The 61,394-nt window shown below is 34.3% G+C and overlaps 1 protein-coding gene and 1 long non-coding RNA gene across 2 annotated transcripts; both read right to left on the reverse strand.

Annotated features, from left to right (window-relative positions):
• Nucleotides 1-22,300: 22,300 nt before the first annotated feature.
• LOC146916256 (protein IQ-DOMAIN 23-like) lies at nucleotides 22,301-30,157 on the reverse strand. The gene is made up of 4 exons (XM_085718368.1): nucleotides 29,586-30,157; nucleotides 24,647-24,844; nucleotides 23,614-23,682; nucleotides 22,301-23,423 (listed from the first exon to the last, which is right to left on the reverse strand). Exons 1-4 carry the CDS (start codon nucleotides 29,973-29,975, stop codon nucleotides 22,713-22,715), a joined length of 1,368 nt encoding a protein of 455 aa, XP_085574494.1. The 5' UTR covers nucleotides 29,976-30,157; the 3' UTR covers nucleotides 22,301-22,712.
• A 10,567-nt stretch (nucleotides 30,158-40,724) lies between these two features.
• Nucleotides 40,725-42,578, reverse strand: LOC146916257 (uncharacterized). The gene is made up of 2 exons (XR_015013789.1): nucleotides 42,449-42,578; nucleotides 40,725-41,001 (listed from the first exon to the last, which is right to left on the reverse strand). It is a non-coding gene; the product is annotated as an uncharacterized LOC146916257 (long non-coding RNA).
• Between the last annotated feature and the right edge of the window lie 18,816 nt (nucleotides 42,579-61,394).

Genomic DNA, 61,394 nt, shown 5'->3' on the forward strand with positions numbered 1-61,394 from the left:
CCATTTTTGACTTGGTCTTTGATGACGTGGCACCCAAACCCCTTATGTTTGGTGCCACGTGGATATTTGTTTATTTTTTTATTTTTTTTAAATATTGAAGGCTTTTTTGGCTTTTTTAAATTGGAGGAAATTTTTTTTTAAAAAAAAAAAGGAAAAAGAAAGGGGTTAAAAAAAAAAGGAAAAATTGCAGATTATTCTTCTTCTTCTTCTTCTTCAAACCTCCATAATTTCTAGAATCTGCATATCCCTATTTCAGCTCTCTCTTTGTTCCATAATTTCCTTTGATTCCAATTTCAGTTCCCATTCCATCCATTCGTTCTTCTCCCACCCAATAGCATATTGAATCAAACACGCCCTTATCACTACTCAAATCACCAATTTCACCACATTTACCATACATATCAATCAAACTAGTTCCCACAAACACATCCTGATCCAAACCACACTTCAAAACCGACCTATAAAAATCTGCAGCTGAAACTCAAAATCTTTCTGCAATTCCGGATACAAATCGACCGCTTAAACAAGTTCCAACCATAAACAACGTCACAGACGGCTACTGCACTAAACTAGACGAAGAAAACCATCTGAGCCGGAACAGATCTGAAACAAGCAGCAGCCAACCCCACACTAGGGGCTCACAAACTCTCCACACCAAAATTGGATTCAACAATATATAATCTGCATAAGAAACAAAATCATCGAACATTTTGAATTAAAACTCAATTAATGGCAACAGAAACAAAAATGAAAGAACCCATGTGAACATGAAACAAGAGCAAAGATAAGGATTGTTCGGGACAAAGATTGCAACTTCAAGCTTCGTGCGGTGGCACCGCCAATTACAAACAACTTGTATGATTACCTTAATGTGAGCGTAGAAAGGAATTGGTACAGCGTCGTCGCGCAGAACGATGTCGTCCTGGAACACGGTGTCGCGCCGGACCTAGAACAGAGGTTGTCGAAGCAAAACGGAAGGGGTCAGACTCAGACACAAGGCATACAAGGAAAATGGGCTTTGTTGATGTTTCTTTTTCTTTTTCCTTTTTTTTTTAATTTGTTCTATTTTTTTTAATTTCCTCCCAATTTAAAAAAGCCTGCAAGATTTAAATAAAATAAAATAAAATAAAAATCCATGTGGCACCAAACATAAGGGGTTTGGGTGCCACGTCAGCAAAGACCAGTCAAAAATGGACCAGGGGCCAAAACTGACAAAGATTCAATATTTAAGGGGCCGTTTTGTATTTAAATTAGTTAGGGGGCCGTAACAGCAACTTTTGGAAAGTTAGGGGGCCAAAAGTGCAATTAAGCCAAATAAATATATATGGTAAGATGAATAACTGGGTAATATACAACCAGGCATGGATCCACGTTGCCTTAATTGGGGGTTGCTGACCCCACATGTCCATTATTTTTTTAACTAATAACTATACAAATTAAGATGATGACCCCACATGCAATTTTATGTTGACCCCACAAAAGCTTGTTTAGTCCATTAAAGACAAACAATTACACCATGATACTAGTACTATAATTAAATAGTATACACTCTGGTTACTATTATAAGCAAATATTCATTTTTAAGGTTCATTCGACAAATGATAAATGTAGTCAACATGATAGACTATATACATTATTTATTAAATGAATCTAAAAAGTGGATTTTTGTTTATAATAATGACCGAAGAGTTTAAAGGCTAGCAAAATGTGGATTGAGTTTCCGTAGAAAGAGAAAAGTGGATCACATGATAAGTGATGAAAAAATTGCCTTATGACCAAACTCTACGAGCATCCACAATAAATATATCAATTTTTGGGTACTTAAATAGATCTCACGTGTACACGCCACTTATTTATATTTTTTTAATAATAATACCTAATAAACACTCAATCCTTTCAACCCAGCAATTCACACAAATTTCTTAAATGGAACCCAGTAATCAACTATCAATAACTTTATTTTCTAAACTTTTGCACAATATTATGATGTCATCTTTATTACTTCTAAATTTATATATTTTCATAAATATTTTTTATAAACGACGTTGACCCCACTTATTGAAATTTCTGGATCCGTCCCTGTATACAACGGTTTAGGTTTTTTTTTTTTTTAGAGAAACATGGTTTAGAGTTTGCTATATATAGCCGAGTTTGCATGGAAATTAGGGTAGCTGAGTTTGCATGGAAATTAGGGTATTCTGTTTGTAAACGTATTAAATAAGTGTACAACAACTTGTCAAAAAAAAGTCAACAGAAACAATAAATATATACAAACGATGACTCAACATGATAGGAATGAAAAACTCATCAGTGGGGAGAAATATTAGGGATTACTATATTATAGAGGAAATTTGTTAGGTTAAATTGGTGCGCTGCATTTTAGATGGAATTTGTTAGGTTAAATTGATGCTAACCTAATGCAGCATTTGAGAGGGAAATTATTAGGTTAAGTTGCTGCAGACCTAATAAAATTAATAAATAAGGATTGGTGCGATGCATTTTTTTAATATTAAATAAGCGTACAAAATATTTCCTTCAAAAAAAAAGTGTACAAAATATTGTAAAAAAAAAGCATGAAATTGGTGCGATGCATTTTTTTAGTATTAAATAAGTGTACAAAATATTTCCTTAAAAAAAGTGTACCAAATATTGTCAAAAAAAAGGCATGAAATTGGTGCGATGCATTTTTTTTAGTATTAAATAAGTGTACAAAATATTGTTAAAAAAAAGGCAAGAGGATAGGAATGAAATTGGTGTGATGCATGTTTTTAAATGGAATTTGTTAGGTTAAATTACTGCTAACCTAATACAGCAAATGAGCGGGAAAATATTAGGTTAAATTGCTGCAGACTTAACAAAATTAATAAAGAAAAAAGTGTACAAAATATTGTAAAAAAAAGGCATGAAATTGGTGCGATGCATTTTTTCATTATTAAATAAGTGTACAAAATATTTCCTTAAAAAAAGTGTACCAAATATTGTCAAAAAAAAGAAAGAAAAAAGGCATGAAATTGATGCGATGCATTTTGTTTAGTATTAAATAAGTGTATAAAATATTGTAAAAAATAAAAATAAAAAAGGCAAGAGGATAGGAATGAAATTGGTGTGATGCATGTTTTTAGATGGAATTTGTTAGGTTAAATTACTGCTAACCTAATACAGCAAATGAGCGGGAAAATATTAGGTTAAATTATTGCTGACTTAACAAAATTAATAAATAAGGATACCTCTTGAACATTGAAGTGGCTTTATGGGATAATAGAAAATTAGTTATTTTTCTATTATTTTATGACCTATAAAGGGGGTAATAAAAAAATTTACTTCTTCAAGAAAACGAGTAAGAGGTATTTTACCCCATTGTTTTTACAGGGGGTAAATAATTTTATTTTACCGGGGGTAAATTAAAAAAAATTACAGGGGATAAATCAAAAAAAAAAATTACAGAGTAAAACCGGAAATGACATATATTATAGGAGGGTAAAGCCCTATTAACTCTTGAAAGATCTAGATAAGTCTGATATGTCATATCACTAAGATGAGAAACATGATTTTGTCATGACTTACTAGAAGGACTAGAATGGCTTAAATTCTACGAAGTGGCTAGATGTCATGGATCTTATATAAAATCTATGTGCATAAACTATATATAGATATTAGTCATATCATCCAAACGAGTAAGACCCATAAGATAAAATCATGTTTTCTTATAGAAAACTAACATTGATGGTATTATGAATACCCTTAAGATGTGAATGATTGTAGAAGATTGCATGCAAACTCACGATGCAAATCATGATAGAACCATTACATCATGATAATTGATGATTGTGCATCAACATTAGTTTTTAGTCGTATTTATGTCTTTATTATAGCATTAAGAGAGTCAACTACTTGTAACTCATGGTGAAATCAGAGCAAAAACAGGTACAAGAGCCCAAAGGAAGAAATTGTGAAAAAGAGAAAATATTGCCTAAGTATGAACAATCGTGCCACGTTGATCATTGAATGTGGCACGATGAAGGGATGTGGAGTACATAGTTGCGTTCTGGAAATTCCGTGGCACGAAGCAAACCCAAACGTGCCACGATTGTTCAACGGACTTGCTGCCACGTCAGATTAATGAAGGCATCGTACCACGATGGTCCCGTAACGTGGCACGATGGTGGGATTTCCTGAAACCCTAAAATTCTTTCTATATATAGCCAGCTGCAGGCAAGGATTAGGGTACCGATTATTATTGCGATTTTGAGCATAGAAGACACCAGGAGACTGAAGAACAAGCCCTGAATCTCATACCAACTCTCCGTTGGTGAGATTTATGTATGTTTACACTTGTTTATGCTTATGATTGTTTAGTTATGAGTAACTAAACTCTTAGTTTGATTGAGCCATGATGAACCTATTGTAATATATGATCCAGTAGTTGAATTCTCTTATTATCAATGTTATTCAGTCTTTATTCAGAATTACTTGTGTTTATTGCCTTTCATGTGATTGTTTTGTATGACTATTAGCCCTAGCTTCTTGCAATTTCATGAATTGATCTTAGGAATTGAATTACTACTAGCCCTACCTTTTAATCCTGATATAGTAATTTTGTTTAACTCAACACTAGGAACCTAGAGATAGGAAATTGAGAGTTATGATATATAAATTGACGTTCCGATATTTCTTCCGCAGTTATTCAATCTGGTTAAGAGATTAATAGGGTTATAACTTAGGAAAGGGTTTTGAGTCAAGAGATTGATCAAAACCACTTAGTTAATTTATCGTAAAGATTGAGTAGTAATTGAGAGTAAAGAGAGGGAGACTATTCATATAAAGTAATAGCTGATTCACCGGCTTAATCATTCATCTCAATATAATTTTCTCTCGCATTTTATTTACTTGTTTAAGTTTTATAAAATTAAACTCTTCTGCCTAGGGCAACCAATATAACCTTTACACATCCTAACGTGTAACACATTTGCTAGAATTGAAATTAACACAGTCCTTGTGGATCGATATTTATTACTACTTCGATAGTTTTGGTACACTTGCCAATTATCTATCAAGTTTTTGGCGCCGTTGTCGGGGACTGTTGATTTATTTCAACAAGGCAATTACGTTATAATTTAGGATTTTGGCAATTTAATTTTCTGTTTTTAAAATTTCTTTGTTTCAGTATTCATTAATTACTTTGTATTGTGTAGTGCTACTAAGGTATTTTGCTATTTATGCGAGGTAAAGTAAGCTCTGACGACTTAGAGTACGATCCGGAAATAGAAAGGACTGCTAGAGCACTTCGGAAAGTTGTCCGGATGCAAAGGTTGTCTCAATCCGTTCCACCTAGTGCACTAGTACCGATACCGGAGCCGACACCTACTGAATCTGAAACAAGCTCTTCTCCTAAATCTACCACAATGGCAGCACCTCCACCAGAGATACCTAAGTTGGGAGACTATGGTCTAGCTAATAACCGTGGTCGCCTGACTCGCACTTTTCAAACTGCTAATCATGTGGCTTTTGATATCAAGACATCTATGCAGAATGGGTTAAAAGAGAGACAATATGATGGGACCGAAGCTATGAGTCCTCATGAACACTTGAGTCATTTTGCTGAAACATGTGAATTTTGTGTACCCCCAGCCACAGTGACTGAAAGCCAAAAGAAAATTAGGTTGTTTCCTTTCACCTTAACCGGAAGAGCCAAAGATTGGTTGCTGTCTTGACCTAGTGGAACCATTCAAAATTGGGAAGTGCTAGAGCTGAAGTTCTTAGAAAAATATTTCCCTATGTCTAAATATTGGGAAAAGAAGTAGGAGAGAGCAAACTTCAGGCAGGGGGAGAGTGAGTCACTATACGATGCTTGGGAGCGATTCAACTTGCTTCTTAAGAGATTCCCTAACCATAAATTCACCAAAAAACAATACCTCCAAATCTTTACTGAGGGTTTAACATATAACAATAGAATGTTCCTTGATGCCTCAGCTGGTGGTAGCCTGAAATCTAAAACTGATCATGAAGTCCAAGCTCTAATAGAAAACATGGCCGCAAATGAATACCGTGCTGATGCTGACAAGAAGAAAAGATGATTTTTTGGAGTGAGTGACCAGACTGCAATCTTAGCTAACCAAGCAGCCATGAACAAGCAATTAGAGACTCTAACTAAGGAGTTTCATGGTTTCACTTTGGCTCACAAGCAACAACAAGTGGCTGCAGTCAGATGTGATTTATGTGGAGAAGGACATGCAAATGGTGAGTGTGTACCAGAAGGATCTTGTGAAGAAGCCAACTACATGGGGAGTTATCAAAGGCAAAACCAATACTACAATTTAGGCTTCAACAAGCATCCCAACTTGAGCTACTCAACTAACAACACCTTGAATCCTCTAACGCTTAATCCTCAACAACAACAGCAAAGAAAACCTTCCGCTCTTGAGGAAACTATGATTAACTTCATGAAGATGATTCAAGGAAACTTTGAAGAGATGAAGAAAAGTCAAGAAGCTGAGAGAAAGAACAATGAAGCCTCCCGGAAGATGCTTGAAACTCAGTTGGGACAATTAGCTAAGCAGATGGCTGAACAAAACAAAGGGGGATTCTCAGGAAACACTAAAGAGAACCCTAAGAATGAGTCTTGCAATGCTATTGAATTAAGAAGCAAAAAGGTTTTGACACCTTTAGTTCCAAAAGTTCCAAAGAAAGTTGATGAAGTAGTAGTGGAGGTAGAAAAAGATGGTGAAGTTGAAAAGAATATTGAGGATGTAGTTGAAAAATAAATTGAACGTGGTGTAGTTGAAAAGGAGAATGATCAAGGAGTAGTTGAAAATGAAAGGAAGAAAAAAAATAGAGGGAGAAAAAAGTGAGAAATTAATAGATGAAGACTAAATCTTAAGGAAGTCTAAGAGCCAAATATTGAAGGATGGAGATCAGCCATAAGTTGTTCCATCATATGTAAAGCTTCCCTACCCTCATTTAGCCAAAAAGAAGAAGAAGAAGGAAGGTCAATTCAAAAAGTTCATGCAACTTTTCTCACAACATCATATGAATATTCCCTTCGGTGAAGCTCTTGATCAAATGCCTGTGTATGTTAAGTTCATGGAAGACTTGTTGACTGGAAGAAGAAAGCCAAAAGATGATGAGAACATTGCACTTTCAGAAAATTGTAGTGTTATTCTTCAAAAGAAACTTCCACCAAAACTGAAAGATCCAGGCGCTTTCACTATCCCTTGTTCCATTGGACCGGTAGACATTGGTAGAGCTTTATGTGATTTAGGGGTAAGGATCAACTTGATGCCCCTTTCAATGATGAAGAAGCTTGGATGTGGTGAGCCAAAGCCAACAAGAATGACCCTCAATCTAGCTGATCGGTCAATCTCTCACCCTTTTGGTGTGCTTGAAGATGTGCTAGTTAAAGTCAATGAGCTAGTATTTCCTGCTGATTTTGTGATCTTAGATATGGCTGAAGATGAAGACATGCCACTCATTCTAGGAAGACCCTTCCTTGCAACAGGCCGTGCTTTGATTGATGTTGAAATGGGCCAACTTATGTTGAGATTCCACAACAAGCAAGTGGTGTTTAATATCTTTGAAGCCATGAAGCATCGAGATGAAAATCCTAAGTGTTACCGGATTGATGTTATTGATGAAATAGTTGAAGATGATTCCTATGAGCCTCAACCAACACAACCTATGGAGAAAACAATTGTTAATCCTCTAGAGAATGATGAAAAAGTTGAAGATGTTGAGGCGAAGGAATGTATTAAGCAACTTGAGGCAAACGAACAACAAATACAACCGCCACAACTTGAAGACATTCTTGGCGAAAAGTATAGGGGGTCACAAACTCTGAGTAGTGAGAAAGAGAAAAATCCAGAATTGAAAGAACTCCCTTCTCAGTTGAAGTATGTCTTTCTTAGCAAGGATTTTTCAAAACCAGCAATCATCAGTAATACATTGACACCTCTAGAAGAAGAGAAACTAATGAGGGTGTTAAGAAGCAACCAAGGAGCTTTGGGGTGGAACATTTCTGATTTGAAAGGTATTAGTCCAGCTTATTGCATGCACAAAATACACATGGAGGCTGAATACAAACCTGTGGTTCAACCTCAAAGAAGACTAAACCCAACAATGAAAGAAGTGGTTAAGAAGGAAGTGTTAAAGTTGCTGGATGCAGGTATGATTTACCCTATCTCTGATAGTTCTTGGGTAAGTCATGTTCATGTGGTGCCTAAAAAAGGAGGAATGACGGTGGTGGCTAATGAAAAAATGAATTGATACTCACCCGTACCATCACCGGTTGGAGAATGTGCATAAATTATCGGTGATTGAACACCGCAACAAGGAAGGACCACTTTCCACTACCGTTCATGGATCAAATGCTAGAGAGGTTGGATGGCCAAGCCTTTTACTGTTTCTTGGATGGGTATTCGGGGTATAATCAAATTGCGGTGGCTCCGGAAGACCAAGAGAAGACTGCCTTCACGTGTCCATTTTGTGTGTTTGCTTATAGAAGAATGCCCTTTGGGCTGTGTAATGCACCGGCGACCTTTCAAAGGTGTATGCTCTCCAGCTTCTCTGACATGATAGAGAAGAACATTGAGGTATTTATGGACGATTTCTCTGTGTTTGGTAAGTCTTTTGATCAATGCTTGTTTCACCTAGATGTTGTCCTTAAAAGATGCACCGAAACTAACCTTATTTTAAATTGGGAAAAATGCGATTTCATGGTAACTGAGGGTATAATTTTAGGGCATAAAATAAGTAGTAAAGGCATAGAGGTGGACCAAGCAAAGATAGAGGTTATAGAGAAACTTCCCCTTCCTGTTAATGTTAAAGGGGTAAGGAGTTTCTTGGGGCATGCTGGTTTCTATCGGCACTTTATAAAAAAAATTTCTAAAATTTCCAAGCCCCTTTGTAACCTCTAGATCAAAGAAAATGATTTTAATTTTGATTCTGAACGTTTAAATGCATTTTCTTTGATTAAAACCAAGTTGGTGACTGCACCAATAATCATTGCACCCGATTGGGATATACCTTTTGAACTTATGTATGATGCAAGTGATTATGCTGTTGGTGCAGTCCTAGGCCAACGAAAGAACAAATTTTTCCATGCAATTTACTATGCAAGCAAAGTTTTAAATGAAAATCAAGTTAACTATTCCACCACTGAAAAGGAACTGCTTGTAGTAATCTTTGCATTGGAAAAGTTTGGTTCTTATCTAATAGGCTCAAAAGTCATTGTTTTTACAGATCATGCAGCTCTTAAATATCTCTTGATGAAAGGGGATTCTAAACCTCGACTTTTGAGGTGGATCCTTTTGTTGCAAGAATTTGATCTTGAGATTCGTGACAAGAAGGGAGTAGAGAATGTGGTAGCTGATCACCTCTCAAGGTTGGAAAATAGAGAGGTGACGAAGAAAGAGAAGGTCATCACGCCTGAGTTCCTAGATGAAAAGTTGTTTGCCATTGGAGAAAGTTCATGGTTTGCCGACATGGCTAATTTTAAGGCCGGTAATATAGTTCTTGATGATATGGAGCAGCATCAGAGGAAAAAGTTCTTCAAGGATGCAAACCACTATCTGTGAGATGATCCTTATCTGTTTAAGGTAAGCACTGACGGTTTGAGTGGACGTTGTGTTGCAGGTGAGGAAGCTAATAGTATCATGTGGCACTGCCATAGCTCAGCTTTTGGGGGCCACCATAGTGGAGAAATAACCGTTGTAAAAGTCTTGCAAAATGGCTTCTGGTGGCCCACTCTTTTCAAAGACTGCCAAGAGTTTGTAAAGCGGTGTGATGAATGTCAAAGAACATGCAGTATCTCTAAGAGGAATGAAATTCCCCTAACAGGAATCATTAAAGTTGAACCTTTTGATTGTTGGGACATAGATTTTATGGGACCATTCCCCTCCTCTTACTCTTATCTCCATATACTTGTGTGTGTTGAGTATGTCACCAAATGGGTTGAAGCGATACCATGTGTTGCTAATGATGCCAAAATTGTGGTCAACTTCTTAAGGAAGAATATATTCACTAGGTTTGGAACCCCTAGAGTCTTGATCAGTGATGGGGGAAGCACTTTTGCAGCAATCTTCTTGAAACCGTGCTTAAAAAGTATAACATCAAACATAAAGTTGCAACACCCTATCATCCTCAAACTAGTGGTCAAGTGGAGGTTTCAAACCGTCAGTTGAAACAAATTTTAGAGAAAACTATAGCGTCTTCTAGGAAAGATTGGTCTAGGAAGTTAGATGACGCTCTTTGGGCATATAGAACTGCGTTTAAGATGCACCTTGGGTTGTCACCCTATCAGGTGGTCTATGGAAAGGCTTGTCATCTCCCAATTGAATTAAAACATAAAGCATATTGAGCTATCAAAGCCCTAAATTTTGATCAAAATTTAGCTGGGAAGAAAAGGCTTTTAAAACTTAATGAGCTGGAAGAGATAAGGTTGTGTGCGTATGAGAACGTCGTAATCTACAAAGAGAGAACCAAGAGGTACCATGACAAGGGATTAGTGAGGAGAGAATTTTATATTGGACAAATTATTTTTCTGTTTAATTCCAGGTTGAAGTTATTTCCCGAGAAGTTAAAATCCAAGTGGTCCGGACCATTTATGGTTGTAAGCGTTTCTCCCTATGAAGTTGTAGAGTTGAGTAAGCCTAGAGAACAAGAGACTTTTAAGGTTAATTCTCAAAGGTTAATACCTTACCTTGGAGGAGAACTCCCAAAGAATCGAGCGGGAGTGGTGTTGAATGATCCTTAGCGGTCATCATAAGTCAAGCTAGTGATGGTAAAGAAGCATTGGATGGGAGACAACCCATCGGATTTAGATCCGCTCAGGTATTTTTTATATTTATTTATGCATTTTTACATACAAAAAAAAACAGCAAAAAGGTTTTTCAAAGGAAAGCTGAAAACAAATTTTTTTTCTAAGTCATGACCAACGTGGCACGACGGTTCTTCATCGTGGCACGATTTGATAGTAATTCAAATGAGATTCGCCACTGGAAACTTTGTGGCATGCAACTCTCAAATCGTGGCACGTTTTGCTGGAAGGACTAAGATCGTGGCACGAAGGTTGATGATCGTGGCACGCTAAAAGCCCATAACGATGATCGTGCCACGTTTGCTTGCATCGTGGCACATGAGTGGGCAGTTTTGAAATTATTTGACCGTTACAAACATGAACGTGGCACGATCCCCCTTAACGTGGTATGATTCATCTTCCCTATATATACCAGGATCACAAAATTTCACCCACTTCTTACCAAAACTCTGCCCAAATTTCGTCCCACTCATCTTCAACATCTCAATTTTGTCCCTAACCACCAAATCTTCATCTTCATCATCCTTACAAACATCCTAGCCCATTAATTTCACTAACCTATCAATTTTTCCCACAAATTCAACCAAAACCCTAACTTCACAAAACCAAATCTTCATCTTCACCAATCCAAAACCAAACCCTAATTCCACAAATGGCCTCATCATCCCACAAACGTGCTAGAGGAACCCGCAACACTAAATCAACCCAACCACCACAACAACCGGCCTACGAGAAATTTGAGGATGACGAGCATGCTGAGCGTTTTGAGAAGATCAAGGGGTTTAAGTTTTCTAGCGAACGTAAGTTCGATTTCATCAATCTTCAGAGATACCCCCCAAATTGAAACAACAATGAAAACTCTTGGGTGGAAGAAATTGAACGACATGGTGGCTAAAGAGAGCAATCGAACCATCACTCTCGAGTTCTACGCAAATGCTTTTGGAAAGGAAAGTGATGTCTCTTTTGTCCGAGGAAAGCAGGTTGATTACAGCCCTAGAGCCATCAATGTACTTCTAGGGCTAAAGCCACCAAGACAATGTCATGTTGAGTTTAGGAGGCAGAGAAGCACAAGGAATTTTCCTTCTGATGATGAGCTTCAGCGGATCTTGCAGGAAATTGGGGAAGAAGGTGCTGATTATGTGAGGTCTAGAGCCACTGGAATTTCTACTCAGATGGATGTGATGGATCTCAAGCCTCAATACAAAGCTTGGGCTTCATTCATTCATTCTACATTGGAGAGTGTTTCTGCAACTTCTGAGTTGACTTTGGAGAGGTTGTATATTTTGAAGGCGATTATCTTTGGCAATGGGATAAATGTTGGGCGACTTCTCAACTTGAGTATTCAACAAATGGCAGATTGTGGGACATCAGTGACTTTGGGGCATTGTTGTCTTATTAATGCTTTGTGTAAGAAGGAAGGTGTCCTGGAAGAACTTGGAGACATCATGTTGAAGTCAAAGGGAGACATTGATGATACAACTATGGTGAAGTTTGAGAAGAAGAAGGGTCGTGAAGGACAGCCGGCTCAACAAGCTCATGGAGGTCACGACCAGGCGCAGCCTATGTAGGAAGATGTGCCTCAACACCCACCACTACACCCGATGATGCTGGATTACATATGTGGTATGGCCAATTGGGCCCAAGATACATCATCACAACTGTACATGGACGACCCTTATTTTGGAGCGGAGCTTTCTCTTGCTGCTGATCAGCATCGTCAGAGATCTCTTTAGAGCAATGCCTTTGACAGATTTGGAACTGAAGCGAACATGGAGAATTATTTTATGGATCAGAGACGACGTGCTGGTGAGAGAGGGTCGTGTTCGAGCCGACTTTGTGCGTGGGAGGACAGCCAGTGAGCAGAGGGCTAATGAATTCTATGCCGACTTGCAAGGAGATCCTGAGGCTACTGATGAGGATGAGCAGTGATGGACTTGGTGTCCAAAACATTTTATTTTCAGCTTTCTATTTTATGTCTCTTTATTTTGATGTACTTTTGGTTTATGTCGAACATTGTGTTGATGTGTCTTTTGTTTAACTTATATTCCCCCCATTTGTAATGCTTTCCTTAGTTTATTATTAATGAATCTGTTTGTTTTTGGAAATTTATCAGTCTCATAACAAGTGCTATGCCAATGATATCTCAAGAAGTTCAAAGGAGGGTGTTGCCTAAATGATTCAAAGGGAAGTGTACGGCAAGGAACTAGGTAGCCACAACTCCCAGATAACTCAACTTGTAAGGTCCATAGCCAAAATTTTATTTTTCCAATTTTACATATATGAGTGTTCCATGCAACTGCTGTTTCTAGAACTTGAGATATTTCTCTATTTGTTGATTGGTCTTGTTATGTACACACTAAGGCAAAGTGCTTGGTACCTTGAGCCTTTTTGAGCCTACCTTGATTTATTTGTTATTTATCCTTTGAAAAGCCAATTTGAGTCTTTAGGTATAGATCCCTTGTTTGGTGACGAGCCATATTACAAACCTAGAAAGCCTTAGGAATGAATGTCCCAATTAATTGTTTGAAGTTAAGCTATCTAGGTTGTGTGAAATGTTCAAGTTTGGGGTTGCTTTTGGAATTAGCAACTTACTAAGTTTGGGGTGGGGGTACTAGAGAACTAAGAGAAGAAAAATCGTTAAATTTTATATTCTATCTCTTGAAAAGCAACGCAAAAAGCACTTGAAAATGTGCAGAAAAAAATGAAAAGAAAAGAATTTGTGTATGAGACCAACAATGTTTATATGTCAAAAGGAAAATAATAGGTTCTCTAGTACCCTTCTGTGTTAAATTTGGAAGGAAGGAAATTGGTTTACTATGATGTTATCAAAGATACCCAAGTAGAATGAGATTAACTTCATTGTTCTATAACACTACTTCCCAAAATATATCCACCTTTCACCTAAGCCCCGTTATAACCCTGAAAGACCTTAAAAGTGTGTACTTAACTCTGACTTTGATTGACAGTTTAGAAATTTTTCAAGCTTATGGTAATACAGCGGACCTGCATGATGACCGTGTGACCCTATTCAAACATATGCGTGGAGTTGTGGATTTGGAGGTAAGAGCTAGGCATCCGGTACATCATTACACCGGAAAGGAGTGAACTTTTTGAACATATCATTGGTTGCTAATTGTTATCTTATTGCAATTTTTCCATTTGCAAATTGGATTCCTTGAGGACAAGGAATGATTAAAGTTTAGGGTTGTGATGACCGTGCATCAACATTAGTTTTTAGTCGTATTTATGTCTTTATTATAGCATTAAGAGAGTCAACTACTTGTAACTCATGGTGAAATCAGAGCAAAAACAGGTACAAGAGCCCAAAGGAAGAAATTGAGAGAAAGAGAAAATATTGCCTAAGTATGAACAATCGTGCCACGTTGATCACTGAACGTGGCACGATGAAGGGATGTGGAGTCCATAGTTGCGTTCTGGAAATTTCGTGGCACGAAGCAAAACCAAACGTGCCACGATTGTTCAATGGACTTGCTGCCACGTCAGATTAATGAAGGCATCGTGCCACGATGGTCCCGTAACGTGGCACGATGGTGGGCTTTCCTGAAACCCTAAAAAAATTTCTATATATAGCCAGCTGCAAGCAAGGATTAGGGTACCGATTATTATTGCGATTTTGAGCATAGAAGACACCAGGAGACCGAAGAACAAGCCCTAAATCTCATACCAACTCTCCGTTGGTGAGATTTATTTATGTTTTCTCTTGTTTATGCTTATGATTGTTTAGTTATGAGTAGCTAAACTCTTAGTTTGATTGAGCCATGATGAACCTATTGTAATATATGATCCAGTAGTTGAACTCTCTTAGTATCAATGTTATTCAGTCTTTATTCATAATTACTTGTGTTTATTGCTTTTCATGTGATTGTTTTGTATGACTATTAGCCCTAGCTTCTTGCAATTTCATGAATTGATCTTAGGAATTGAATGACTACTAGCCCTAGCTTTTAATCCTGATATAGTAATTTTGTTTAACTCAACATTAGGAACCTAGAGATAGGAAATTGAGAGTTATGATATATAAATTAACGTTTCGACATCGCTTCCGCAGTTATTCAATCTGGTTAAGAGATTAATAGGGTTATCACTTAGGAAAGGGTTTTGAGTCAAGAGATTGATCAAAACCACTTAGTTAATTTGTCGTAAAGATTGAGTAGTAATTGAGAGTAAAGAGAGGTAGACTATTCATATAAAGCAATAGCGGATTCACATGCTTAATCATTCATCTCAATATAATTTTCTCTCACATTTTATTTACTTGTTTAAGTTTTATAAAACTAAACTCTTCTGCCTAGGGCAACCAATATAACCTTTACACATCCTAACGTATAACGCATTTGCTAGAATTGAAATTAACACAGTCCTTGTGGATCAATATTTATTACTACTTCGATAGTTTTGGTACACTTGCCAATTATCTATCAATAATGCTCAACTCTAACTACTCACTTGCCATTGTTATATAATACTTGTTTCAACATATGAATGGCGAGGTTGTATTCCTTAATTGCAATGATACTACATATGTATTTGACATATATGCAGAGTTTCGTCAATCTAAAGGATGCTACAAATGTATATAAATTGAAAAATTCACTTATGGATCATTATGAGAAGATTCATGAAGTTTAATTAGTTTTATTAAAGAAGTCCAATGAAAACTTAGATTAATAAAGAAATCTTGTACACACAAGGAGGTAAGTTATGGTCGGATTTAGGCAAGTGTACCAAATCTTTATCAAGTAATAAAGTGATAAGTAGAGTATCATATCTACAGGGATTGTTGTTTCAACCAAACAATTTGCGTTACTTATTTGAGAACAAATAAAAATAAAAGAGATAAGGGTTTAGAGTTTTGCAACGGGGCAAAGTTTACCTGTTTTGATTGCAGAATGTTAGCGGCAATTAGGATTCTTATAATTCCCTTTATTTAATTGTTGGAATTACATAACAGTCAACTCTTATTCATGTTATTAACTGTTATCTATCTAAGTGATGAGTTTATGGGGTTTCACTACCTATCAGCTGTCAAGTTGCACCTGTTGATCACCTGTGAATAGTACATGTGAGGCCTTACTCTCTCAAAGATATGGGCTCATTCCCTCCAGCTGTCGAGTTACACATGCTGGTCACATGGACGTACGTGTGGGGCCTTACTCACTTAGAGGTAATTAAAACATAAACTCAAGTTAGCTTTCATAAATTCCGATCAGTGTAATCCCAATGTTCTTAAAGGTCCGCTCATCTAGGAATCTTAGAAGCCCATAACACACTCTCCCTCTAGGTAGCTCTACAAAAGGGTAGCCCTATCAGCGTCTACCTTACCAAGGTGAAAGAAGAGTGGAGTTATTGGGCAGATTTAAATCGCGAAGTCACCCGTTTCCTTAATTACTAACTAGTTAGTTCCTAATTCTGGCATATATGCGTCAATATTAGGTATGTCACCTCCCTAAGTACCTTTCTATCAGGGTTCACCCTTTTTCAGGTTGTTTCCCTAGTTACTAATTAATTACTTCCTGATTAGACATATATATACATCAATATTAGGTAATGTCACCTCCATAAGTGCTTATGTTAGGGTTATGCTTCAGAGGAGACAAATCTTACACACGACAGTAAAACTAAATAACATAAAGAGAAATAACTAAATAAAGACTTTAAATTAAATAAATTCTCCAACAACCAGAATAGAGGTTCATCTTAGAACCCTAGCCAAAAAGATTTAGTTACATATGGTAATTAAAGACAAATTACTAAAGAAATAAAACATACCCTAAAAAACTTGGAGTCAGGAGAGAAGTTCCTCTCTTAAAGCTATTAGTGCTTGTCTTCCTCTTGAACCGCTATGTTCAAAATGAGAAATAATGAATGAGGAGAGCGGTATTTATAGGGAGAGTTTCCACCTAAACTTGGGCTAAAATACCGAGCTTTTTCCACCAAAAAGTTACAAAACAGCGCGTTGGCCCGCAAGGAGCAGGTGCCATGCAACTAGAACCATGCGACAGGCGAATGTGAGTAGAGTTTTAGGCGGTAGGCGCCTAGAAGCATGTGCCAGGAGCCTCAACATGTGCCTAGGCAAACATAATTGTGTGCTAGGTGCATGTGAGTGTTGTTTGGGCTCGGGAGCGCTTATTTCTTTGTCTTTTTAGGTGTTTGCTTCCATATAAGATGTCTTGAAACTTGAGAATTGAATTCCTCCCTCTATAACGTCTTCTGAGGCCTCTTAAATCTTCACTCTTTCATCTTCCAAAGGTATTCACAAATCTTCATATGTTTTGCTTTGCCGATTTGAATGATTTCTTCGTGAATTAGATCAAAACACCCTAAAATTGATATGTTTCGGGAAGAATAAAATTACAGTCTCAAATATAGAAAACATTACAAATGTATCGAAATCATAAGTTCTCTAATACTCCTCTATTCTGGATGTAAAACCTATTCAAAATGACTGAAAAACATGTTAAGAATAACATAAGATGACATGTCATCAGTAAATAAAAGGATTTATATTAATCTGGTATAATATGGACATGCGATGTTTATCACCAAAACAGTTTATCTACACATGTGAGACATACAGATAAAATAATGAGCACCAAAATAGTTTATCAACAAGGGATAACTACTTCTTAATGAAAGTAAGTACCAAAATTTATTCTAGTGTTTTACACTAGATCACTATCAAGAATACCATGGATGTTTTAAAGGACTAAGGATTGTTTCTTAACCATGAATGAAAAGATCATTGTAAAGGAGTTACAAAGATGAATACTTATGTATCCGTGTATAGTATATCCAGATCGCAATCTGGAATAAATGGTATGTTTGGATATCAACTATGTAAGTTGTAAAAGTACAAGCTTCATATAGTTGTCTATAATACTCCTCTATTCTGGATATAAAACCTATTGAAAATGACTGAAAAACATGCTAAGAATAACATAAGATAACATGTCTTTAGTAAATGGGAGGATTTATATTAATCTGGTTATAGTATGAAGATGTGATGTTTATCACCAAAACAGTTTATCTACACATGTGAGACATACTGATAAAATAATGATCACCAAAATAGTTTATCTACAAGGGATAATTACTTCTTAATGAAAGTAAGTACCAAATTTTTTTTCAAGTGTTTTACGCTGGTTACTATCAAGAATACCGTGGATGTTTTAAAGGACTAAGGATTGTTTCATAAAGACGAATGAAAATATCATTGTAAAGAAGTTACAAAGATGAATACTTATGTATCCGTGTACAGTATATCCAAATCGCAATCTGGAATAAATAGTATGTTTGGATATCAACTATGTAAGTTGTTGTTTCTGTTGGTGTATCCGTGTACAAGCTTCATATAGTTGTTGTTCTTGTTGCAGGGGTCAAATATAATTTACTTAAAAACAATTAGTATGAACATGTAGTAATAAAATATATAATTTATTTTTAATATACTTTATGCATTAGAAGAACAATAATTTTATGGCTAAAGTACACTTTTCGCTCCCTCGGTTTCAAAATGTTGCGATTTTGATCCCTTATTAAAAAAAATTAACATTTTGTCCTCTATCTTTAGGGAAATATGTTCTTTTGACCCTCTAACTTTATAGAAATATACTGTTTTAATCCTTTATCTTTAGGAAAATAAGCTCCCTTTATCATTACAAAAAGTTACAATTTTGACCCCTTGTTTTGGGACACGTGGCGTCTTCTCAGCAGCTTTGTAACATTTTGTAAAAAAAGAGATGAATGATTATGGACAGGAACAGATAAAAAAAATACACCATTGAAAGTCACATGTTTGTGGACAATCCTTTAGAGTAAAGCAAAACCCATCTGCGATATCATAAGAATTAATGACAATAACTAAAAAGAGATGAATGATTATGTATATAAGGAATGATAAAATTTAAAAATGGCTGTGAGAAAGAACGTATTAAAGCCGCTTTTGTGGCTGGTCACGAGAACAATTAAAGAAAAAAAGATGATCAAAGCATGAACGAATTTAGGAATTTCAGCCATATTTTCCTTCCTTTTCCTTTGCAAGTAATAAACATGAAAGTTGTTCATATTTTATAAGTAAAACCCCAAGCTTTGTTAACTTCAATTTTCATCCCCACAAACATGTTTTTCACTCACTACCAAAAAAAAAAACTTCAATTTTAAGAATAAGGGCATTTAAGTTAATTTATTTAATTAATTCCATATAAGTTATATGTGGTTGCTTCGGTTGTTGTGTAACCACGTTATTATTGATTTAACTACCAAATTCTTATTCAAGCGGTCATTTTGATATAATGACAATTGGTTTTTTATGTACTTATTACAATCGAAAATTGAATGTTTTTATTTATTTATTTATAGATGAACGTTATTTTAATTCTCTGTCTTTCAATTACAATTTTACAAATGAACGTCTTTTAATTCTTTATCTTTCAATTACAATTAAGTTTGGTTTTATTGAAAAGAAATTGAACCTTGGCTAATGTAAACATTACTACTATGTGTTCCCATTTCATGCACACGGGGTAATTTTTAATATTATGTATTTGTTTATTTAAAAGTATTATATGATATATTTTGCTAATAATCAGATGATGATTGGGAAAATGCACAGTAACCCGTTTAAGGGGATGTCCACCGTGAAGGTGAGAAAAACACAAGAAAGGACGAGATTTGAATTGTGTTGGTCTCTTTTACTATATCAATTAGATTACAACAATACCACTAAAACCACCAATTCTTATATTTCCTTTCGTCAGCCAAAAGGACTTCCTAATCCCAATCAAGAGATATACAACAAGAGATTACAAAATATTGAAGATGAGAAAAAACACAAGACGGGGGAAGGGGTGTGTTGGTTGATATGGCAAGGTAATATGCGCTAGAGGGAGGTGAATAACGTTTTTAAAAAAATTATCGAGTTTGTAGCAAAAGCAATTTGAAGAAAAACCATTTACGACTTATTGGATTTATGCAAGGTTCAATGACTATGACAAACTCATTAAGACTATGCACAAATGATAAGATTCATTTGAAACTGATAGATTCTAATTAATCTTAACACAATCTATGTGGCAAAATGGATGGATTGGATGGATATGGATTTGGATCCTAATGGATGGATCAAAAAAGGTCCATTAGTCCATTACAATCCACTATTTTTTTTCATTAAAAAAAAAACCATCCAATCCATCCAATTAGAATAAAGCTCATCCAATCCATCCATTATTAGTGGTGGTTAAAACATTAGTTAACAATTGATTTCTAAATGATTTGAATAAGCAGTCATTTAAACTTAGTGTATGTTTGGTTTCAGTTCTAAGACCAAATTGATTCTAGAGATATATGTGTGTGGATTCGCTTTTGCGGTGACAATTGATTTTGTAAAATATATTTTAGTTAAAAATGAGTTGAATTTAAAGTGATTTATGTATGAATTCAACAACATATAAGTTGAGTCGAACAATAAAGTTGTGTATATGTTTGAAATCAAAAGCAACAAATATGAGTTTCAATTCAAAATCAATTCTATAATACATCTCTTAGTTTGTGTTTGTTAACGCAGTAGGGTGAACCTAAACGTGTGATTGGATAGAAGATATAAAATATAGCATCCTAATATCACAAGAAAATAAGTATTGAGACGCGATATTAACAAAGTGGATGTTGAACCAAACAAGCACTTAGTGAGTTTGGAAATATATCAATTTCCACATTAAGTTTTCATGACCAACCAAATGATACACCTAGTAGCTTCTATGCCAATGTACATTTGTTTGTATGCAATGTGCTATCAAACACCCTATCAAACATGTCACAATTAATTTTACATGTTTGAGATCAATTTTGACTCTCTCCACATGCCCTATTGTAAAACCAAACACGCACAAAATCAATTCTAAACACGTATAATCGATTTTGACATTTTTAATGGTTATCTACTAGAATTAATCAACCTTCGTAGCTGATTATAATTGAAGCAGAAATTTGGTGTTTTTACCTCCATAAACGATTTATAACCTCAAATTTGTTGTTCAACTCACTATTAAATGCAATAAAGCATAAATCACAAATTTTACACAATCAACTCATTTTTAACCAAAATTAATTTTCATGAATCAATTTATTCTGCTATACATGTTTGATAAAAGCATAATTCAAAAAAAAAAGTTTGGTAAAAGCAAATGATTTTGGCATAATGAAAGCCACCACATTTTACAAAAGCAGTAACAATAAAGTATTTTCTAAGTCGTTGCGAGTTTAGCTCTGTAGAGACAGTTCATAAAATATGTAGGTGTTGAGGTTCGAACCTCGGACACTTCTCTTCTCCACATTTAAAATGTGTGAACTCCAGCCACTAGATTACTAGACTAAAAAAAAGTGATATCGATATAAGAGAATGTAATGTCCAAGTTGGATAAATGTGGTCCATAACTAAATCAGAAAAAACCAAAATCCAATAGTAGAAAACAAATACTATTTCCACATCACTCTCATAATCAATTGTCTTCAACTACATGCTGCAGAGAGTATTCAAGTCCATATTCCCTCACACTCACAAGAAAAACAAAAAGACAGAAAAAAACAAAGCAAAATGGAACATCACAAAACAAAGGAAGGAGGGTAGTAATTTATGTTGTCATATGTCACATTATCATTTTTGTCATTTTGTTTGATGCCCATAACTGTAAATTGGACCACCGAAAGGCTAAACTAGAAAGAAAGCTAGGTTATAATTTCTCTTAGTTCACATATAGGGTCAATAAAACTAGCATGGGTTCACACTAAATAAATAAAAATAGGAACATTTATTGCAAATAAAGCAAACACAATTAAGAATACTAAGCAAAACAGATCAATTATAAATACTGATTTAGAGTGTGTTTTGTTTTGCGGTGACAAAACTTTATTTCTTTAGAGAATTAATGAATGTTAATTTACACTTTGATATATCGTAAAAATTATTCTTATCAATTCATATCGTTTCGATAGTTTGGATCAAACTGATTCTAGTAGAATATATATAGTAAATTACAGCTACTAAAACCAAATTTTTGTTAATTTATGTTCAGAGAAAATTTTGAAATGGTGTTGAATAAATTGTTATTCAAAAACAAAGTTCTTCACTAATGATGAAATTATTTATTGAAAATTATATGATTTTACTAATTTTTGTTGTAGCAAAAACTTTAGTTTCACTAATGATGAAATTATTTATTGAAAATTGTATGATTTTATTAATTTTTGTTGAAGCAGAAACTTTAGTAGTATAGTTTCTCTTTTAGTGTTAAAATTATAATAAATTTATAGTGTTGTAACAAATAAAGCTCATAACTTTCCAACATTATCCCTTAATCATTGTTACTTGAAACATTTTATAGCTTATTTTTGTCTTAATTTCATATTTTCATAATGAAAACACTCAAAACAAGTTACACTATTTCAACATGACAAAACTAAAGTCAAACAAAGTCAAAAGTCAACCATGTGGTCTTTGATAGTGTAGGGACAAACACTATTTGAGTACATGTCAAATACTTACACCCTAAGAAAAACTATTATAATACACACAAAATCAAAACACAAGAAAACATTCTCTTCAAGTTCCTTTTTTAGGATTAAATTTATTTTTAGTCCCTATAAAATTTAATTTTGTTTTCAATCCCAACACTCACTTTTCGGTTCCTACAAATTGTAAAAGAAGTACACTTTCAGTGTAAAAAAAGTATGCTTTTAGTTCCTCTTCAGGAAATAAAAAGCATATAGTTCTGTAATTTGTATGGACTGAAACATGAGTGTAGGAACTGATAATAAAATTTGAGATTATAAGAACTAAAAACACATTTAAAACTTTTTTTCCCCTTCTTTCATAAAATTTGCAATGTCACCTTAAATTGGTACTACTCCCAATTCTGTTCAAGCTACTTGTGGCTGGATAAACCTTGCTCCTAAAATCAGAATCTATTTCTGAATTAGACCCTGATTCCCAAAGGCCTTGAATAGACCTAGTAGATGAGCCATATCTCTCAAACTCTAGCCTTTGTCTTGGAGCACTTTGTGACCTAACCTTAGCCCTAGAAGATTGAGTATTTGCCATATAACTAGGATAACCAGAGTAAGCATTGAAAAATCCCCATGAACTCTCACTTTTAGTAGGTGTAAAAGGACCTCGCCTCGAACCACTTTCGAGTCTTGAAGAAGCCAAAAATGCCTGTGGACTACTCTCGGCGGTTCGGGAAGAAGCTACTTCTTCTTCTTTTCCTTTCTGATGCTTCATAGAAGAGAGACTTGGATTATAAGCTTTAGAAGAGCGTTTCGACGGCGACTCATGTACCATAAAATTTTCATTATTGTAATCAGAAGATGAATAATGATGTTGAAAAGAGGTGCTAGTACTATGTTGTGATTTCAAATGTGGTTTCCAAGTATCTACTTCAAGAATTTTGTCACTCTTCTCATCATCATTTACATTTTTCGATGAAGCGCCGCCGGTTTGGCTCCATGTGTTTTCTTCCATCCAACTGTCTAACCAATTTGAACCTAACCGGGCTCTTTCAAAGTTCATGTCTCTAAAATTTGCATTTGAGCTACATCTCTGCAGGTTCAAAATGAAAATTTCATTCAAGAAAACAAAATCACCAACACATGTTACATGTATACTTTTTCACATTGCAGAAACAATTAACATACTCAAAAACTATTTATGTGTTTACTTTGAAGCACATTTTGCCATGTAAATCATCTATGAACCTGTAAATTAAATTTTAGGCACGAATCATGAATACCTTGAGGATGGAAGATCCATCAAATTTCGTACTATAGACGCGAAGTGGGTGTTCATAATCATCAAGAACCTGCAACAATTTGAAGAAAAAAGTCAGAGGATTATGACTATTTTATCAAAGTAATGAACTATTGATCATAAAAATTCTTCGAGTGAATCGTCATTTAGTCCCTGAAATTGTAAGGATTGGATAATTTGGTCCCTCGAACTGTAGGCATCATCATATAATTTGGTCCGAATATTTTCAAAAATCTAAAATGATACCTAGATTTATAAATCATCGATCGGTCACAATAGTCATTCTTAATGTGATCAAGAATTTTCAATTTAAACAATCCCTTTAGAATTTTGTATATTTCAAATACCAAATTGACTGACTTTTATAATTTTAGAAACAAAATTGGTGAATCAATGAAAATCATTTAGAAAATGCTAACCAAAAGCCTTATCTAAAGAATAATACTTTAGCATTAGCCTAGTTTGCAAAATGATATTTTTGCAACAACTTTACAACTTGTAAAGTTATGTTACATGAGATTCCAAATTGCAACAATTGGTAGGGTGATGGAGAAAAGTAAAAATATAGAAAAAAGGCATTTTTTTAAGATGACAAGTTAAAAGAAAGTGTTCTTTTATAATAAAAAAAAAAAAGTTAAAAGAAAGTGAGACACCATTACATAGCTTTTCCAACAAGTTACCAACAACTTTTACTAAGATAAGAATCAAGACAGCTAATAAAAGAGTATTTAAAAAAGTAAATTAGCAATTTGGTACTAAAAATTCTAAGGGTCAAGCAATTTAGTCCATCAAATTTACAAAATAGCAAACCAAAAAATCTTTTGCGGAATCAATACAAATATTGAACCTTTAAAAGTTTGGTGCAAATTTTAGAAAAATGACCATCGACATAAGTTGTTCAATTAAAAGACTAAATTGATATTTCGTAAATTTAAGGGACTAAATTAACCAACACTTACGATTTCAATGACTAAAATACTTATTTACTCAAAAAGTAAAAAGTTTGCTTTGCTTACGGGGTAATGAGAAAGTGAAGACTTGAAAGAGTGCATATTATCCGAAATGTGCACACGACTTGCTCGTGCCCGAGACTGAAGTCGAACCAATGTTTGCATTCGTCTTAGCATATCAGCTGTCTGCTTTCTTACAATGTGACCTCTCACCAATGCTTGCAATTTCACCAATGCTTTAAGTGCTCTTAATGCCCTCCTTGCCTTCCAAATTCATATAAAAAAATATCAGTAAATACTAAAACTTCCATATAAAATTTGAATAATAATAGTATGCATTAGAATGAAATTGATAGGGAAAAGAACAATTAGAGTTTTATTTTTTTCTTACTCAATCATTAAAGTTCTTCATGGGGAAAAACAATTCACATGAAGCATAATTCAAAACCCAAGAAAAAATGCAAAGAATAGCAAGTTTGTTACATAAAATAGTAAAATTAGGCAGACAATAATGATTGATCAAAGAGTAGTGGTTAAAAGTGTGGTGGTGAAAAAGAAATATGTTTATTAGTTTATTTTTGTAATAAATTTAATATTTTATTATTCATATCACCCATTCATAACTAATAAAAAAATCCAAATAAATTATAAAACCTTGATAGTGTTTTGTTTTTATCACAAGTCACAACAATTGATTTGGTTTTAGTCCTTATAAATATTTGTGCATTATAGAATTAGTCCCCCAAAATATGAAACATTGATGTTATACCAATATGACTTATACCAAGATAAACTAATATGACTTATACCAAACCTAAATCAACAAGTACCAAAAATAATGTTATATATATATAGGGTTATGTTACAAGACACCTTCATAAAAAGTAGTGTGGTGTCTTTTATCAAGTCACACCTCAAGGTGTGATTTTCACTTTTTTAGTTATAACTTTGATAAAAGACACCTTCATAAAAAGTAGTTGGTGTCTTTTAACAAATGCTCATAGAGTAACTTGATAAAAGACACCTTCACAAAAGGTGTCTTCTATCATAACCCATATATATATATATATATATATATATATATATATATATATGTTACAAGACACCCTTTGGTGGTGTCTTTTATCAAGCAACACCTTAAGGTGTGATTTTCACTTTTTAGTTATAACTTTGCTAAAAGACACCTTCATAAAAGTAAGTTGGTGTCTTTTCGCAAAAGCTCATAGAATAACTTGATAAAAGACACCTTCACAAAAGGTGTCTTCTATCATAACCCATATATATATATATATATATATATATATATATATATATATATATATATGGGTTATGATAGAAGACACCTTTTGTGAAGGTGTCTTTTATCAAGTTACTCTATGAGCATTTGTTAAAAGACACCAACTACTTTTTATGAAGGTGTCTTTTATCAAAGTTATAACTAAAAAAGTGAAAATCACACCTTGAGGTGTGACTTGATAAAAGACACCACACTACCTTTTGTGAAGGTGTCTTGTAACATAACCCTATATATATATATATATATATTGCAACCAACATTGCCAAAAACTTAAGTCATCAAGCCTAAAATAGAAAATAGGGAACAAATAAGCATGGAATGTCAAAAAGGTAATAGTATATTAAAAGGGAAGAGACATAACGAGGGAAAATAGGGTTGAAGCTTATGGGCGTGATCATTAGTAACACATTTACATAGTGGAAAGTCGTCCATCATCAATGCTCTTTTTTATCAATTGAACCTTCCTATGTTGCATTATCCCCACTTTTACACCACTTACATTGGGATTGGATTCCTAGTAATAATTTACTAATCTCTCTTCTTTCAAAAAAAATAAAAAAATTTACTAACCTCTTGGCCCTCTGATCTACTCCCTCTGGTCTCATAAATAAAAAAAGATTTATTTTAAGTTTATTAATAGTTTACATTGTAAAACATATACATTAATAACTCAATGAACCTTAAAAAAGAATATTTTCTTATATATGAGAGCGAAGCGAGTAAATCAATGTCAAAGATTATTAAAAATGTCATATAAAAAATTTATAATCTAAATTATCTCATCTCAAATTAATGGTCGAAATTAAATTCACTTATTAATGGTAGGACTGCAATAGTTGAAAAACCATTAGCTTAACAAATACTAATGTTTTAGTTTATTAAGAAAGCATTATAGCCTAACTAAAGCCTTGTTGTCCGGGAAGCACTTGGGTGACATAATGTCACCGTGACATTAAATCTGGGCCACACAACACACATTGCCATACAACATATCTGGGCCACACAACACATACAACATATCTGGGCCACACAACACAACACCTTTGTGTGACCCAGATTTAATGTCACGGTGACATTATGTCACCCAAGTATTTTCCTTGTGGGTCCTTAAAGTAAGTTGCTTTCTCTCACGTGAAGTCTAGAATATCATTTTATAATATAAGGTAAAAGTAGCTTATTTTTTACCCCCTTAAAGTATGGTTTTAGAGAACCTAATCTAATTTCATATAATTAGAAATCAAAATCAAATGATCTACATTTTAACTTTCATAGACCAAAATAAAAAATACAAAACCAAAATGTAGATCATTTAATTTTAAATCAAAGATTCATATGGACAACTGTGTGAATGCATTGACTTCAAGCTTCTTATAGTCAAGACAAGAACACAAGTTTAGCATGTATCAATGCACCACATATAATAACATGCCCTACCAAAAATGAAACTAGTAACTACGAATCTTCAACTACATTGATTAATAGGGAAACCTAATAACCTATATAGCACTTTGGCCCATTATCTAAAACATGGTTGATGATGTGGTGTCGTTGTTCCACTTCATATTTTTGTGTAATTTTTTTGGTACAATTGAACATACCTTTCTGGTCCCAGAATGGAAAGCATCATAACGCACAAAATACGTGGGGCTATATCTATATATCTTATAGTATTAAATATTTATTCACACACAAATTAAATTACCCGTTGCCACCTTTCTTTAATTGTTATGGTCCTTCTATTCTCACTCTCACACACTTATATTCCAAAAATGGGTCATTTTCAGCTGCATCATTACCCTACAACGCAGGTCTAGTAACATTTTGTAACTTTTGTAACAATTAAGATGTAGTAATTAATAGAATTGCTTATAGCGTCCTCAACTATTTCTACAGCTCCGATTTCGTCTGAATATACCATACGAAAATGTACATCCGGAGCGGGTTGGAATTGCAGAAATAGTTGACGAGTGAAGTAACTCTTCGTGATCAAAATAAGTTACACCTTGTGACAAATGTCAATAACCTAGCCTACATCAAATTTATTTGGCCAAGTTTTTTTCTTAAACAAATAAGTCCAATGATTTTGGAAATTCTATTTTGTTTAGTTAAATAAACATGATTTTAAACCTAATAGACCAACATATATCTAAATAAACAATATGATGATATTATTGTTATTACTATTATGGTTTTTTTTTTTGAGAAATATTATTACTATTATGGTTAAACATTCAGACTTGAGAATTAGGTTTTTAGAACAGATTAGATCTATCTATTAAAGGAAAGTATTGTGAGATAAGGCTAACTAATACTTACCCTTAATGAAATGTATGACTGATACTTAACAGAACGAATTTCAAAACACAAAATTGACATAACACACAAAAAATTGCAGCCAGCACGTGATAGGAATACAGAGGGCACTGACTACCATAGCAGTAGTAAAAAAAGTTAAATGTACATAGATATAATTTTAATTTTTTTTTTTTTTACACATACACATAATTTTTATGAATCCTATATAATTTAACATAAGATAAATATCAATGACATACATATAAATCTCTCAATTAACGAAAATTTAATATCATAATACAAAAAATTATCACATGATATATATATTGAAAATGATACATACATGCACCAAAAACTAATGGTCCTAAGTCCTAACAAGTGCAAACACATATCTCGTCTTTGTTCGATGTGTCAAAATCAAATTTTTGGAGCTTGAAAAAGAATAAAATATTAAGTATGGCTAAATAATAAATTTAAACGTCCAAATAACACTATTATAAGGCAAATTTGTCGGTGGAAATGGAACCTAAAACACTGTACTCCATAGTCTAAACTGGTACTTATTTGATGAATTTCATTTTGAAGGAGACAAAGAATTGGTGTTGTCAAAAAGAGCATGTTAATATGGATAGTCCCTCAAAAAAAATCTAATATGGATAGTTGAAATAGTTGAAATAGTTGAAAGGAAAAGAGAACCGTCGTTGAAAATTACAAAGCAATAGTACTGTACTACTCTTAAAAGTACATGTGGAAACAATAAATTCCATTTACACACTCACAAAATACGAATCAATATTTTCAATAAAAATAAAAATATATTGTATTTTTTTTATTTAAAAAAACAATATATTATATTTATTATTTCTAACTTTTTTTATGAGTATGTCTAAACTATTTAAATATGCAGCTGTGACCACACAAACATTACTCGGAAATTATTCTTGATACGAAAAACCAATAGTCACTCTTTAAATTTTCATCACTTTATATGCTAGTATATATATTCAATTAAAAGAACAATAATGGCCAATTAATAACTATAACTACCTCCATCACCTAAAATCAACAATTCAATTTTTTAGTGGAACAAAATCCTTCAAATTCTGTTAAAAAATAAAACCTCACATCTTTTTATGTACTTTTTTCATTTTTTAATATGAACATCCCAAATTTTTTAAACTCGATATCCGAAACAACTAAGATAGACCAATTTTATTGCTCGCTAAATGGAGCTCAATAGAAGCAAGAGCAATATTATACTATCATATGTTTTTAATTCATAATATCGACCAAATACATCAATTTTATTGACCATTTTATTTCTCATAAAAGAATCGGAGGGAGTAACATTTTTACTATGTTGGTAATTTTAACTGTGAATAATATTTCAAGGAAACAAAAATTGTTACATACCAAATAACCTCGGAAAGCCGACTGAATCTTCACGGCAGCATCAATTTCCTCCGACAACCGTCTCCGACCAGACGTCGGAGTTCGAGGTCCTCCAGCAGAATTTCCACCAGCCGTATTACTTGTTAGTCTAACAACCTCAGCGGCAGCATGAGCGGCAGCAAGTGCAGCTTCAGCAACGGCGGCAGTAGCAGCAGCAACAGCAATGGCATGTTTATTAGCATCATAGTTATCAGAGAAAGAAGTTGAAGGGTCAGAATTTTTGTTGGGTTTTTGTCTTGTGTTGTTCTTTGTGAAGCTCCATGTTCTTTTGTCTTTTTTGTTGTTGGTTGGTGTTTCTGGTGGTGGATTACGGTGTTTTTTGCCGCCGAAGAGTCGCCGGAGAAAGTTCATGGTGAGGTTTATGTCATTGGGTGGGAGAGGGTAATGAGGGAAGGTTTATGGAGTTGAGAGAGAAAGAGAGAGAGAGAGAGAGAGAGAGAGAGAGAGAGAGAGAGAGAGTGTGTGTGTGTGTTATATTGAAGATGGAAGAAGAAGAAGATGAAACACTTAAATTGAGGAGTTTGTGAGTTTGTGGAAGAATTTTGGAATATGTGGTTTATTTATTCATTGTCACGCCCTATTCAATGTATCTCTTGTCCACGCGCTATTTGTAATCAACAAATAGAGTGAAAAATGTTAATCTTGGTAAAAATAGTATTTCACTTAGGTAAATTATTTTAGATAAACAAAATGATAATAATCGCTTGAAAACTTCTGGACAAGTGGAAGATTTTGAGTTTGAATTTAGGTTACGATGTTCAATTTTAATCTAACAATTTTAACATAGGTAAGTTGAGCTAAAATGAACTGATGTACTTATATACTACTCCCTCCGTTTCAAAATGAGTATCGCTTTAGCCAAAAAAATTGTTTCAAAATGAATGTCACTTTCGGTTTTCAATGCAATAATAACTTTTTCTTTTCAATTGTACCCTTCAATTAATACTATGTTACACTACTTCCAAAGTATTATTTTTTCTTTAATGAAAAACAAACCAATAATTGATTAGGATAATTTGGTAAAATTGCTATGACATTTGACTACTTTATTCCATTCCTTAATCTCTGTGCAATTGGCTAAAGCGACACTCATTTTGAAACGGAGGGAGTATTAACGAATAAAGTAGAAAAAAACCTAATACATCATTAAATATGAGAAAAAATTACATTACAAACATGTGTAAATGTGTTCACTAAATAAATATGTGGTGATATAAATCGGGGTTGAGTCTAAATAAAGGAGGTAAACTCTTAAAATATGTCTCATTGGATTAAGTAGTGTGGGTGTTGTCTAACCTTGATCCACAAGCAATGTAAAACTTTTAGATGTACTTGAATAATATGTATCTATTATCATACATTTTTTTCGTTGTTTTATTTTATGCTCTTGATAAATTAATGTCATTGTGATTTAATATTGCATACTATATATTATTAAAAATTGAAAAAATATCAACAAATGTCTTTAAGGTCATCCACAAAGATAAGGTCTTACTCCATATAACCTGGTACCTATTAGATACCACCATTGTGATAAAAAAAATAAAAATAAAATTGAGTGCTTAATGAGATTGAAGGTCTCAAATGAGCATCTTATTTTTCAATGGGTCCCACACATCTTTAATATTAAAAAATCAAATGTAATGATATAGAGTTATTGATAGATGATTTTTTTTGAAGGAAGTTATTGATAGATGATTAGTAAGTTCCGTTTTAAAAATTTGTACGAGGTGTTGGGTTGGAGATTGAGTATTTATTATAAATTATAAATAAATGATGTGTACTTGTGAAACTCATTTAAGTATTTAAAAATGAATTTCTCCATTGTAGATACTCTAACACACTTGTTAATAAGTTTAAAGTGAAAATTTTATTGTGGGAACTGAGAACGATATATTCAATACATTAAAACTCTAAAAAATAATTTTTTTTTTACATAAAACTTAATACATTATTTTTTTTAAAATTCTTAACAGTTCTAAAAACACTTGTTAGATGACCCATAAAAATCCATCGTGTCAAATTTGTATTTTATTGTGGTACAATGAAAAGAACAAGGTTTGAACTTACAACCTTATGCATATTATCCAAATCTCTTGTGATTGCATCAATCCTAATACTTAAACAGAAAATTTTGTATGTAAATACTAAATATTAGTGTCGCATCAATAATAGAAAGCTCCTTTCCATCTATATTCCTCAACAAGATGTGTGGGAATAAATCAACATCAAATTACGAAGTTTTGCAAATTGTTGCTCAGACTAATGCAAGCCTCATCGCCCTCCATCTAAAGGTGGATGCCAGGGGTGGGGCAAAAAGAACCATGAACCGAACCGAACCGCGCGAACCGAACCGAACCGAAAATAACCGAACCATTATAATGGTTCACGAACCGAACCGTTAATTTATTAACAGTTCTTGAACCATAAGCGAACCATCTTGAACCGAACCGAACCGTTTGAACCGAACCAAACCACTTGAACTGTTTTTTTTTTTTTTTAAGGAAACCACTTGAACTCTTTGTTGGATCTTTCCAAAAAAACAACTTATTTAAAATAGCTTATTTTAAAAAGCTTATTTTATGCAAAACACCTTATTTTAAAAACAGCTTATTTTATGAAAACAACTTATTTTAAAAAAAACAGCTTATTCAAAACAGCTTATTTTATGCAAAAAAATAGCTTATTTTAAAAGGCTATTAAATTAATTTAGATTAGCTACATAAAAGTTAACTCAGTAGTTAGTAAGAGCCTCAACTCATTCAAATACTGTAAAAGGTAAAGATAGGTTATTTTCCACATGCCAAACATTGTAAATAAAATTGTTATTCATACTCAACTTGTACAGTACCAGACATATAGAATTATTCCCTTTCCAACCCCATCAAACTTTGTCAAGAAATCATGGTTAAGGGCACGGCAAGAAAAGAAACAAAGCTGAGAACAAAATTGTATTCCATGAATGAAATTAAGATATAAATTATCAAACAAATTCTGAGTCTAATATTCATGCAGGTATAATAAAGTACGTGTTAACATAACCTATTGTTTCATAGATTAGAACTGTCATTTAATGTTAACTGCAAATATTGATGGTAAAAACTTGAGACTAAAAACTGGTGGCTTGCATATGCTTTATTATATCCAAATTTATAAATTCTGATTTCTAACTTGTGTTATTGTTTTCACCTAATCAAATAAATAATATTTTTCTTGTTTGTTGTTCAGAATAAGTAAAATAGTTTCTAAGCTTGGCCAATCAATGGATAACCTTAATTTTGTATCTCTAAGATAAGATTTGAATGTTTAACACTGCAGAAAGAAATTCGTGATTTTATTGGTTTAAAAGAAACTGCTTAGATAAGTCAAATAATAGAATTTACTCATTTATCAAAGGTTTACAATCTACCAAAGGTTTACAGTTAGCATCAAGACCTCCAACTCCTCGGGTTCCTAGTGTGTTGGATGGTCTGTTAGCATTAAACTTATTATTTTACTGTGTTTGTGTAATAATAATATTAATAAAATAAATTATATTCTTAAAAAAAGTAAATAAAAAAATATTTTGCATTTTGGATAAAAAAAACACAATTAAATTCACAAAAGGATAAAAAAAAATACATTTTGGTTCAAAATATTGGTTTTGGTTCGGTTCGGTTCATAGGTAAGAAAACGGTTAACCGAACCATAACTTTGGTTCAGTTCGGATAGCTCCATACCTGAAACGGTTCGGTTTTCCCGAACCATTTCAAAATTTCGGTTCGATTCGGTTCGGTTTTTTAGGTTAACCGAACCATGCCCACCCCTAGTGGATGCAAAACAGCTTATACCACAATTCAAGAATGAACCATTTCCATCCATTAATAATTAATAAGCACACCTCCCTCCTTAAAAAAAAAAAAAAAACACACCTCCCTCCCTCTCTTTAAGGCCTTGTGACATGGAATAAATAAAATTTTAAAGCCTTGTCTCTTCATCTAACTACTTGTGATTCCATAAGTTAATACTCCTACCATCCCCACCTTCCCATAACAGATGAGAATACCTTAACAAATGTTCTTCGAAGTTAGAGAATCACTATCCCTTGCAACACATTTGTTATCAATGTTAAGGCGTGGTCTACTGGTAAATCGACACGTTCTGAATTTGAAAGTTACAGATTCGAGCTCTACAAATGTATTTAGAGGAAGGTAAATATAAATACATTTGTAAGCATACATTGAACACGGGAGAATTTTTCTACCCTAAACGGGGGCACCATCCTTTTACCCTAAATTTATTGTGTATAAAAAGACAAATCCAACCTAATACATAAAAAAAGGGACTTGCTATAATTTTATGTAGAAAAGGTAAATTTTTAAACTTTCAATATATTAAATGCATCATTTTCAAGACAAAATTTCAAAATTAAAACTACTTATCAAATGTCCTTGCGTGTTAGCATTTCCCGAAGAAAAAAAAAACTCACAAATATGGTTGTAGATGTACCAGAAATAATAGGTAACCATGCATTTTATTTAAAAAAAGTTTTAAGGGTGCCTTTCTTTAGAATTTTTTTCCAAAACAAAATCTAATTTTTTATAAAAGAAAAAAAATCAATTTTGTTATTTTGACGTGTTTGTTTATGGTTTTTTTAAAAAAATATTTTGACTCTAAATTGAAAATTATTATGATTAACTTCATACATTTATTTTTTTTTCAAAAACAATGAGGTGACATATGAATTAGTTAAAAATTTATTTTTTTCAAAAACATTGAGGTGACATATGAATTAGTTAAAAATATTTTATTTCTTATACGTCGTTTTTTTTATAGTAAACAAACGTAAATAGTTTTAGATTTTGTTAAAATTCTATAAAAAAAAGTCTTTAGATTATATAAATTTTTTTTTATTAAAGGACTTGTTCACGAGTGTCCCGAAACACTCTTTTAAAATTTTAAATTAAGAAACTATTTTTTTAAAAAGTTAAATATTTGAATTTACAATACATCGAATATACAAATTTTCATAAAAAATTAACTAAAAAACTTCTTAAAGAGTGGCAAGTGAATAATAATAGTTCTGTTTTGGAGTAATGAAATGGACGTGTTTTGTGATTAATTGTTGCTAAGGATGGATTTCGGGTTTCTACAAACGAACTTGCTTTTGCTTAGATGTGAAGTATTTTGCCCTCAACCATACTGTACCGTACTACTCTAAGTTGTTTTAGCACCATTTAATTTAATAGGTGATACAGCATTACATCTGTACATGCTAATGTAATGATTAGTTCCATAAGTATTACACCTATTCCAAAGTACAGAAAATGATGTAAGAATTGATTTGCAATTTCGCATTTATATGCAGAATGATACTCCCTCCGTTTCAAAATACATGTCCAAGTCAACCACTTCACACATGCCAATGCACAATTTTGACTGTTAATTTCTTTAATTATCTAAAGTAAAAAATTATAAAAATTTAATATTTTGAAAATATTTGTCGAGACAAATCAAACAACATCTTACATGTTAATATTTGTATTTATAGATTAGTTAAAAAATATGGTCAAAGTAAGTCAAGTGAATAGTGCACATTGCAAAAAATGGACATGTATTTTGAAACGGAGGGAGTACGACTCTAATGAAAATTAGGTACAAGGAGTAAAAAACAACAATTGGAAAGCATTACTATTGTTGTTCCATTTAATGTTGATCTAACCATCATAGCTGCTAACATGTATGATCATTATGACCTAAAACTAGTGAACAATAATATACTACATATCCACATAGTAGTAGTATGACAACAGCTCAAAAAATTTACTGAACTTAATTTAAAGCAGTAAATGAAAGCCATACCTTGTTCCTATTGGAACAATTGATACCTTCATTAGCATTTAGTACTTGAATACATATATGTACTTGAATACACACACACACACACACACACACATATATATATATATATAGGGTTTTGTTACAAGCCACCCTTTGGTGGTGTCTTTTAACAAGTCACACCTTAAGGTGTGATTTTCACTTTTTAGTTATAACTTTACTAAAAGACACCTTCATAAAAGTAAGTTGGTGTCTTTTCGCAAATGCTCATAGAGTAACTTGATAAAAGACACCTTCATAAAAGGTGTCTTCTATCATAACCCATATATTTTTTTTTTGACAAAAACATATGATATTCATTCATTCAAATTGATAGAGTACATCGATATAGTGCAAATTCGCTAAAAACAAAAAGGATGAATCTGTGAACATACTCACAGTATCCATGTTAATAGCATAAAACGGCAAAGTACAAATGCCTACAAGTATGACTATATTCAAATCACCGGAATAACCATGTCTCCGGATCTGCAACGTGGATGACGCCAAAATCATTGATTGGATCTGCACTGGATCAAAGCTGATCTAACAATCTGAACCGATCAAATACCTGAGAGAAACAAAAAAGACAAACAAGGTCGCACAAAGACGACGAACAAACTAACGTCGCACGAAGACGACAAAATCACAAAATAAAAAACGAAATAGATGTGAAAATCACTTATTTCAATAAAAGGGAAGGAGGGAAACGAGTTAGAGGGGTGATTTTGGGTCAAAAATTGACCCTAAATCACCCCTCTTTGATGGATGAAGGAGAAGAAAACTAGGGTTTTAGTGACGGCTCTTAAGAGAGAGAGAGAGAAAGGAACACACATATCATATAATATATATATATATATATATATATATATATATATATATATATATATATATATATATATATATATATATATAAGTTGCAGCTTCATTAACTAGCACAACCAGCAATTGTACTAAAGGTTGGATTTGATTTGTTTGGTACTAGTACCTTAGAACAACATACATGGCATGTTTGTTTGACTTCTCAGAAAAAAAAAAAAATCTTCAAGCACGTAATTACGCATTCAGAACAATCTTGATTGTCTGGTCTTGATCGTACAGTGTGAAAAATAAACAGATTTGATTTCTTTATTTTATAATTTAAAATACAGAGATTGAATATGGTCTATCCGATTAAGATCAGGCGGTCTTCAATGTTCGGCTGTGTGATTGTGGGTTCATGTTGAATACAAGTAAACCCGGTTCGTAATCTAGATACACAACTTTATTGCAATGACGGACAATACCACCAACAACTATCTCCGTCCAACAAATGTTTATTTTTTCCAAAATCACAACATATCTTATGTAATTCTTTTCTTTGTTAGACAAATGTTAGTAATATTAATATATATAAAAATGCTAGTTTTTGATGATTGAATTCAAGACCTCTTCCTTCAACGTCTATTAGTTTATAAACTGAACTATTTAAGAGGGACATATTTAGTTATGAAAAGATTAGAAAATGAAATTGAAATGCGTCTTTTGCAAACAATTAATGAAAATAATAAACCTCTATGTATTCCAACCTTTAAAGAAACCTTTGGTGTATCACGTATTTAACCTAGTGTTTGCAATGGAGAGTCATCACCACTACCACCCAAAAATAATAAGGGTCATGTTAACTTGTGCCCTAAGGGCACATGTTAAGGAACCCAAAATGAACAACTTTGCATTGGAAAACATGATAATTTAACTTTTAAGAAGTTGACTGCACGACTTTTAATACGTATATTTCTATAATAAGTTCATTAACATGTGCCCTTGAGGGCACAAGTTAACATTTGCCAAATAATAAATAATAAAAAAAAATACTTCATCCATGATTCGTCTCATTTTAATTATCTTTTTAACATTTTTGTATGTCACAAAATAATTGTCATTTTAGAAAATCAATACGGCATCTATTAATTTTTTCCCTGCTAATATACCTTATTTATTGAGTTCCACTTTATTTAACTACTCCACTAACTACAATTAATAAATGTATTTTTGTAAATTATATTAAAACGACTTGCTCTATTATTTTTGTAAATAGAGCTTTATTATTTTATCATTAAAATCAACTCAACTAATAATTTTTTTAAGAACCGCACACAACTCTAAAACGACTATTAAAATGAGATGGAAGAAGTAATTTGGATGGTTTGTAATGGAGAGTCAAATTTGTTTATTATTTTAAAGTAGTTACAATATATCATAAAGTATAGACACCTTCTTCTAAAGTCACTGGATTAAGGACAATATGAATTGAACAAAATCGATGTATCACTCACTGCATTACTTGGTCAACTTGACATGTTTCTTCTAGCACATTGAATTGAATTAGATTGTCATATGTTTTCAGAGAAACCGCAACAAAAGTGATTTCATCTTACTTCCTGCACGTTCAAATCATCAATTTGCTGATCTATTAACAAAATCTTTATAAATTACACCCTTTACCTTTTCATCATTTTGTAACCAAGTTGTGATTAACTAGTACTCCAACCTGTATATAATTCATGTTGTGAATTCGTTGTGAAAACCACACCAATAAAAACTTGATGTGTGGAGCAAATTAATACCAAGCAATCAATTGAAGCGGATGACAAAAATAAAACAAACAAAATAAAACAGCAAGAGAGGAGAGAGAGAGAGAGAACACGAGAATCTGTTTACCCAGTTCGGTCTAATGATGACCTACTCTGGGGGAGAGAGCAGCTCTCCGTTCCACTATAATGATATGAGTTTCTTTACAAAGAGATATTGAAGGTTACAAGAATTAGTCTTCAAACCTAACTCTACCCTCAGTCCCAACCTCTTCCCGTGACCAAGAGACTCAATCCTAATAGTGTTTTGTTCAAGGTGAATCAAAACAATCCCAACCCTAGTGTTGTTGCCAAGAGAATTTCTCTATAAACCCTAGTTTGTATGTTGGCTTCTAAACCCTGTTTTTCTACACCACCTAATCATCTGATACAAGGTTTATATTTATAGTGGAAAGCATCCCTCAAAAAATTAGAACAAACCGGCCCATGAAATAAACCGTTTTCAACTTCTGCAATGCGACAAATCGGGCCAAGATTTTTAGGCATCGGGCGCCGATTTTTACAGTAGCTCATGCCTCCAGAATTAGCAGAAAATCGGGCCCCGATGGCACAGGGTCGGGCGCCGATTTTGACAGTTCCAGGATGCATCATTTTTGAGTCATTTTCCAACAATTCTCCACCTTGACTCCAAAATGGTGATGATGCCAATTTAACCATCAATCACCTTGCTGCTCTCTCCAACCTTCATCTATTCTTCAATGAAGTTAATCAAGTCCAAGCAATGCTTGAACCTTGATCTCGGTAATGATTTGGTGAACATGTCTGCTGGATTTTCTTCCGATGCCACTTTCTCCACCATGATCTCCTTTGTCTCAATCATGTCTCTAACAAAGTGCAAACGAATGTCAATGTGCTTTGTTCTTTCATGATAGACCTGATGATTTGCCAAATGAATGGCACTTTGGCTATCACAATGTATCTTCACACACTCTTGACTAATCCCCATTTCTCCAATCATACCTTTCAACCATATGGCTTCCTTGACCCCTTCAACAAGGGCTATGTACTCTGCTTGAGTTGTTGAAAGAGCTACAACTGATTGTTGATTTGCCTTCCAAGTTACTGCTGTACCAAACAAAGTAAACACAAATCCTGATAAAGATTTTCTAGTGTCTACATTACCTGCATAGTCCGCATCCACATATCCCTCCAAAGCATCCCTTCCTGGTTGTGACCTTGTATACTTCAGACCACCTTTCAAAGTCCCATTCAAATATCTCAGAACCCACTTCAAAGCTTGCCAGTGCACTTGACCCGGATTTGCCATAAACCGACTTATCACACTTATTGCATAGGATAAGTCCGGTCTACTACAAACCATACCATACATGATGCTTCCAACCCCACTTGCATAGGGAGTACCCTCCATCTTGCTTTTCTCTTCATCGGATTGAGGACACTGCTTTATTGACAACTTTGTGTGATGACCAAGAGGAGTGCTAACGACCTTAGAATCTTTCATTCTGAACCGCTCCACCACTTTCCTCAAGTACCCTTGCTGAGATAAGAATAGCTCACCTTTGTTTCGGTCCCTTATGATATCCATACCAAGTATCCTCTTTGCATTACCAAGATCCTTCATCTCAAATTCATCATTCAATTTTTTCTTGAGCTTCTGAATCTCTTGCATGTCAGAACTTGCCATAAGAATATCATCTACATAAAGGAGAAGGTAGAGAATGACTTTCTCATTTCTCCTCATCATGTAAACACAACTGTCATAGTTGCTTCTCACAAAACCAGCCTTTACTAGGAACTCATCAAACCGACGATACCACTGCCTTGGACTTTGCTTCAACCCATACAAAGATTTCTTCAACAAACACACTTTTGTATTATCTTCCACGAAACCTTCTGGTTGTTGCATATAGATAGTTTCTTCCAACTCTCCATGTAGAAATGCGGTCTTCACATCCATTTGTTCTAACTCAAGATCATACATGTTAACAATTGCCATAAGTACCCTTATAGAACAATGTTTTACCACCGGTGAAAAGATTTCATTGTAATCAATCCCTTCCACCTGAGTAAAACCCTTTGCTACAAGTCTTGCCTTATACCTTGGTGCTTCGACCCCTGGTATACCTTCTTTCTTCTTAAACACCCACTTGCTTCCCACTACCCTTTGATTCTTAGGTAATGAAACAAGTTTCCAAGTCTGGTTCTTTTCCAATGAAAGCATTTCCTCATTCATTGCCTTCAACCAATCCTTGCTTTCGTTGCTTTCTAATGCTTCCCTGAAGTTCTTTGGTTCCGAGTCTTGCAATTCTTCAGCTGCATTCAAAGCATAACAAATGAGGTCAGCATAACCGTATCTTTCAGGTGGATTAATTTGTCTCCTTATCCTATCTCTTGCTAGCTGATAGTCAGGATCAATAGTTTCTTGGCCTTCACTCTCATCAGGTACTGGAGTCTGATCCTCCCCTTCCCTTTCATCAGTGGTAGGCTCCACCTCAAACTGAATTTTCTCTATCCCTGTTTTTGAGCTTGTATCCAGGTCTTTGCACTTCATCCCCATGAGGGTCTCTGTAACACCCCGTTCTCCCAACAGCGTAATATTAGTTAATTTAATCAGAGTAACCACACAACGGAGTGTCACACTGCTAATCAAAAATTCATAAATAGGAAATATCTATTTATTTAAAACCGACATTTAAATTATCTTACAAACTGCAGCGGAATAATTCTTTAAAATATAAATTCAACCAAATTCAACATCAATAAAAGTCTTGGCATAAGGCCACAACATAATTCAACTTTATTCTAATAGCAAGTCTTTTCCAAAATATGTGATACATAAAAGAAATGAGAAGACACTCGCGACGATCCCCATCCTAATATGTATCAGAGCCCTAGACACTTGAGCCAATCAACCTACAAGCCATCATTACCTGCACATTACCCACGGTCGAGGCAACATATACGCAGAAGGGGTGAGAAACTTATCCAATAATGATAATATATAATTCATCAAATTAATGAAAATAACAATATATCGCAACATGCATCATTAATAATGTATATAAAGAATACATATAACAACAACATAATCATTTTCAGCAACAAGGTACCACAACAACAACAACAACAACAACATTATCCACAACGACACCGATAACTCGACAATTCGACAACGACAACAACTCGACAATTCGACAACGACAACAACTCGACAATGCTACAACGACAACAACTCGACAATGCTACACGACCACAACAACTAATGCATCATGCAGGTGGTACCAATCTACGCGCGTTGAATGCTAAGCATTCCAGGGCATAAGCCCCCAACAATTTGGATGGTTAAAGCATCCCAGGGCATAAGCCCCCAACAGGTGAATGATAAACATTCCAGGGCATAAGCCCCCAACAATGTGGATGGTTAAAGCATCCCAGGGCATAAGCCCCCAACAGGTGAATGATAAACATTCCAGGGCATAAGCCCCCAACAATTGTGAGTATGCAAATGGACTCAACTTGTGTATATCAACATACAACTTCAACAGCGACTGCAACAACAACATATGTGCCTAAAACAATTATGACACACTCCCCAACTTCGACATCAGATGATACAACGACATCAACAACGGAAATCAACAACATAACATATATATAAATCAATTACATTCATCTCAAAGTCTAAAACATCCCCCAAAAGCAATTAAGTTTTGATCAATAGAACATAAGTCAAATATCCATAAACACCTCAACTAAATCCCTAACACTTAAGTTTGAAGTTGGGAAACCAACCATAAGTTTTTGGACTAACTAGAGATTAATTATGCTAAGTTTTCTTAAAATTTTCTGAAGACCCACTTGGACTATTTTCATCATAACTCTAAATCTACAAATAATTTTCTAGTCACTCCAAAGCCATTAGAAAGCTAACTCAATTATCTACAACTTTTATGTTTACACCTAAAGCTAATTCAAAATAGAAACGGGTGAAAAAGACACAAGAACGCGAAACAGAAAATGCTGTCACTGGACAATTTCGCTAATAGCGAAAATTGAGCTAATAGCGTACCTGTTCCAGAGGGTTACGCTAATAGCGAATTTCTGGCTAGTTTTTCATCTACTGTTACGATTTTAACACCATTTTCACCCCAAAAACCCATTTTCTGATCCCCTAATCACCCAAAATGAATTAGAACAATGTTTACAGGTTCTATATACAACATAGTAACTAAAACAACATAGAAACATGCATCAAACAACACCATTCATCATATTTTCTTCAATTAACATAAAATTTCTAACCCTAAAACCAAGAACAACAATTCATCAAATTTCAGAATTATATACCATGATTATTGAAAGGAATCCCACCCTTACCTTAATTCAGCAACACCAAACGTCAAGCTACCGCAATCGATTCCTTCCTAGCTCTCTCTTGGCCTCTTCTAGGTTTTCTCTCCAAAACCAGTTTTCTTCTAATGTTTTTACGTGAAAATGTTTCTCTCCCTTAATTTCTATTAATTTTCACTTAATTCCCCTTAACCAAAAATAAATACTATTTCTATAATATTTCTATTTCTCATATTATTTCTATCCAATAATAACAACATTCATTTAAATAATACACAACCCCAATATTCATATAATAAATAGCATCATAACATATTTCATATAAAAATCATATAAAACATATATTTCACATAAAATCATATATATATAGCAATTAAAGTCATATAAAAATATTCACACATCTACTAAAATATTAGAATAAAAATGGGGCGTTACAACTCTCCCCAACTTATAGAATTTCGTCCTCGAAATATTACCTCAAGCAAACAACTCAGGATATGACTCCTGCATCTTACTCTCCAACTTCCAAGTAAGACTTTCACCAGCTGCTCCTCCCCAAACAACTCTCACTAGAGGTATCTCCTTGCCTCTCAACGTCTTCACCTTACGATCATCGATCCTCAAAGGTAAAGTTTCTACCGTAAGGTTGTCTCTAACTTGCACATCATCTCTAGGAATGACATGTGAATGATCCGCTACATACTTCCGAAGTTGTGACACATGAAACACATCATGCAAGTTCGAAAGATGTGGTGGCAAACCAACTCTATAAGCCACCGTGCCAATTTTCTCAGATATCTGATAAGGACCAATAAACTTTGGAGTCAGCTTCTTGGACTTCAATGCACGACCCACACCAGTCATAGGAGTGACTCTCAAGAACACATGGTCACCCTCTTGAAACTCAAGGTCCTTCCTACGCTTGTCATGATAACTCTTCTGTCGACTCTGCGACGCTTTCATATGCTCTCTTATCATCTTGACCTTCTCCGTAGTCTGCTGAACTATTTCAGGCCCTAACACAACACTTTCACCCGACTCAAACCAACATAAAGGAGTTCTACACCTTCGACCATATAAAGCTTCGAAAGGTGCCATACCAATACTCGAATGGTAACTATTGTTGTACGTGAACTCTATCAATGGTAGGTGACTGTCCCAAGCTCCACCTTGCTCAAGTACACACACCCTCTGAAGGTGAGAAAAAACACAAGAAGGGGGGGTTGAATTGTGTTTTGAAAAATTCTTCGTTTCTCTAAACAACTGAACACACTGATCAGAAGCTAGGTGAGACAGCTTCTGAAGTGATAATCAGAATCTAAATGCAGCGGAATAAAACAGAGAGAGAGAAGAAGAACGACACAAAGCAATTATACTGGTTCCTTCCACAATCCGGAAGTAGTCCAGTCCCCCTTGCACTTCCAAGGAGATTTCACTATGAGTAATATCTGATTACAAATGCTCAAGCACACAAGCAAGAGACTTCCTTTGCTCAAGCACACAAGCAAGAGGCTTCCTTTGCTCAAGAACACAATCAAGAGACTTCCTGCTCAAGCACAATTGCAAGAGACTTCCTAACTAAACAAAATTACACAGAAAATTGTTTAAGGTTGAACACTTGATATACAATCAGAGGTGCTCACAATACAAATCAGATACAGACTCAATGGACTTAAGAATTTCTAAGATATGACTTTGAGACACAGAAATTCTAAGTGAATGCAGAACAATTTCAGCAGAGGTTTGGTACTTGTGAAAATCTTGTGAGTCTTTCGTTCAGCGTTCTTGCATTACCAAAACTCTAGGTCTTCACTCCTTTATATAGAGGTGTGAAAGAGACGTTGTGAAATTGCCAGCACACCAAAGAGTCGTTAGTTGAAGCTCGATCTTTCACCAATGATCTTTTGCCTGATTTGGTTGTTGTCCTATGAAGAACCAATTTGAAATCCATTCCTTATCCAAAGGAACATATATGCAGGCGAGACCGTATTCTGGAGCTGTTTTCTTGTCTTGAAGCGTGGACACAAAACAGAGTAGTGGAGAACGTGGTTGTACAATTCGTACAAAGTACAATGTCAACGCTTTCGTCCAAATTGCAAGCACAAGCCTTCAAACACCTTTGAAATGACCGTTGCAAAACTCCACTAATCCTTTGTTTGTGTTTTCGAATCCAATAGACAGCTTTTGCATTGATAATTCTTCAATCCTTGAATCTTTTGCAAATCCAGTTGAGATTCAGCTTCTGGTGAAATAGCTTCTGATAAGGCGGCTTCTGATGATGCAGCTTCTGATGATATGACTTCTGCAGCTTCTGATGACGCAGCTTCTGATGATGTGGCTTCTGGACCTCTTGTCTTCAGAAGCACTATTCTTCAGGAGCAGCTTACTTCAGGAGCGCTATTTCTTCAGGAGCAGCTTGACTTCAGGAGCGTTTTGCCTTCAGAATCATCTAAGCTTCATTTTCTTTTGCTCTTTATTTGCTCATTCAGAACCAATGATGATGTAACTTTATAATTATGGTCCTGTACACTTGAACAAATATTAGCTAGTCCAATTTACAATTTTTAATACCTTGTTATCATCAAAACTCTTTAAGGTTCATTGTTAAACACATTTTGTTCCAACAATCTCCCCCTTTTTGATGATGACAAACAAAAGTATTTAAAATTGATCAATTGTTGTTAATCTAATTAACAAGTTGACTTTGGGGTTCTGAGGTTTGTAAGCTCAGAATCTGAGGTTTGTAAGCTCAAACTCCCCCTGAGTCTGATAGTCTTTAAGGTGAGGTTTGTAAGCTCCCCCTAAGTTCTATCCAGGTTAATTAAATTCATTTTTCGCGTAATAATATTATCAGAGCTTAAAAACAAAATTGAATCATTGAAAGAATTAACTTATAGATAAGAAGAATGGTTCAAATAATTTTACTTGAATTTTGATACTCCTTCGTTCGTTCATAGCTTATACCAATAAGGTAAAAAATGATAGAAGTTTTTCAAAAATTTCAAATGCCATTAATGGGGCTCAGAACCTTTAAATACTTGTCACATATACTCCCCCTTTTGTCATAATCAAAAAACATTGAAATATATATAAGCATAAAAGACAAAAAGATATGAGAAAAACTCAAACATGAGAGAGTATACTAAGCAATGAACTAAATAAATCAGAGCAAAAAATATATGAACATGTATATTCAATTGTCAGAAGCAGCTAAACAGTCAGAATCAGTAAGCATTCAGAAGCAAGAGAAATAAGACAAGATGGTTTCAGAAGCAAGGACTAAGAAAATAAAACAAACAACAAACAAAAAGTAAAACACAAGGGTGTGCAACTAAGGGTTGGTTTGTTGTTGTTTCTTCATCTCCTCCATTTCTTCAATCTTCTTCTGCAACAGTTCTTCAAGTTGTTGTTGCCTCTGGAGAAGAGCTTGTTCCCTTTCCTTAGCTTCTTGCTGCTGTTCTGCCATCTGTTTCTTCAGAAGCTTACACAACCTGGCTTCTCTGGTCAAGTAATCCGTTTCAAAGAAGAAAGGCTGGTTTGCCAGGAGCAGTGTAGAACTTCTTACTCTAAGACTCTGATTCACATGCTCCATTACCCTTCTGACTGATGCTTGCTTGACTCTGATGCATTTAGCCTTGATTTCTTCGATAAGCTCAGTTGCCCGGTTCTGAAGAGATGCTCAGGAGTCTTCATATGCACTTGTGAGATCAATTGTCCTTCGTTGATCCACAAGATTATGCATCTGACTCAGGATTGTCAGAAGCTCAGAATTAATATATCCAGATTCCAGGATGTTTGTGGGTGGTTGTTCAAGAGTTTCAAGATCAGAATCACTGATTTCCAAGTCTTGAACTGGGTTAGGAACTGGAATGGTAAGGTGTGTCTGTGTGTTTGAAGATGAAGGCTGGTCAGAAGCAATGTGTGTGGTAGAAGTTGAGGCTTGAACATTGACTAGAGAGATGTCAACATCCATGGGAGTTGGTTCTGGGGATTGTTCAGGTAAAGGTTGAAATTCAGTTTCAGTTGGTGGTTGTTGTGGTGAATTTGTTGTTTGATTGTTGAGTTGGGGGTCAATGGTAGCTATTGGCGATTGTGGGAGTGCGTGAAAAGTACTTTCAAAGCTATAAATCATCATTGCCCTTTTAGTTATACACCAACACATACAGGCCACGTAAGAAGTTCACAGAGTAACTACCAAGTTAGTGGGCCAGAAGTTACTTTTTAAAAGGTAACTTCCAACGTTTCCACTAATTCAACTATTCAGAAGCAACAAATCCAGCTTCTGGACTTCAGATGCTGACGTCATCATCAGAAGCGAGTTTTCCTCAGAACCTCAATAAAGAGCTTCTGATGGACTACCGCTTCTGAACTAACTTCAGAACCTAAAATCCTATTCAGGAGCAAGCAAGCATTTAATCAGATACAAAGTGCATGTTCAAATTTTTCTTTATAAAATCAAATCTTTCAACAGTTAAAGGCTTAGTAAATATATCAGCCCATTGATTTTCAGTATCAATGAATTGTATATCTAAAATTCCTTTTTGAACATAATCTCTGATAAAATGGTGTTTGATTTCAATGTGCTTAGCTCTTGAATGCAAAATTGGATTTTTAGACAAACAAATAGCAGCAGTATTATCACAATATATGGGAATACTATTAGCAGTTATCTGATAATCTTCCAACTGATGTTTTATCCAAAGTAGTTGTGTACAACAACTTGCAGCTGAAATGTATTCTGCTTCTGCTGTAGACATAGCAATAGTTGTTTGTCTTTTGCTAGCCCAGGATATAAGATTATCACCCAGAAATTGACAATTGCCACTGGTTGACTTTCTTTCAATCCTATCACCAGCATAATCAGCATCACAGAATCCAATTAGCTTATAATCTAAGGATTTCCTATAAAGGAGTCCAAGATTAGTTGTTCCTTTCAAATACCTGAAGATTCTCTTGACAGCAGTCATATGAGATTCTCTAGGATCTGATTGGAATCTTGCACACAAGCATACACTGAATAAAATATCTGGCCTAGATGCAGTGAGGTATAACAAAGAACCAATCATACCTCTATACAGCTTCTGATCTACTTTAGCTCCTTCATCTTCTTTGCTCAGGTTGCACGTAGGATGCATTGGAGTGTTCATCACTTTACAATCTTCAAGTTTGAACTTCTTCAGAAGCTCCTTTGTGTACTTTGATTGATGAACATAGACTCCATCTTTGCATTGATTGATTTGAATGCCAAGGAAGAACTTCAGCTCTCCCATCATGCTCATTTCAAATTCATCCTGCATTAACTTAGAAAATTCCTTGCAAAGAGATGCATTAGTAGAACCAAATATTATATCATCAACATATATTTGCACAACAAGAATATCTTTCTCAAGGGTCCTTCTGAAGAGTGTAGTATCAACCTGTCCTCTTTTAAAATCATTTTTGATTAAGAAATTACTTAGTCTATCATACCAAGCTCTGGGAGCTTGTTTCAAGCCATATAGTGATTTCTTCAGTTTAAAAACATGGTCAGGATATTTAATATCCTCAAATCCAGGAGGTTGCTTAACATACACTTCTTCTTCTATGACACCATTGAGAAATGCACTCTTGACATCCATCTGATATAATATTATGCCATGATTAACTGCATAGGAAAGAAGTAACCTGATTGCTTCCAATCTTGCAACTGGAGCAAACGTTTCAGTGTAATCAATGCCTTCTTGTTGACTATACCCTTGTGCAACAAGCCTGGCTTTGTTTCTTGTTACTTCACCTTGCTCATTCAGCTTGTTTCTGAATACCCATTTTGTTCCAATAATGTTCTTGTGCAGAGGTTTGGGTACCAGATCCCACACATCATTTCTTTGAAATTGATTCAACTCTTCTTGCATAGCTAGGATCCATCCATCATCTGAAAGTGCTTCATCAACTGTTGTAGGTTTAATCATTGAGATTAGTCCAATCATTGACTCTTCTTGTCTGAAATGTGATCTTGTTCTTCTTGGACTATCTTTGTTTCCAATGATTAGCTCCTCAGGATGTGAAGACTTGTGTTTGAATGTGTTTCTGGGAGGATCTGCTTGATGTGAGCCATCTTGTGCTTCATCAGAAGCAGTTTCATCTTGCGCTTCTGATGTGGGTTCAGCTTCTGGACTATCTTCAGACTCAGCTATCTGATCAGGTTCTGGAGTAGCTTCAGGAACCTGTATCTCTGCAAAACTTTCACCTTGCTTTGAAGTTTTATCTTCAAGCTCCTTGTCATCAAATTTAACGTGCATAGATTCTTCAACACAGAGTGTTTCTGAATTATACACTCTGTATGCCTTTGACCTTTCAGAGTAACCTAAAAAGATTCCTCTTTGGGCCTTGGCATCAAATTTCTTTAGGTAGAGCTTGTTGTTCAGAATGTAACAAGTACATCCAAATTGATGAAAGTAAGAGATATTGGGTTTTCTTCCTTTAAAGAGTTCATATGCTGTTTTCTCCAAAATAGGTCTAATATAGATCCTGTTTTGAACATAGCATGCTGTATTCACTGCTTCTGCCCAAAAATGTTTTGGTAAATTGTTTTCATGAATCATGGTTCTGGCCATTTCTTGTAAAGTTCTATTCTTTCTCTCTACAACCCCATTTTGTTGTGGTGTTCTAGGAGAAGAGAATTCATGGAAAATTCCATGTTTTTCACAAAAAGCTTCAAATGGCTCATTTTCAAATTCTCCACCATGATCACTTCTGATTTTCAAAATTTTTGATTCCTTTTCAGATTGAATTTGAGTGCAGAAGCTACTGAATACATCACACGCAACATCTTTACTCTTTATGAATTTCACCCAAGTCCATCTGCTGTAATCATCAACAATGACTAATCCATATCTACTTCCATATAAGGATGCAGTACTTACTGGTCCAAATAAATCAATATGGAGTAATTCTAAAGGTCTTGAGGTTGAAACAATGTCTTTGGTTTTAAAAGATGATTTCGCAATTTTCCCTCTCTGACATGCACCACAGAGTGCATCTGAATGATAATCAATGTCTGGTAGCCCTTTTACAAGTTGTAACTTACTAAGCTTAGAGATTAACCTCCAGTTAGCATGTCCCAACCTTCTGTGCCACATCCATTTCTTATCATTCACTGATAGTAGGCAAATCACCTTCTGATCAGCCAGTTCAGAAAAATTGATTTTATAGACATTGTCAACTCTCTTTCCTTTGAACACAATGGATTTGTCTTCCTTGTTGATTACTGTACATTTGGGTTTCTCAAAAAGCACATCATAACCATTATCACAAAATTGACTAATGCTCAAAAGGTTATGTTCAAGACCATCTACCAACCATACATTATTAATTGAGGTAGAGGAATTACCAATAGTTCCTGTACCTATGATCTTGCCTGGCTGGTTGCCTCCAAATTTCACATTTCCTCCCTCTTTCATTGTTAGGCTGAGGAACATGGACTTGTCTCCTGTCATGTGTCTTGAGCAACCGCTGTCTAGGTACCATGATCTTTGCTTTGGCACTGCTCTTAGACATACCTGCATCATTGACATTTTTAGTTTTAGGTACCCATTGTTCTATGGGTCCTGGAAGGTTAGTACTTAAGGCTTTACTCTTCACTTCTTGTACCTTGTGCTGTGAGTTGGGTTGCTTCTGATTAACCATCACCTTAGGTTTTGGTACTTCAGAAGCAGTAACTATCTTCTTCTGAAACTTAGACTTCAGAACCCCAGATTTTGGTTTCACCAGACTCTGAGGAATAGGTTCTGATCTTTTCAGGATCTTAACCTTTGAAGTCTTGGAATCAGATTTGATCATAGCCTTTGACTTAGAGTTCTTTGGTTTTGAAATAATCTTAGCCTTAGAACTAGAAGCTTCAGGTTCTGATTGAACCACAATTTCCAACTCAGCCCCTTCTGGTACAAAGAATGTTTTCAGACCTTCCTTGATGCATTCACAACAAGACTTTAGATTGGTTTTCTCAAGTTTCACTTCTGGAAAACCAATTCCTCTGCCATTGTTCTTGTAAATGCTATAAATCATAGAAGCTACTCTGCTTCTGTCAATGCCAGATATAATGAAATCTTCAAGAGCAATTTCATGATTACTTAAAGGTTTTTCATTACACTTTTCTTGTAGCTTCTAACATAAGAACCTGAGCTGATCTTCATATGTTTTACACATGAAGTCAAAGCCCCTAAGTCCTTGTTCAGAAGCTTTCAGATCCAATAGAGTTGATTTTTGCTGTTGTACCAAATCAGCATATTTTTCTTTTAAATCCTTCAACTCATTGGTTCTTACTTCAAAGTGTGTAAGAAGTTCTTTAAGTGACTCAACAAGTTCATCTCTGGGAATTTTGGAATATACCTCGTTTTCATCTTCTGAGTCTGAATCTGATCCAGCTTCTGAAGTTGCTGTTGCTACCAACCCAACAGCTACCTTTGCATCTTCATCAGCTTCCTCTTTATCAGATCCAGATTCACTACCCAAGTCATCCCAGGTTGTCATTAAACTCTGCTTAATCTGCTTCTTGAATTTGCTTGGTTTGAATGTAGACCTCTTTGATTTGTCCTTTGACTTTTCTCTTTGAAGATCAGGGCATTCAGCAATGAAGTGTCCAGGCTTCTTACAGTTGAAGCATCCCTTCTGATCTTCTTTCCTTGAGCTTCTGGAGTTACCCCTTTTGGCGAGAAACTTTCTGTTCTTCTTGGCCAGATATTGAAGTCTGTTTGAGAGCATGGCCATTTCAGCAGCATCTGGTTCAGAATCTGAACTTGACTGTTCTTCCTCTTCAGATTCAACCACTTTGAGAGCTTTTGATGACTTGCCTTTGGATGGAAGAGCTATTGATTTACTCTTCTTAGTAGACTCATGTTCATTAAGACTTAACTCATGAACTTTGAGAGAATTAACAAGATCTTCGACACTTAAAGTGTTTAAATCTTTAGCTTCCTCAATGGCAGTCACCTTGGGTCTCCATCTGGCAGGTAAGCTTCTGAGAATCTTGCTTACATGATCAGAAGCAACATAGCTCTTCTTTAGAATCTGTAGCCCAGAAACTAAGGTTTGAAACCTTGAGTACATCTCCTCAATAGTTTCATCATCCTTCATCTTGAATAGCTCATACTGATGTACAAGCAGAAGAGCCTTTGCTTCTTTGACCTTCTTGCTCCCTTCATAATTTGAACAGAGAGAAGCAAACATAGCTTTAGCAGTGGATTTGTCACTCATCTTCATGTACTCTGCTTTGGGTATGGCAGTGACAAGAGCTCCTCTGATAATATGATGCTTCTTGTAGAGTTTCCTCAGTTCTGGAGTATGTTTCTTTCTATCCACAGCAGCTCCTTCTTCATCAAGGACTAAATCACCAACACCATCTTCCAGAATATCCCATAATTCTTCATCCAGGCTCATGATGTAACTGTAAAAATTGGTCTTCCACCAAGAGAACTCTTCAGCATCTCCATTGAACTTTGGAACTTTTCCAACACTGGTTTTCTTACTATCACTATAATCATGTGAGACATTTTTATAGCTAGTATCACTAGAACCAGAACCATTAGGAGGAGGAGTAGTCATGTTTTTCTCAGATCTTTGACTGTTGCACGGTTAAGTGTTACACAACAGACCAAGGCTCTAGATACCAATTGAAGGTGAGAAAAAACACAAGAAGGGGGGGGGGAGGTTGAATTGTGTTTTGAAAAATTCTTCGTTTCTCTAAACAACTGAACACACTGATCAGAAGCTAGGTGAGACAGCTTCTGAAGTGATAATCAGAATCTAAATGCAGCGGAATAAAACAGAGAGAGAGAAGAAGAACGACACAAAGCAATTATACTGGTTCCTTCCACAATCCGGAAGTAGTCCAGTCCCCCTTGCACTTCCAAGGAGATTTCACTATGAGTAATATCTGATTACAAATGCTCAAGCACACAAGCAAGAGACTTCCTTTGCTCAAGCACACAAGCAAGAGGCTTCCTTTGCTCAAGAACACAATCAAGAGACTTCCTGCTCAAGCACAATTGCAAGAGACTTCCTAACTAAACAAAATTACACAGAAAATTGTTTAAGGTTGAACACTTGATATACAATCAGAGGTGCTCACAATACAAATCAGATACAGACTCAATGGACTTAAGAATTTCTAAGATATGACTTTGAGACACAGAAATTCTAAGTGAATGCAGAACAATTTCAGCAGAGGTTTGGTACTTGTGAAAATCTTGTGAGTCTTTCGTTCAGCGTTCTTGCATTACCAAAACTCTAGGTCTTCACTCCTTTATATAGAGGTGTGAAAGAGACGTTGTGAAATTGCCAGCACACCAAAGAGTCGTTAGTTGAAGCTCGATCTTTCACCAATGATCTTTTGCCTGATTTGGTTGTTGTCCTATGAAGAACCAATTTGAAATCCATTCCTTATCCAAAGGAACATATATGCAGGCGAGACCGTATTCTGGAGCTGTTTTCTTGTCTTGAAGCGTGGACACAAAACAGAGTAGTGGAGAACGTGGTTGTACAATTCGTACAAAGTACAATGTCAACGCTTTCGTCCAAATTGCAAGCACAAGCCTTCAAACACCTTTGAAATGACCGTTGCAAAACTCCACTAATCCTTTGTTTGTGTTTTCGAATCCAATAGACAGCTTTTGCATTGATAATTCTTCAATCCTTGAATCTTTTGCAAATCCAGTTGAGATTCAGCTTCTGGTGAAATAGCTTCTGATAAGGCGGCTTCTGATGATGCAGCTTCTGATGATATGACTTCTGCAGCTTCTGATGACGCAGCTTCTGATGATGTGGCTTCTGGACCTCTTGTCTTCAGAAGCACTATTCTTCAGGAGCAGCTTACTTCAGGAGCGCTATTTCTTCAGGAGCAGCTTGACTTCAGGAGCGCTTTGCCTTCAGAATCATCTAAGCTTCATTTTCTTTTGCTCTTTATTTGCTCATTCAGAACCAATGATGATGTAACTTTATAATTATGGTCCTGTACACTTGAACAAATATTAGCTAGTCCAATTTACAATTTTTAATACCTTGTTATCATCAAAACTCTTTAAGGTTCATTGTTAAACACATTTTGTTCCAACACCCTCAACAAGTCTTCTAATGATTGAATCGTTCTTTCTGACTGACCATCCGTTTGCGGATGATACGCTGAACTCAACTTCAACTGAGAGCCCAAAGCTTCATGCAAGCTTTTCCAAAATCTAGAAGTGAACCTCGGATCTCTATCCGACACAATACTCGACGGGACACCATGCAACTTCACAATATTATGAATATAAATCTCCGCCAACTGAGCTACCGAATAAGTGATATTAATTGGAATAAAATGTGCCGACTTCGTCAATCTATCGACGACAACCCAAATGGAATCATGCCCTCTTTGAGTGTTTGGTAAACTCGTCACAAAGTCCATGGAGATGCTATCCCATTTCCATTCCGGCACATCTAAAGGCGTCAACAAACCAGCAGGCTTCTGATGTTCAACTTTCGATTTCTGACAAGTCAAACACGCATAAACAAATTGTGCGACATCACGCTTCAACCCAGACCACCAAAACAGTTTCTTCAAGTCATGGTACATTTTTGTAACTCCCGGATGGATACTCAAGCTACTTCTGTGACTTTCTGAAGAAAAATCGAAAGATATCATACACAGCGGAAGAAGAAGAAGAAGAAGAATTTCGATTTTCTTTCCTTGGATCATTACGAATTTGACATGAATCAGTGATACGATTGTTACCTCGATAGTTTCTGTTCTGAATCACGATCACAGCTAAGCAAAGCAGCAAGCAGCAAAGCCTCTAGCAAGTCCACACGAACAGTGCTCCTCCAAAACTCGGTGCTAGCCAATGAATTGGAAGTGCAGAGAAGAAAGGGGTTGCTTCAAAACGTGTAACCAAAAACTTCAGCACCAGAGTTCTATTTATAGAACTTCTAGTGTGCTCTGCAAGTCATAAGTCACTATTGGGCTTCAGTAAGCCCAACAACGAGTTTAGTAATTTTGCTTACTAATTAGCGTTATTTACTAAACGCACCCCTTATATAAGTCATACTTATATATTTCTCTTTTGACTGTTCTTTGTGTGTGACCCTATAGGTTCTAGTCACGTTGGCAATAATATTAAATCTAATATTTAATATTATAAACAATTAGCGGTATCTAGCAACACATCATTGCTACCCAAGTGACAAGAATGTCAAGTGATCTGACGAAACCTTTCCATGATAATACTCATGTGTACACTTACTCCTTTGTCTCGATATCTTTATTGATCCCAAGGCATAGATATTGTCACCCTTGTATAGATCAATGTTTATATTCCTTGATTCCGAAATATACTGAATAACGAATAAGTCCAATATCTTATATTGACTTAGTTCGGCATGGCCATGCAATTTTACAGTCATATTTCATCAAGAGGCCTAAAGATATATCTCCTGTTTATGAGGAGGGACAAATCCCATCTAGGACACTCATGTCCCTCGGCATGATTCATCAAGTACCCATCAACCAACGTTATGGTTATCCTTTTACAGACAACGTTAGAATGGCAACAAAGCACTTGAGTCCACATCTAGGGATCATAGTGGTTTCAGGTCTAAGAGTGATATACATTATTATCATCGTGAGAATATCTTATGACAATTTCATAACTTACTATGTAGTATTCTCACGGCGGGTCAATCCAGTATAAATATTACCCCTAATATTTATACCTATGTATAGACTTAATATCTCAATATCAATGACCCATGAGATGCGGTCATCAGTCTACATACATAATAGTCTTTATGCTTTATTATTATCCCAATTCATATTAAAGCTTGACTATGGATATGTTTAAGAATGGCGTTCTTTACGTAATGTAATCTCATGATTAAGTCACACTTAATATTCCATTACATGAACTATCTATTCTAGGGACTTTATTATTTTGAAACATAACAAAATCAATAAAGAAATGCCTTATTATTATATATATTCACAATATATATTTATATCAATATCATGATACAAAGCCAAACCCAATCAATATTGATTGGATATTAGGGCTTACTCCAACAATCTCCCACTAGCACTAAAAGCCAATCAAATATTAACTCAATATATATTGATCAAGTGTTAGCATCAAGCACACCCTGGGCATGATACTATTCTAGTAGATAAGGAACTCTTTCCTATGTTGGTAGGTTACACTTCTTTCAATTTCCACTTTCGATCTTCCATCGAAAAGAAATTGAAGTGTCAAAGTATACATTTGGATTATTGGTGAGATCAAGTATTCATTGCTCGCAAGATTAAACCAATTTCACCTCAGACGGGATCAATGGAATCCGCAACGCAAGAGACACATGGTTTCGATCAGTTATGAGCTAAACAATCAAAATCATATATATTTGACATCTGTAATAGAAACAACAACTATTTGAAGCTTGTACTTTTACAAATTTGATAGTTGATATCCAAGCATAGCATTTATTCCAAATTGCGATTTGGATATACTGTACACCGATATTAAAGTCAGCATCATTGTAACTTCTTTACAATGTTCCTTTAATCCGTGTTCAAGAAACAATCCTTAGTCCTTTAAGACATCCATGGATATTCTTGAAAGTATTCTAGTGTCGAACACTACAATCAATTTTGGTACATATTGAAAATAATTTTCTAACCATGTCTCACATGTGTAGATAAATTGTTTTGGTGACTAGTATGTCATCCACATACTCCACCAAACTAATATCAATGCTCCCACTATTCTCCTTGTGTGCACAAGATTTTTATTAATCAAAGTTTTTCATAAAACTTCACTAATAAAACAAATAATTCAACTTCAAGAAGCTTGCTCCAATTCATACATGAATTTTGTAATATATATACCTTTCTAGCATCCTTTGGATTAACGAAACCCTACATATATGTCAAATACATATACAAGGTCATTCTAATTAAAGAATGCAACATCGTTGTCCATCTCCTAGAATTTGCATTATACAATAATGACAAGTGGGATCGTTAGATTTAAGCATTATGATGATGTAATAGTTTCGTCATGATTTGCATCACGAGCTGCATGAAACCTTCTACAATCAATCACATCTTAAAGGTATTCATAATACCATCCATGTCAGTTTTCTAAAAGAAAAATCACATTCCAATATCCATATATGGTTTGTGTACATAGATTCTTTATAAGATCCCATGGCATATAGCCACTTCTCAAAGTTCAAGCCATTTAGATCTTGTGCTACTCAAACTGATGATTTAACAACAACCCTTTGTTGAATCAACTCGTGTTCCATTATTAGAGAGATGTGTATTTTGTGTTACTTGACTTAATTCAAGTTCTACATCACTCCCACTGGCTCCTGTAGAGACATACTCCTTGAAAAGGAATACTCCAGTTCTAGCGACAAACAAATTTTGTCAAAGACGAAGATGCAAAAATAATATCCTTTAGTTTGCTAAGGATAGTTACACAATTATACATTCATTAAATTCGAAGTTTAGTTTATCTAATAAACCATATAACCTGAAATTATCATAAAGTCAAAACTAGGTACTCTTACCTCCATATCTAATATGGTGTCTTTATGATTACTTAATTGGAACTTTGTTGTGGGTGAAGAATAACTGTAATTTAATTAATTTCAAGAGTCATTGAGTTATAATCAAACTATTTTAGATCGAGTCATGTCAAACATGAAGCGATATAAATAATCATTATACTCATTAATCAAGCATTTACCATCACGACTTACTCGTATAGTCTTTATACTTTTCAAAATTATTCCTTTTACTTCATTGTTAAAATCTTTGAACAATTTCAAAGTTTTCTTGAATCGTGTCAAATACACTTTGCTTATCTACTAAATGATTTAGTAATGTTAGATGAAGTATAGAAACAATATCTAGCAAATATGTTTAGTTCTCCATATACATCTCATATGTATATCAATTCAAATTAATTATGTGTCCTTTCACCTTTGTTGGTGACCGGTGCATTAATCTATTTTGAAAAGTGGGGCTCACATCCTTCAAATGATATAAAATCAAATGAGTCCAATAGTCCATATCCATGGATTTTGGAAATATGAATCACACTTGTTTGTACTAAACAGTGATGCCAATGATATACAAAAGGTTCAAATCCCATTTGATCCTTTTCTCATATGTTATAGACTAGCTTATCAAGATCATGGAACTCAAATCCATTACTTGATTAGCACATTGTATAGAAAACATTATTAGGACAATAGGACAATATTTGTCTATCATTCAACTACATAATCCTTCTCTTGTCAATACAAGATTTATGATTTAATGTTTCTATTTTATATGGAATTTAATAACAATTATTTGGTTCCATATCAAGTTAAGTTTAAGTCCAAGCATAAGCTCTTATAGTCAATGAAACAATTTGTTCCATTCCAGATGTAGGTGAACTTCACTTATAGTTAATGTTCTGCTTCTTTAAAACTCTCTATATTTCAACAAATATGAGATTAATCATCAAGTATCATATACTTATGATGAAGAAGTAGAAATTTAACTTTCTATAACTATATGGGTAAATAAGAAGTCTTACTTCTTTCTTATATTTTGACCCTTTCAAAACTACGAGCAATTTTTGTTTTTCAACTTTTGAAATAATTGCTTCCCCTTTTTGCAACCGTGTTTAACCTTTCAAAGGTAGAAAAACAGAATTTGAATTTTATTCTTATCCATGTACATCTACTTGATAGGCTTAAACTATTCATCTTATAACATTGAGGTTGAATGATCATATCATTCTCCATCGTCGTTACCACTATGAGATATCCTATATCTACTCATTTGACCCAATGCTTCTAATAAGCGTTGTTTTTCAAATATAGACATAGAAAGTTGCTAGGAAATAACTGCTCGAGAATATACAGTTTTTCTCATTCTTAAGAACAATTCTTAAATTTTGTACCAATTCAGAAACTCTTTTCTGAAAATTTTGTTCTTCATAAGAACTTTTAACAGTATAATAAAATTTATATGCTAAAGAAATTCTAAATACAGAAAATAAATAAAATAAATGTATCATGATTTAAAACATATTTAAATAGGTCTTTAATTAAATACGCTCCCACTATTTTACTCAAATCAAATGACCTTCAAAACACTTGATTCGGAAAATCCCGTTGGAAGATTTTCTAGTGGGTTGAAATCCATATTTCACCTTGCTTTATGTCAACGGGGGCTGTACTCAAAACTCAGTTATTTAGGTAGGAACTCCTTCCAATTGTATCTCATACAACTTTCAAATCATTTGAGTGAATAACTCCTTACTCTAATCTATCATATAGATGTTCCCAAACATTGCTTCTAAATTTATTTTAATCTTATTAAAATTAATTTAGTTAAGTTAAACCCAAAAGAATAACACTTGGGTAAATTGGATTACCGCACCGCAACTTACTAGTATAGAAAGTGCACCTCGCGGAGGCGAAACCTACACATTTCGATATTAGTCTTGAAGGGTGTTAAACTTTTGGAAAGCATTAAACTTAATATTTTGAATTGAAGGATTTTTATTAAGTTTGATCTCACCTCACCACGGCTTATATATCATATATATTCGCACTCCAATCATAACATGCATAACGATTATACAATAATAAAAGTGACATGATTATGGCCATCCTAACGCTATGACTCTCTCAAGCCAATGAGAGAATCTAAACTAATCCTAGAAACGACCTTGCTTCTCCAAGCTTGACCTCCAGGACTATCCTAACGTCATGAGCCCTAGTACTTCTTTGCATTCTATTTACATTACATATGAAAGAAACTCGTTTTACATACGAGGGAGTGGATGAGAAGAGAATGTACAATAGAGATATAAGAGAGAGGCACGACACGCAGGCCGTATTTTAATATCCAAAAGAAATAAATAAAAGGACTAGGGCCATAATCATTCACATGATAATAATAACAAACACACTTTTATTATTATTAATTATACCTTATAATTAAATAAATTAAATTAAAATTTGACATATGATCACACTACGCAGATTAGCTGGGGGTTTAATTGAGTACCAAAATATATTATATTGAGTACAAAAATATATTATATTAAGTACAAAAATATCTCATATTATGTACCAAAATATATTTTATTGAGTAGCAAAATATATTATATTATGTACCAAAATATATTTCAGATCAAGTACTAAAATATATTAGATTGCATACCAAAATATCTCAGATTGTGTTCCAAAATATTCTAGATTGCGTATTTCGCATCAACACTTGACACGTTTATGAACACCCAAATCGTTTCGGCAAATATTATGATCAAATCCAAAAGATCATATATGATATTGAAACTCTTTCAAATCATGATTCTTTTAAATTATAAACAAATCAAGTTAAAGTCATGCAAATCGATTAAATAATTTCAAAAGATCATATATGACATTGAAACTATTTCAAATCATGATCTTTTAAATTAACTATCAATTTAGGATCGTTTATTACCTTTCAAACAACTTTTGAAAAACAATCCAAAAGGTAGAATTTTTTATTTGCTTAATTATATTAATATTGACACTCAATAATTATTATAATTAAATCTGCTTTATTTAGGCAATCAATTTGTTTCCAAAACAAATTACAGGGCTAAAATTAAGCAAATATTTTATTACCAAATTCAAAAATCATATCTGATATTGAAACTCTTTCAAAATCATGATCTTTTAAATTTACTACCTTTCTCCAATTAAATAAATTAATTAAACATAAATATTTTCAAGGATTGTTTGTTTAGCATGAACAACCGGATCTATGATGCTTCACCAGATTCGGATATTGAAGCTCACTCTCACGAATTGTTCAAATTCACAACAATCTCTTTGAAAACAATTGATCGAATGATACAACCATAATAATACAACGCTTGTATAGTTAGGTATCCTAATACAACAATCAAACATCAATAGTTTTAACAATTGTTTGTTCAGTATGGACAACCGGATCTTTGATGCTTCACTAGAATCGGTATTCGAAGCTCAATCTCACGAGTTGACTACAAATTCACAATCAATTATATAAAACCTATTGAACGAATGATATCATCAATATATCACATATAATGATGTTGTATTAAAATCATATATCACATATATGATATTGATCAATCAATTTTAATTAATATTTAAATTTAAATAATAAAATATTAACACTTAATATTCTATTTTATTAACGGATTTGCATTCCAAATTAATTCCTTATAGAATATCAAAATATTAGCAAATCAAATATTTGCGAAAATATTATTATCTCTTAAAACAATTTTAAAAGATAATCTAATTTGATTTGTTTCCAATCATGTTCCCGTCGATATGTATAATCGATATGTCGATACTTCACCAGAAACGGTTTCTGAAACATCAAACAAATCGAAAAGCCATGCACAGAAAACATGATACGATGCCAATTTTAATTCTCTTTATTATTTAATTCTGATTCAAAATGTTTAATCATATTAAAACATAAAGCAGTAACAAAGCAATCCGATTCATGGTTTCATAATTGGCTCTGATACCACTGAAGAAAAATCGAAAGATATCATACACAGCGGAAGAAGAAGAAGAAGAAGAATTTCGATTTTCTTTCCTTGGATCATTACGAATTTGACATGAATCAGTGATACGATTGTTACCTCGATAGTTTCTGTTCTGAATCACGATCACAGCTAAGCAAAGCAGCAAGCAGCAAAGCCTCTAGCAAGTCCACACGAACAGTGCTCCTCCAAAACTCGGTGCTAGCCAATGAATTGGAAGTGCAGAGAAGAAAGGGGTTGCTTCAAAACGTGTAACCAAAAACTTCAGCACCAGAGTTCTATTTATAGAACTTCTAGTGTGCTCTGCAAGTCATAAGTCACTATTGGGCTTCAGTAAGCCCAACAACGAGTTTAGTAATTTTGCTAAC

The sequence above is a fragment of the Medicago sativa genome, chromosome 6 (assembly GCF_051527215.1).
Source record: "Medicago sativa cultivar Bolivia chromosome 6, Bolivia_mono, whole genome shotgun sequence".
Lineage (NCBI taxonomy): Eukaryota > Viridiplantae > Streptophyta > Magnoliopsida > Fabales > Fabaceae > Medicago > Medicago sativa.

Excerpts from the sequence above, each read along its gene's own strand:
- LOC146916256 (XM_085718368.1), bottom strand. The coding sequence starts at position 29,975 with ATGAACTTTCTCCGGCGACTCTTCGGCGGCAAAAAACACCGTAATCCA. Across the intron at positions 24,845-29,585 it reads CGGCTTTCCGAGGTTATTTG|GCAAGGAGGGCATTAAGAGC; the intron begins GTATGTAACAAT and ends TGAATTTGGAAG. Across the intron at positions 23,683-24,646 it reads CTTCACTTTCTCATTACCCC|GTTCTTGATGATTATGAACA; the intron begins GTAAGCAAAGCA and ends AAATTGTTGCAG.